The 72,089-nt window shown below is 42.8% G+C and overlaps 1 protein-coding gene and 1 long non-coding RNA gene across 3 annotated transcripts in view; both read left to right on the forward strand.

Annotated features, from left to right (window-relative positions):
- Positions 1–3,838, forward strand: part of PPP1R3C (protein phosphatase 1 regulatory subunit 3C) — a 4,681-nt gene extending 843 nt beyond the window's left edge. Inside the window, exon 2 of the mRNA XM_060642040.3 lies at positions 1,376–3,838. Within this exon, the coding sequence (XP_060498023.3) occupies positions 1,376–2,315 (940 nt within the window). The 3' untranslated portion in view covers positions 2,316–3,838. The remainder of the gene's footprint in view (positions 1–1,375) is intronic.
- A 20,882-nt stretch (positions 3,839–24,720) lies between these two features.
- On the forward strand, positions 24,721–54,184 carry LOC144613240 (uncharacterized). 2 transcript variants are annotated; one of them, XR_013550636.1, is made up of 5 exons: positions 24,721–24,806; positions 28,369–28,427; positions 47,328–47,384; positions 53,165–53,239; positions 53,958–54,181. It is a non-coding gene; the product is annotated as an uncharacterized LOC144613240 (long non-coding RNA). The 2 variants fall into 2 exon arrangements; XR_013550637.1 differs by lacking the exon at positions 47,328–47,384 and having other exon boundaries at positions 53,958–54,184.
- Positions 54,185–72,089: the final 17,905 nt, after the last annotated feature.

A 72,089-nucleotide genomic window follows, 5' to 3' on the forward strand; every position in this document is an offset into this window, starting at 1 on the left:
TTTGTTCTAAGTTTGTAGGCCTTCCAGAAAAATCCCAGGACTAATAAATTCTGTGAATGTTCTTTTATTATCCATTTTGTGTTAAAGACCATTTGCCTATGTGCTTAGAGCTACTGTGAAGAGTTATTGAAGCCAGATTGAGAAATGTCATGTACAGTACACACAAGCCTCCTACCTGTAAGGATGGGGGGTGGGGAATCCATAAGCTTGGCAATATGTACGGAGGGCGAAAGGCCAGGAAAAAACTTGATGGGCACTTCTTAATTTAATATTGCTGAGCATAGTTATGTTTAAATTTTTAAATAGCTTCACTATCTTGCTAGTTATAAATATCCACTGCAAAACACTAGAAAACACCAAAAAAGTACAAAGGCGAAAATAGATCACCAATGATCCTACTGCCCAGAGATAAGTAACTTTTTGGTGTATTTCCTATTAAGTTTTTTATAAGTTCATATATATAATATATATTAAAAAGTCCAATTTTCAGTTTTTTCCACCTAAATGTGGATTTGTCATGAATATCTCTATATGAAATATAGATTATGGGATATGCACTTCTTTAAGTGCATGAATTGCTGACTTGCATTTCAGTTTGTTACTTGTGAATAATGAGGGAGAACGTGACAAAGTGCACAGATAATCCTCTGACTTCATTCTTTCCAGCCTTGTCACTTTCAAAACTGTTCCATGAGAATTTTATGGCAATTTTTTTTCTTTTCAAGGGGATTACCTTTCCAGAGAAGTGTAATCAATTTAACAGCAAAATCAGCAGAGCAGCCAGAGGGAGCAGAGTCTGGAACCATGGTTCTGGAACCTGTATGGTCATTAGAATCACCTGGGAAGCTTTAAGAATATCTACCCTCCCCGTGGATGGGTTCTGCCTCAAGTGGCTGTAAGTCCCAGGAATTGACATTAAAGAAAAAGAAAGAAAACCAACTCTCTAGGCCATTGTGACTAGACAGGTTTGAGAACCACTGGCTCAGAACAGAGAAAATGGTTCTGAGAGCTGTATTAGAGATTATCATATCCAGCCCTTTATTTCTCAGATGGGGATACTGAGACGCTCAAGTGTTTTAGGCAGTTAACCCATGGCCTTGTAGTCAGTCAAGGGCACAGCCAAACATGGGATGCAAATCTGATCGTCTAATACTGTTTTCTTTTACTACATATGATAGCACATCCCTGATATTTACTGTGCTGGTATAGTTTAGTCAATATAGAAACAGTATGTGTGTGTGTGTGTGTATGTATATATATATATATATATATATACACATATATATATATGTGTGTGTGTGTGTATATATATACTTGAGACCAGGGAAGAGCATTCCAGATCCAGGTGATAACCCCTCTTCTTTTTGTATTCCAGAATGATCCAGGTTTTAGATCCACGGCCTTTGACAAGTTCAGTCATGCCAGTGGATGTGGCCATGAGGCTCTGCTTGGCTCATTCGCCACCCCTGAAGAGTTTCCTGGGCCCTTATGATGACCTCCAGAGAAGAAATTTTGTGAACAAATTAAAGCCTCTGAAACCGTGTCTCAATATAAAACAGGAAGCCAAATCACAGAATGAGTGGAAGCGTTCACATGAGCAAGCCAAGAAGCGGGTTGTGTTTGCTGACTCCAAGGGGCTCTCTCTCACCGCCATCCACGTCTTCTCGGACCTCCCAGAGGAACCAGAGTGGGATCTTCAGTTTGATCTCTTGGACCTTAATGATATCTCCTCTGGCTTAAAACTCCATGAGGAGAAGAACTTGATTTTAGATTTCCCCCAGCCTTCAACGGATTACTTAAGTTTTCGGAACCACTTTCAGAAGAATTTTGTCTGTCTGGAGAACTGCTCTTTGCAAGAGCGAACAGTGGCTGGGACTGTGAAAGTGAAAAACATGAGCTTTGAGAAGAAGGTTCAGATTCGTATCACTTTTGATACCTGGAAGAGCTACACTGATGTGGACTGTGTCTACATGAAAAATGTGTATGGTGGCTCAGATAGTGACACCTTCTCGTTTGCCATTGACTTACCCTCCATCATTCCAACTGAGGAGAAAATTGAGTTCTGCATTTCTTACCATGCTAATGGGCAGGTCTTCTGGGACAACAACGAGGGTCAGAATTATAGAATTGTCCATGTGCAATGGAAACCTGACGGAGTGCAGACAAAGATGGCACCTCAGGACTGTGCATTCCACCAGGTGCCCCCCAAGACTGAGTCGGAGTCATCCATTTTTGGCAGTCCGAGGCTGGCCAGTGGGCTCTTCCCAGAATGGCAGAGCTGGGGGAGAATGGAGAACTTGGCCTCTTACCGATGATTAAGTAACCTTGGTGACTGGCTCTGACCTGGCATATTTCCCATGTAATTCTAGGTCTATATTGCTCAATATTAGGAAGTCTTGGCTACTTTCCTTCAGTAGGTTTAGTTTTGAGCTTCCGAGACCTGGCTACAAAAAGATAGCCACTTGAGAATTTAGTGTTGGGGTCTCTACGATGATACTGCCCAATTTTGCTTTGGAGGATCAAGTAACAGCCCGGAACCCTATTTTTATAAAAGCAATACTGTTCCAATGCCCTTTCTCCTTCCCTCTCAATTCACTAGCTTTCATGTTGGGCAAGGAAAGGTTGAGAAAGGACAGCTGATGGTGATGGGAAGCTGTGTTAATGGTATGAGGAATGTCTAAAAAGTGCACACAAAGGGCTCTGCAGCTCATCAGAGGAGGAGCGGGAGGTCTGGTATTTTGCTGTGGTGAGAAAAATGTAAGGTTACTTTGTATTTTTAAGTTGGTTTTACAGTTCTCTCCTAAGGAAATAATGTGTAGAGGTGGAGGAGAGATTCCATCTTATGTATTCTTGCGGAGAAAAACCAAACAAACTTTAGGGGTGTTGGGTGGTATTGGAGAAAGGTGAATGAATTATAACTCGGGAGAATCAAGATTTTAAATGAAGTCTTTCTTTTCAAACATGATTTGTAAGAAAGCATGATTTGGGGAAAGTTTAAGCGAATCTGGCTTTGCAGTCCTCATGTTATGAGTGATCTTGTTTGTGACCAAGGCATCACGCTCAGATTCTCAGTACAAAATGCTGCCTGACCAAAACCCCACACCATCATCAATGGTTAACACCTTGTGGGGATTCTGTCGTGTCAAGGACAGCTCTTTGCAAGTGCCTTGATGAAGCCAGAATATTGTGCTGTTCCCAAACATTTGAAGGGTCATCTGATAACTCTTGAGTGTTTGACTTTGTGAGAAAGTCCACTCTGTATACTGGCCTCCCTTTCGCAATACTCTCATATCTTTGGGAGTGTCATCAGTATACACAACTTGCATCCTTCATATTGAAGGTGACTCATTTTTCTGCCACACTTTTTCGATGTGATGTTGGAAATGAGGACTGACATTGATTCTCAATTCAAGAATCCAGTACCTTACACATGCAAGTAGCAATGTATTTCTTGCCTATATTTGTCTTGTTGTTTTAAGTCTTTCTACCAATTTCTTTGAAGTAAAAAAAAAAATTTTTTTTAATGGATGTGGATTGTTTGGATGTGTTGTAATATACTTGTTTGGGGTGTGCATAAATCCACTCTGTAAGATCCTAACAACAGTAGTCCTTGAATGTTTGCTTCTGTCATCGGGCACGTCCATTGAGAGGTATTCAGAGAATGCAGTTAATTTTAACACATGATCTGCCATGCTGGAAAAGTACTATTGGAATAATTCTGCCGTGACAGTATTTGAGGTTTGGCTAGCACCCACAATTTTTCTACTCTAAATATTTCACTCTCCTAGAGCTATCCTTTGTGAACTTCTCACTTGAAGAATAAAAGTGTTTGATACAAGATCTGAGTATGTTTTCTCTCTCAAAGTCACAGCTAGTCAAATAAGAAATCTTCAACTGAGATTCTCCTGTTTTGTGTTAGAACAACTGAGCAAAGATAGTTTGGACCGGGAATTGGATTCACCTGAAGGTATTCACATGGTTCCAGACTCAATAGTAAGGTCACTTCCTACCACTTGACCACTAGGGCTAGGGTCCAGGGGCAGTGACTTCAGCTGCTGTGACTGTCCCCCTGACTGTCCCCATTTGTGCTTACTGCTCTTCACACACACTCTGCTGGGGCAGGGTTCTCTTGGTGGCCGCTGCTCAGCTTTAAAATGGGGAAGGAGATCACGTGGGAAGAGCTGGAGTGGCTTCTACCTCATCAGCTCCAGCGCCTTCCTGAAGGGGCAAAGCTTGGAGCTGCACAGAGGGCACAGTGGGCATCAGCCCTGGACTAAAAGGAGAGGCTAGGCTCCTTGCAGTGAGAGGCAGGAGGTCTATGAAACTTAGTTGTAGTTCTAGTTCTCGTGTAAATTCCAGAAAGGATTCTGCATGGGCTATCTTAAACTTAAGGTGAAACAAATGACCAACCTATGGAAAAGGCCCAATTATGAAGAACGAATTTTATAACCTCTTTTTCATCAGAAGTTGTAAACTACAGGCCTGCAGGCTGTTATCTGGCCGCAGGTGTAATTTGTTTGACACACAGTGTCTATAACCAGGATCTTAGCCTAGATAGGAAGATATTTCACCTCTTCCCTTTGGAAGAATTTTAGGGGTTTTTCTAGTACCTAAAAAAGTGCTTCATAGCACGCTCAAAATTATACCCTGTACAACATGATCAAGAGGACTATGGCCTTGAAAATGTAAAAATTAAAGTCAAGATTACTCCCCTCAAAACTCCTCTGGTACAAAACACCTAAAAATGATACAGAAACTTTTTAAATTATACTTTAATATAATAATAATAATATTTTAAAAGCATTGCTGAGCTAAGAAGAAAGGAAGGGTGGCCTTAAAGGCCTACTCTGTCCCCTAAATAAAAAGCAAAAGCAGGACCCCAGACAGTAAATGCGTACCAAAGCTGGACCTGTCCTGAAGTCACTTTTTAATCCCCTGGTGACCAACATTAGTCTTTAACATCAATAACTGCTAAGGGGACAGAAATGAAGGTAAGTGCCCATTAAGCTGGAAGGTGGTCCCAGTGAATATCTAGCATAACTGGGATAAGAAAGGATACGACTTCACCAAGAAAATAATACAACCCTTCTTAACAAAGAAATTCAACTAGGAGAGATGCCTATATCTCTGGGTTGAGGGAAAAAACTCTTCTTAAAATTCATAACCACAATTTGGCCCTCACATGGATTTGCAATCTGAATTCACATTCCTTGCCTTCTGAAAACCTCAAACCAAAAATTTATTAAAAATGGTCCCTGGTTGCAGTAACCACAGGTGCTCACTAGAAGCAAACACAAGTACTCTTTGTAAAAGTATGCCCTTAACCTAAGTCCCAAAGAATTTTCATCAAACATGAGTTCATAAACAAAGCAATAAAAAGACAGGTCTCTGACAAGATGCATGAAGAAAAAGTAAGAAAGCTAAAAAAAGGGAATTAAAAAATATAATTACAGGTATATCATAAATAAATAACAGTGCATTATGAACAACTTTATGCTAACAACTCTGAAAACTTAAAGTGGAGAATTTCTAGAAAAATGTGTTGTATCAAAATTATTTCAAGAAGAAATAGAAAACCTGACTAGTCCTATAAACATTTAAGATTAGTAATTTAAAACTGGTGGCTTAAGGGGTGCCCAGGTGGCTTAGTCAGTTAAGCATCCGACTTTAGCTCAGGTCATGATCTCGCAGTTTGTGAGTTCGAGCCCTACATCAGGCTCTGTGCTAAAAGCTCAGACCCTGGGGCCTCCTTTGGATTCTGTATCTCCTCTCTCTCTGCCCCTCCCCTGCTCATGCTCTGTTTCTTTCTCCCTTTCTCTCAAAAATAAACAAACATTAAAAAAATAAATTAAATAAATAAAATTGGTGGCTTACAATCTACTCACAAAAAAAATACCTGGTCCAGATATTCTTGCAGGTAAGTTGTATCAAACATTTAAGGATCAAATATTTCTAATTTTATATAAAATATTCTAGAGCATATCAAAAACAGATAACATTCCTCAGCTTATTCCTGAGTTAGCATAACCTTGATACTGAAACTTGATGGGGACACTATAGGAAAGGACAAGTGTAAACCAATCTTAGTTATTGACAGATACAAAAACTGACAAATTATTAAAATAAATAAAATGTATAAAATAATATATTATGATCAAGGTGGGTTTATTCTTTGAATGAAAGATTGGTTTAATATTAGAACATCTAGGGGCACCTGGGTGGCTCAGTTGGTTGAGTGTCCAACTCTTTGATTTTGGCTCAGATCATGACGATCTCATGGTTCCTGGGATCAAGCCCTGCATTGGGCTCCGTGCTGACAGCATGGAGCCTGCTTGGGATTCTCTCCCCCTCTCTCTCTCTCTGCCCCTCCCCCTCTTGTGCATGTGCATGCACTCTATCAAAATAAATAAATAAAAAGAACATCAATTACTGTAATTTGACACATAAATAGGTTAAGGGAATAAAAATACATAGCTCAATAGATGTAAAAAAGGTTTATAAAATTTTATACCCTTCATGAAAAAAAAAAAACCCTGAAACTAGGAATAAAGGGAAATTTTGAAAAAGATATATACTAAAAATAAAAACAAAACCTGCAACATCATACTATGGTAAATGTTGAAACTCCTTTTAAGATAAGGTCCTCTGTCGGATGTGGAGAAACAGGAACCCTCTTGAACTGTTGGTGGGAATGCAAATTGGTGCAGCCACTCTGGAAAACAGTGTGGAGGTTCCTCAAAAAATTAAAAATAGACCTACCCTATGACCCAGCAGTAGCACTGCTAGTAATTTATCCAAGGGATACAGGAGTACTGATGCATAGGGACACTTGTACCCCAGTGTTTATAGCAGCACTCTCAACAATAGCCAAATTATGGAAAGAGCCTAAATGTCCATCAGCTGATGAATGGATAAAGAAATTGTGGTTTATATACACAATGGAGTACTACGTGACAATGAGAAAGAATGAAATATGGCCCTTTGTAGCAACATGGATGGAACTGGAGAGTGTGATGCTAAGTGAAATAAGCCATACAGAGAAAGACAGATACCATATGGTTTCACTCTTATGTGGATCCTGAGAAACTTAACGGAAACCCATGGGAGAGGGGAAGGAAAAAAAAAAAAAAGAGGTTAGAGTGGGAGAGAGCCAAAGCATAAGAGACTCTTAAAAACTGAGAACAAACAGGGTTGATGGGGGGTGGGAGGGAGGGGAGGGTGGGTGATGGGTATTGAGGAGGCCACCTTTTGGGATGAGCACTGGGTGTTGTATGGAAACCAATTTGACAATAAATTTCAAAAAAAAAAAAAAAGAGGGAAAAAAGATTAAAAAAAAAAAAAAGATAAGGTCCTCTGTCATCACCTTTCTGTGCTGAAAATCTGAGCCAGTGAAGTAAAGCAAAAAAGAAATAAAAACAGGATTGGTAGGAAAGAAAGAAAATTATCATCATTTACAGATAGTATATTTGCCTGCACAGAAAATCCAAAAGAATCTACTATTACATTATTAGAATAAATATGAGAATTAGCAAGGTTGTTGGATATAAATTGTAACAGCTTACAAAATGGCCCCAATGATGTCAACCTTTTGAGATTCATACCCTTGAGTAATCTCCTCCAATGCTGTGTACCAGAGTTGCTGTGTAACCAACAGAATACAGTAGAAATTATAGCGTGTCACTTCCAAAACTAGGTTATAAAATACGCTGTGGCTTTCATCTTGCTTGCTGTCTTTTGCACTCTCTCTCTCTTTCTCAGATTCACTTGCACTAGGGGAAGCCAGTTGCCTTGTCATGAGCAGCCCTATTGGGGTTGCCCATGTGGTGAGGAACTGAAGACTCTTAACAAGAGCCATGTCAGTGAGCTTCAAAATGGGTCCTCCAGTCTCAGTCAAGATGACTGCACTCCTGGCTGACATCTTGATTACAACCTAATGAAAGAAGTTAAGCCAAAACTGTGCAGCTAAGTTGCTTCTGAATTTTTGACTTAAAGAGATAATGAGATAATAAATGTTTGTGGGTTAAAAAAAACTATTTATTTATTTTGCGGGGGGGGGGGGGGGGCAGAAAGAGGGAGAGAGAGAATCCCAAGCAGGCTCTACGCTGTCAGGGCAGAGTCCCATGAAGTCTCACGAACTAGGAGATCATGACTTGAGCTGAAATCAAGAGTTTGATGCTCTGCGCACTGAGCCACCCAGGAGGCCCTAAATGTTTGTGATTTCAAGTCACTAAGTTTGGAGTAATTTGTTACTCAGCAAGAGATGACTAATACAAGGATCAACACCCAAAAGTGAACTGAATATCTATCTATATACATGCAATAAGCAGAAAAGGTAGTTTTTGAAAAAAAGGGGATATTTTACAATAGCAGTAATGATATAAAAACTCTTTGGAATAAATATACCAAAAGTTCAGCAAGACGTTTATGGAGAAAATTATAAATATATATTGACAGGCAATAAAGAAATTTACAAATAAAAAACTATTCTATATTCATGGTTAGGAACACTTAATATCATGAAGATGTTTACCATTCTATGCGATGCCAATCAAAACAAGATATCAATAGTTTTTTTTTTTTTTTTTAAGGAATTTGACAAATTGCTTCTAAAATGTGTGTGGAAGTAGAAAGAATCCCAGGAAGAGTCCAGAAATTCCTGAAGATGGCGGGGGGAGACTTGGTCTAGCAAATATCAAGATGTCTTATAAAATTATAGTGACAGATACAATGGGGTGTAAGCTCAGGGATGGACAAATTTCCAATGGAACAAGACAATGCCCAGAAATCAGCCCACATATAGATGTAGGCTCAGCTTGTGACAGAGCTGGGAATGGTACTAAGTGGGAAGAGAATGGACTTCATGATAACTTATGCTGGAATGAATGGTTTCAACACGTAGAAGCATGAAACCAGGACCCTCCTACGTGCCTTGCTCTAAAAGCACTCCCAGGGGCTTAAATCATTAGGGTGAAGGGGCAAACTTTTAAAACTTTTTGAAGAAGATATAGAAGGCTTTTGGGACTTTGGAATGGGAAAGGATTTCTAAGATAAAGGAACACAAACCACAAGGAAAAAAACTGATAAATCTAACCACATGAAAATTTAGAATTTTTTTTTAAATCAAAAGACAAGATAAAAAAAGTGAAAAGATTAGCTACAAACTGGGAGAAGCTATAATTGACAAAGGACTAGTATCCAGAATATATAAAGAACTTTGACACTTAATAAGAAAAAAATCCTATAGAAAACAGGCAGAAAGACTTGAATAGATATTTCACAGAAGAAGAAACATGAAAGGAAATAAATGTACAAAAAGATTCTCCACTTCATTAATAAACAGGGAAATGAAAATGAAAACTACAAAGAGGATACTATTTCATATCCCTCTGAATGGCAAAAGTTAAAACATCTGTAAACAAGCATTGGTGAGCTTGTAGACAGTGGGTCTCATACCCTCCTGGTGAATGTATAAACCTGGTATGACCACTTGGGAGACAATCTAGCATTGCAAAGTTGAAGGTGCACAGCAATTCCACTTCTGTGTGAATATCCTACAGAGAAACTCCTGAGTGTGTATATCAGGACATAATATAAGTATGTTTGTAACAGTATTATTTGTAAAAGCAAAAACTGAAACCAACACAAATGCCCACTGACAATAGATTGGATAAATAAATCCTGTTATTTCAATGGAATACAAAGTGCAAAAGTAAAAATGAATGGCAGCTAATCCTACCAACACAAACGAATCTCAGACATAAAGCTGAGCAAAAAGTAGGTTACAGGAAATAGGTAGAGTAGGATTCATTTACATAAGGTTCAAAACCCCACGCATTTCTGAATATGCATAGTGGTTACTTCTAGGTGGGGGGGGGGGGGGTGGAGATGGAGAGAATTGGGGATGAGTTAGAAATATTGCTAACACTTTCTTCCTTAAGCAAAATTCTTGTATATACATTATATATATCTCACAAGTAAATAATACATTAGAATAAAAAATTTAAGGTTTTATTGGTACCTATAAGCACAGAGAAATTTTCCCATTCCCATTCTATATAGAACTTTTATTTTCAATATTTTTGAGGGGGAGGGGTAGGGATGATCTCTTTTCTATGTAACCCTTAAGAATAATAAATTGTTTTGGAACATCTGGGTTTTGAAACCATTGTACTACCAAATCTTAGGATGTGGTTTGAATATGTGACAATGGCCCATTTTTACGTGTTTTTCCTAACCTTCTTTCTAGGTGCCAGACTGAATCAAGCTGAGTAGATGTTTCCTTTGTGTTCTCATTGCTGCTGCATAAGTAAAAATAGAAGCTATATCCTTAGGCATTTCTATTCAGGACCAGCTATTCACTAGCTTCTTGGTGCTTACACCTGAGGTTCTAGATGACAGAAAGGGCAACCCTATTTAACATGGCAACTACCCTCCACTAACATTCTAAATGGAGTGAAAGCCCCTTGCTGGTCCTACCACCTACAATTTTACATCACCCTGCCTTTCTGAATCCCAGCACAGCCTTCCAGCCCTTATTTACCTACACTAAGAGTGCGTCAAACTTGTGCACAGAAAGGCACCCTCCCATCTGGGGATCAGTTCCAACTGCATTATATCATTATCTACTTTCTGCGTGCTTGGAAAGAATGATCAGGCCACACCTGTGCCCGAAACTTGCCATTATAGCAACAAAGGGTATAGATGCTACGCATCACAAAAGGATACAGCTATAAAGATAGCCAGTGGGGGCTCTTGGCTATTTGCTGGTACAGGTTCGCACAGCCCATTTGCCCTACTCACGTTCTGTTAATGGATCTAGGTATGAACAGCTCAGGTGTGGGTCCCCTGAGTCAGAGGAGCTGGTGAGTCACATGCTTATACCTAGTCTTCCAGCATATATATTTATATTTAATGCTTATTCATTTATTTTGAGAGAAAGAGAAAGAGAGGCCGAGAGAGAGGGAGACAGAATTCCAAGCAGGCTCCGCACTATCAACATGAAGCCTGACCCAGGGCTCGATCTCATGAACCACGAGATTGTGACCTGAACAGAAATCAAGAGTCAGACACTTAACTGACTGAACCACCCCCTCCAGCAAATATTTTATCCCAGCCATTTATAATGCTGACCAGAGTCAAAGTAACTAAAAATGGCTATAACCAGAGACACACACAGATTCAAATGTCCAATTATGTACACCGTAGGACGATGCAACTTTCAAAATCAATCTTTGGATATACCCTAGCTAATAGTCTATAAATTATTTGTTCCTATGTTCATTTTTCTGCATTTATGATACACTCTCTTCATTGTGGAAGCTGACACTCCAGCTCTGACTGTTTAGGTCATGTGGAATCAAACCTAACATCTAGCCAGAATCTTGATTTAGTTTCTATCAAAGTTCTTAGCTGGAAACTTTAAAAAATGGAAACAAATCCCCAAAGCAGCCACCCTGGAAGTAAACAACATAAAATATATGTGCACATTTAAACTATTTTCACGACAACTGTCATTGTCATAAAACTGTTTTTGGATTTTAGAGCTTTATGTCGGAAGTGTTTACTTGAAATGCCTGCTGCAGGTGGATGTGGATGTTGTCACTGGATGCCTATGATTTAAGATATGATAGAAGATAGATTCTCTTATTTCTCAAAGGTTGAGACTGCCTTGAAATGTTCTTTTTGTTTTTCCAACTTTCAAAGTCTGGTCTCTCATCACAAATAGGTTTTGTTTTTACATATACACACACACACACACACACACACACACACATATACATACATACATACATACATACATACATACATATATATACATACACACACATACTTTATGTTAACATGTTTAATATCAAATTTATATTTAATATACATTTAAAATTAACAGCATACTAAAGTAATAAAATAAATCAATAATGTATTTAATATAAAATTTGATATACTTTATTATATATAAATTTTATTAAATTTTAGCCAAGGGAACTCAGACAGAGATGAACTGGGTATTGGGAAAGGTGGAGAGGGCACAGGAGAAAACAACGCCCTTGTTTGAGCTTGGAACATGGGAAAATGATGTCTCACCACCTGGAGCCCACACATGTATCTCCTTCTAGACTATGCTTTGGTACCCCTGGACCCCTGCTTCCCCAGCTAAGCCCACCTCCAGGGCCTGTCCCTGTCTCTGCTTTGAGTGTGTGCAACTGAAGGTGGACTACACCAGTGGTAGTTGCACTCTTGGTCCTGAGAGGTGGTGGAAGAATTCACATGGACAAGGCTTGGACGTGTGGGCTGGAGTGTCCGCTGCATAAGAGTGAGAGGGTGCAGGGGGCACCTGGGTGGCTCAGTCGGTTACATGTCCGACTCTTCTTTCTTTGTTCCTTCCTTCGTTCCTCCCTTCCATCCTCCCTCCCTCCCTTCCTTTCTTTAAATTTACATCCAAGTTAGTTAGCATGTAGTGTGATAATGATTTCAGGAATAGAATCCAGTGATTCATCCCCCACATATAACACCCAGCGCTCATCCCAACAAGTGTTCTCCTTAATGCCCCTTGCCCATTTAGCCCATCCCCCTACCCCAAACTCCTCCAGCAACCCTCAGCTTGTTCTCTGTATTTAAGAGTGTCTTAGGTTTTCTCCCCATCTGTTTTTTATATTATTTTTGCTTCCCTTTCCTTATGTTCATCTGTTTTGTATCTCAAATTCCACATATGAGTGAAGTCATATGATAGTTGTCTTTCTCTAATTTTGTTTAGCATAATACACTCTAGTTCCATCCATGTTGTTGCAAATGCCAAGATTTCATTCTTTTTGATTGCTGAGTAATATTCCAGTGTGTGTGTGTGTGTGTGTGTGTGTGTGTGTGTGTGTGTGTGAGAGAGAGAGAGAGAGAGAGAGAGAGATCTTCTTTATTCATTCATTAGCTGATGAATGTTTGGGCTCTTTCCATACTTTGGCTATTGTTGATAGTGCTGCTATAAACATTGGCGTACATGTGCCCTTCAAATAAGCATTTTTGTATCTTTTGGATAAATACCTAGCAGAGAAATTGCTGGGTTGTAGGGCAGTTCTATTTTTCATTTTTTGAGGAACCTCCATACTGTTTTCCAGGGTGGCTTCACCAGTTTGCATTCCTACCAGCAGTGCAAAAGGGTTCCTCTTTCTCCGCATCTTCACCAACATCTGTTGTTGCCTGAGTTGTTAATTTTAGCCATTCTGACCATTGTGAGATGGTATCTCAGTGTGGTTTTGATTTGTATTTCCCTGATGATAAGTGATGTTGAGCATTTTTTCACATGTCTTTTAGCTATCTGGATGTCTTCTCTGGAAAAGTGTCTATTCATGTCTTTTGCCCATTTCTTTACTGGGTTGTTTTTTGGCTGTTGAGTTTGGTAAGTTCTTTATAGATTTTGGATACCAACCCTTCATCTGATATGTCATTTGCAAATATCTTCTCCCATTCAGTCAGTTGCCTTTTAGTTTTGCTGATTATTTCCTTTGCTGTGTGGAAGCTTTTTATCTTGATGAGGTCCCAATAGTTCATTTTTGCTTTTGTTTCCCGTGCCTCTGGAGACATGCTGAGTAAGAAGTTGCTATGGCTGACATCAAAGAGGATTTTGCCTGCTTTCTCCTTGAGGATTTTGATGGCTTCCTGTCTTACATTTAGGTCTTTCATCCATTTTGAGTTTCTTTTTGTGTATGGTGTAAGAAAGTGGTCCAGGTTCATTTTTCTGTGTGTCGCTGTCCAGTTTTCCCAGCACCACTTGCTGAAGAGACTGTCTTTATTCCATTGGATATTCTTTCCTGCTTTGTCAAAGATCAGTTGGCCATACGTTTGTGGGTCCACTTCTGGGTTCTCTATTCTGTTCCATTGATCTGAGTGTCTGTTTTCATGCCAGGACCATACTGTCTTGATGATTACAGCTTTGTAATACAGCTTGAAGTCCGGGATTGTGATGCCTCCAGCTTTGGTTTTCTTTTTCAAGATTGCTTTGGCTATTTGGGGTCTTTTCTGGTTCCGTACAAATTTTAGGATTGTTTGTTCTAGCTCTGTGAAGAATGCTGGTGTTATTTTGATAGGGATTGCATTGAATATGTAGATTGCTTTGGGTAGTATTGACATTTTAACAATATTTGTTCTTTCTATCCAGGAGCATGGAGTATTTTCCCATTTTTTTGGTGTGTGTCTTCTTCAATTTCTTTCACAAGCTTTCTATAGTTTTCAGTGTATAGTCTTACATGGTGGGTATTATTATAACTACTTTACATATAAGAAAGCTGAGGCACAGTGAGGTTAAGTAACCTACCCAAGGGTACACAGTAAGAGGCAGAGCTGGGATTTGAATCCAAGAAGTCTGATTCCAGTGCATGAAAACCTCCTCTCATAGGTGTTCTTTTTCTTCATCATGTCTCATAATTATAGTTTTATCTGAAACATGATGTTGGGTGAGACCTTTCCTGTTGTCTTGGAATGGCTGCCAAGGCCCAAAGGTGACATGGCAGGTGCTAAGCACTCCATGTTTCTAAGAGAGCTCACAATCAGTTTCTCATATTTAAAGTGGCAGAACTGGCCCTAATACCTCACCCCTGCCCCCAGTCCAGGTGTGTGTGGAGACGGCTGAGCTGGAGAAGGGGGCTGGGTTTGGTCCTCAGAATCAGGTTGGGCGAGGAGCAGAGCTCCTGGTGAGTGAAAGGGGTACATCCTCCTTCCTCTAAGACAGAACTGGAGGTGTGCTTTGGGGATGACTAGTGTCATATTTCCTGGCTGGACATCTGCTTGGGCAGCAGTGCTACTGTCTGCACTCTATTTTTGTCCCTGGGCGGGGTGGGGGAGTACTTTGAAGGAAGAAGGCAGGGCTAAAGAAAGGATGACAATGGGGCAGCGTCTCTCCCATGGCTTAGCATGGCAGGAAGCCTGAACTTCCCATGGGTCCAAAGGACACTGAGGAAGGTAGTGGCCCCACCCAAGATGGCCAGCCTCTGGATGAGGGACAACAACCCTCCAGCAACAAGGGTCTGTGAGGTGGGCTATAGGTGGCAAGGGCTACGGGGTAGGGAGAAAGAGCTCAGGGGCCCCTCAGCAGCAAAGTCCTCTGGGAGGGCCGCAGGCTTTGGGTCAGATATGAGAGTTTAAACTGGCCTGGGCTAAATTTCAATAACTGAAAATGACAGGAAATAATAGAATCTGTCTGAGATATTTTAAGGGGAGCAGATAGGGAGGGAGATCATTTGACAGCACAGGTGAGAAGAGCATCTGGAAAAAATTAAAACTATGTCATATTTACTCTGTTGATTTGGAACTTCTTAGTGAACTGATATATGTATTTAATTGTGACCTCACTTATGGACCTTCTTCTCATATCTAGTCTGTAAGTTCTATGAAGGTAGGACCTGTCTGTCTTATTTAGTGCTCTGTCCATAATATCTAATACAGAGCTCAGCAAAATAAACGTTCACTGCAGTGAAGAGCAAAAGATGTCACTGCAGGCGTGGGGAAGTTTAACTGGGCATTAATCCTGGCATTCCAGATATCTGACTAGATCTCTCAGTAGATGCTCTGGAATCTTAGATGCTAAAGAACTCTTTCCTATTAGTAAAAGGATCTGCAGGCAGGGGTTGAAAACATATGTGTTACCGTCCTACAGGCTTGGGTTCAAAACTTAGTATCTACGCTCTCTACTTAAGACTGCAGTTACGTAACAGAACACAAGAGCTTCCCTTCCCTCATTTACAAAATGCCCCCATCATATCAGCAACTCAGAACTGTTGTGGAATTTAAATGAGATAATATATGTAAGACATTTAGCAGAGCAAATGTTTACTCGATGGCAGCTCTGATAATGATAGGGGTGTGAAAAAGAAAATGTTCCAAGAAAAAATGTGTCCTGAACCACAGGAGATTTATTTTGAGCAGCAGGACCTGAAGCTTATAGTTTCAAGGCTAAGAACTTTGAGAGTGTGGGTGTGGGGTGCCTATGACTCTGCGTATGGGGCTAGTGAGGAGAGGCTTACAGGATCTGTGAGGCGTGAGAGGTAGGAATCACATGAAGATTACATGTCAGAAAGGTCTATGCAGACCATGAAGGAGGAACAGTGTGAGGATTTATACACTTACAGCCTGAACACTGTAAGAGTTAATAATGGGCCACTGGTAGGCTCATGTCTTGTTTATTTATAGAAATGCCTTAGGGAGCTAGAGAAGGGGAGGGAAAGAGAAGAATGTGTTTCTGTACCGGAGTGTGTGTGTATGTGTGTGAGACAGACAGACAGACAGACAGACAGAAATGGGGCACAGGGTTGGGAGAGAGGGAGAGAAATTTCCAGGTTCCATTTTTCCCGGACTTCCATTTAACATATACATCCTGCCCTTCCCCTTCTCCCTTCTCCTTTTCTCCACTCCCTTATCTCCCAGCTGTCTTAGTGCCACCTCCTCTGGCAAGTGCTGTCTGGGCACCTTGTCTGACCTTGAACTATCACTCAATCCTTCTCCCTCAGCCAGGGAGAGCCGAGTCCTGGCAGAGGCCATGCTGAAAATAATTTAGTATGAAAGCTAGGCTTGTTCTCTTCAAAGAGTGAAGCAGTCTAAAGAGAAGGGATGAGAGAGTTCCCCCACCCCACTTCCACTCCCTCCAAGTCCTCTCTTGGAAACTACCCTTCGCCTTCCGGGGATGACCCCTGTCCTTAATGAAATGAGAGAAACAGAACATCAAGACTTGTTTCCTTTTCAAATGAAAAGACTGACCATACTGAAGTGCATTTTAAATGCTGTCTGGCAAGTGTGGGTGGTGGGAGGAGGGGAAAAGGCCGACTTGCCCTTTCTTTTCTATTTATCTGGGAACCTAGCCCACCCACATTTTCTCCATAAGACCAGAAGGGCAATGTATCATTGTGGGAGAGATACTGCAGTTTCTCCAAATAGAAACCTAGCTCTTAGAGTCTTCTTCATTTACAAGGTCAGCTGTGTTCTTTGAACATGTTAGTATTTAAAGGGATGGAAACTGGGCAGGAGCCACCAAAGAAGTTTTAGGTAAGATCTCTACTCCAGGGCCTATGCCAAGGACAGTTGGAAAGGAAAAGGAAGGCTTAAAACATCGGGAGCTGTAAGGAGTCGGATGGAAGGAGCAGCTCTGGAGGAGCAGAGTACTTGGGAATGGATTCTTGAGTTGAGACACAGATGAGTGGATCTGGACAGGCAGGAAAAGAGATATTGTTCTAGAAGGGCACAAGAGCAAGGACAAAGGCAGGAAGTGGCAATGACTATACTGTGGTGGGAAAGCAAAGAGATAAATGTGCTTGGCTATAAGGCTGGAGGCTGCAGTAAAGTAAGGTGCAAGTGAATGATGGGGATTGAAGAAAGTGGACTTTTTTTTTTTGCTCTAGTTAATAGGGAGACAGATCGCCGTTTGTCTTTACCTAGAAGCAGTGCAATGAGAGCAGAGGGTTAGAAAGTCTGACCGGGATGGTTCAGGGAGAGGTAAGCAGTGGAAATTCCATGGGGTGGTCACTTCAGGTGAGGAGGGACAAAAACCTGGGCTGGGCTGGGCAGTGGGCCTGACTGGATGCGAGAAGAACAACGCAGGCCCAGTCCCTCTGTGAGAGCTGCTCTTGTGGCCTGAGTGCAGAATGAGAAAACGCTCTTGGCTGGGCCAGCATGGCCATAGTTGCCCAGTTAAGGAAAAATGGCTTGTTGTTAACATGGATGACTCATATGATAGTGCTGGGTGCACAGATGCTCTTGAGGCCTCTGACTAAACTCAAGGAAAAGTACAACATCCGTAGCTGTTGGTTTCTAGTTGTTTGGTTTGTAGTTGGCAGTGATGGCCAAGAACTGAAGGTCAGTGGGCATGCTTTTTATTTGGCTTAGTGAGTGACAGAGTGAGTGGTTCTTTGTAGAAAATCTAATTCTCAGAATTTCAATTGCTAACTAACTCTTTCATTAGAAAGAAGTCATGTACTTATCAACCTTTTTTTTTTTAAGAGCCTGTAATTGAACAATGAAGATACCTAAACAAAATGGTTAACGAACAACTTGTACTAAAGTTTATCTGTTAAAAAGAGGCAACTTCCTTAAGGACTTCGTAACTCAGAGCCTACTGAGTATTCCTTTACACACAATTTTAATTAAATCACCTTCTTGTCTCCTGGTCCACAGAACAGTCAAACGTCAGGAAGTGTTTGAGTGTGTCAAAAGAGTTATGTGTGTTTGTGTATGTGTATGTATATGTGTGATGGGGGTGGCAGTCACAATGGCAGCAATGAAATGAAATGGTTAATAATAAGATAGGAAGAGACAACATAAAACAGTTTTAAAAACCCAAGAAGCAGAGCAGCCTGGGACTACTGAGTGTCCAAAACCCTGCATAATTCATAAGGGCATTTCTGCATGGTATAATCACCGAGTTTCACAATGATAACCTTGAATTATTAAGAGAAGATTAAGTTATATTCCACATATTCTGTTGAAGGAGATTGGTAAGGACCTAACACTTTGCAGAAAGATTTCCATTTTTATGAGGGGTAATAAATTCAAATGCCTTCAAGAGGCAGTGGGTAATGCAAGTGAGTGAAATAGACCAGGTGCACACAATTGAAAGTGTGGTCCATCCAATGACATGGAAATTCAATAAAAGAAAAAAATACTGTTGGTGCCAATGGAAACATACGTGTCAGCTGAGTAAGCCAGGAGGCTGTCACTGTGAGATTCCTGGTGTAAGTGGTTAAATTTCAGCTTTAGTGCTGAAAGCTTTTGAAAAAGTCCTGAATGAGGAAGAATTTGTTTCCCAGATGCAGGTAAATGAACTGCTGGTCTATGTATATGTCAAATACTTTGTACTTTCCCCTAAATTCAGGTGGCATATCTATTGATGGTGACGAAATTAAGTTTGCTTATGGATTAAAGCTGGTAGTTACAGTTACAGGTTGTAACTGCCTTTGGGGATTCTTCCTTTACATAATTAATGAAACATTTACAAGTTTTGAAAGACATAAAATGGGCTGAATTATATATAAGAACCCTTAAACTATAGAACATTCAAAAACAATGAGATCAAAAGACTGAGACCAAAGTGAAACTTGATGATGAAGACAGAAGCTATTGGAGAAAAAAGAAAAACAGACTGAAAACAAGAAAAAGCTGCAAATACTGTCGGATGATTCAATGAATGACATGGGAGGTTCAAACTGCAGGCCCACACACAGGCTTGGAGCAGTACCCGGCACCAGGTGGGAACTCAACACATTTCTGTTGAATCAATGCCTCTAATATCTGTGCAAAGAGGTCTTCTAGCTTCAAAAGAAGACAGATCCTTATATCTTTTGCCTTTTTAATGACCATTAGTACATTGCAGGGATGGACTTTTGATAGAATTTGCTTATATTCACCCAAAACTATTCTGTCACTAATTACATGTGAGAATCAAGAATTTGCTCATTTGGACTTACTATACTGCATCTGAAAACAAAATGAACTGCTTTTATAATAAAGCAATATGTGAACAAATATATTAATATATGAATAAAGAAAATATGTCCATATTTTCTTAACTACTAAAAGCTGCTAAAAAAGTATGTTATGCCATATGTAATTATTTTTTTCCTCTTAAGTGGAAATTATTTTCTATTTCTGTTTTTAAAAATTGCCTTTCAGTGAGAGTAATGGCATTGTCCTGCTTTCCATATACCCCTTCCCCCCCCAACCCCAAGGAATATTCAATTGTAATACATTAAAAACCCAGAAATACCAGCAGACAATGCAAGGAAGGACGTCCAAAGGTGAAAATCTACAGAAGTGTATTTTAACCTGTTTACATGCTAGAATCACCCCAGGAGCTTTACAGATATAGATGCCCGGGCCTTTCCAAAAGAGATTCTCAATCAACTGGGTTGAAGCCCAGGCACCAGCATTTTTAAAGCTCTCCAAATGATTCTCATGGCCAGCCAGGACTGGGAACTACTGGTCTACAGGAATCAGGGAGGGGCTATAAAGGTTGTTAAGATGCCCCAAAGGTGGGTGACTAAAGTGTGAAAGATGGAGAGCATTAAGAGAACCATTGTTTGCTTTCCCAGGAAGGCAGGGCCTCGAAGAGAGGCAGGTTTCTACTCTCCCAGTCTCTATTGCCTTTATTCTACTTCCCAGGGGAGAACAAAAGTTCAAGCATGCTGGATACAATCACTAGAAGTAGCTGGAAAATACAAGTGGAGAATGGAGGCAGCGTGAGACAGAATTTATTTACAACCTGAAAGAAAGGACAGAGAGACCCCGAAGTACTAGGCTGAGCTATGACATGCTTCATTTGGCTTAGTAAGGACCTAGTCAGTGACTTCAGCTGCATCTAACCTGGTATCATAACTGTGTATTATAATCAATCTTATTGTACCTTTTATTCTAAGTCACCTTCAAATCTTTCTGTAATGAGTAATATTTGAATAAATTCAATAAAAAACCTGCATATGGTTTGTATTTGAGGATTTCTTCATGTTAGAGTAGATACGGCATCCAAACTGGGGACTAGGCTGTGGGGAGAGGCCAAACTGACAGAGCCACTGGATAGCAGTGAAAGGGGAAGACAAAGAACTTGGGAAGAGAAAGCTTGGATCTCTTATGTTGATGAAGTGGCATTCACTAACCATAAATAAATGGTGGAGACCCACTGACTGGTAAAACTGAACAGGAATTCGCCAACCATCTGACTAAACCATCTCAATTTATAGAGGAGAAAACTAAAAAGAAGGAGATTAAGAGACCAGGCAAGACAAACGTAGCCGAGTTCCTTACCCCAAGTCTACGTGTGGCAAAGCTGAAAAGCTACCCAGGTGCTTTACCTGTGGCCATTCATACTTTAGTGAGAATTACTTTCAACCAAAGACTCAGCTGCTCATCTCTCAAGTCTGTTTAGTTAAGTGAAAGAATGGGGTCTTGTGGGACAAGGTGGAGGGAGGAGGATAGGTCAGTAGGAAGAAATAATAGGTATACAAAGGTCTTTGTGTAGGCAAACTTTTGTGAATTGCCCAGAAGAGCTTTGGACATTCAGAAAACTTCAGGAGGGCAGTGGCCACCTATAGTATGTGTACAAGAGGCACTTATCTCAGAACTTGGCCCTTAATAATCAATATTTGTCCACAACTTGTCTAGCAAAGAAAAGTCAACCTTTTCTGTTTTCCTTAATGCAGGAGGCTAGAAAGCAGAAGACTGAGCAGAGGCATAAACAAATCATTTCTCTTTAGGAGACTCAGTAGGGAGACTGTTAATCAACTTTGAAGAAAATCTCCAATTTCCTAAAATTTCTGTCTTCTTATGAACAAACTAGCAAACAAAACTCAAATGTCTCAAAGGGCAACTATAAACATGATCATTCCTTTGTCCAAAGAAAGCCTTCCTCTTGAAATAAATTACTTCAATCCACAAGATTGTGCTGGTCTACTGGGTATCTCTGCTTCAAATTATATTTGCTTTGGGCAATCCAGAATTATAGGAGAATTGAATGTCTCTTAAGCAGATTCTTTGCTGTGTTTGGAAAGTAAAAGAAACCTCTGCTAGTAGAGCTCGCAACTATATTTAAGATTTGTTTTCACTGTCACTGGTCCCAAATGTTGGGCTACTTACTGGTTTTCAAGTGAGTATATTTTCACAAAATCAAAATGTGTATGATGGGGTCTGATAAGGCCTTCCTACGGGAAAGAACAACATTCTGAAGTCTGACTTGCTTTTAGAAATTCTTGGCCCTAAATCAAAGGTGGAGACATATTTATATTTGGGGGTAAAAAAGACCAACTGAGACTTGGTAAACAAGCAAATGAACATGGAACTGGATCCTAAGGAGAAGAATTGCAGCTTTGATAAATGGCAACCTATTTTGAAAAGAGATGCCTTTATTTAAACACCATTGTAGGCCAAGTGGCCTGGGATGAAGCTTTGCAAGTTCCCCAAGCAGACCATATGAAGTAGGACTCTGAATTGCAATGGATCTTTTCATTTACCACTAAATTAATCCCTTATCAAAACGATGCTGGCTTCTGAAAGAAGGTTTTCATACTGAAAAGAGAATGTGCTTGTAAGAACTGTTGAACCTATTATATAGTTCTGAAGAATTTGCCCCTTTAGGTCAATGTTACTGGTGTTTGAATTGATTTCACAGTGCCTTAAATGTAAGGATTCAAGTTAGTTTTATTCCTTTTTGATCTGGATTTTTGGAGAAGCCACACATGTTCTACATTTCCAACTAAAATACATGATTTATCTTCTGTGCTTTGGAGGTAACAGTACAACTTTGTGCAAGTAAGTCATTAGGATTATAAACAGCTATTTGTGCTCATTGTGGCTCCAAAGTAGGAATGAGTCGAGATGGATAAACCCAAGGTATGCAGGTTTGGCAGCCTTTTTGTTTGTCATTTATTAATCAAGGGGAGGGTGATTTCCTCCTGTGGATTGCAACCCATTTTCCAACTTCTGTGTGGGGGAGGGGATGGGTGGCAACGACTGAGAGCAGATGACCGTCCTTTCTAACTGCTGCTGAGTGCTGACTGTGTCTTAGGCACTGGAGGCCCTCAAGATTCACAAGCACGTAGAACCACATACGTTGCGTAGAGATCTCAGAAATAAATCCACACATACATGGCCAACTGATCTTTCACAAGGGAACCAAGAATGCACAACGGAGAAAGGGCAGTCCCTTCAATAAATGGTGTTGGGAAAACTGGATATCCACATGCAAAAGAATGAATTTGCACCCTCATCTTATACTGTACATAAAGATGAACTCTAAATGCATTAAAAAATGTAAAAAAATAAAAAAATAAAAAAAACTTAAATGTAAGACCTGAAACCATAAAACTCCTGGAATAAAACAGGAAAAAAAGCTCCTTGACATTGTTTTTAGCAATGATTTTTTTTGATATGACCCCCCAAACATAAGCAACATAAAGCAAAAATAAACAGGTGGGATTACATCGAACTAAAAAGCTTATTTACAGCATAGGAAACAGGCAGCAAAATGAAAAGGCAATCTATGGAATGGGATAAAATATTTGCCAACCATTTATCTGATAAGGAGTTAATCTACAAAACATATAAGGAATCCATACAACTCAATAGGAAAAAAAAAACCCAAATAACCTAATTTTAAAATGGGTAGAGAACTTGAACAGACATTTTTCCAAAGAAAACCTACAAACTGCCAACAGCTCTATAAAAAGATGTTCAACATCATTAGTCATCAGGGAAATGTAAATCAAAACAACAATGTGATATCACCTCATACCTGTCAGGATGGCTGTTATCAAAAAGATAAGAGACAAGGGTTGGCAAGGGAGTGGAGAAAAGGGAATCTTTGCACATTGTTGTAAATTGACATAGCCACTATGGAAAACACTATCAAGATTCCTCAAAAAATTAAAAATAGAATTATCATGTGACCCAGCTGATTGGGCTTTGGGGTGGTGGTGGGGGTTCGGAGCTGATGGCCAAGAAAGAATTCTTGAAGATATCTTTGGTGCAAAAAAAGGTGATTTTATTAAAGTACAGGGACAGTACCTGTGGGCAGAAAGAGCTGCACTGGGGTTGTGAAGGGTTGACTGATTATATACTGTGGAGTTAGGGAAAATAAAATCAAGAAGAGGTTTCTTAGGGCGCCTGTGTGGTTCACTTGGTTAAGCATCCGACTTCGGCTCAGGCCATATTCTCACAATTTGTGAGTTCAAGCCCTGAGTTGCGTTCTATACTGACAGCTCAGAGACTGGAGCCCGCTTCGGATTCTTTGTCTCTTTTTCTCTCTGCCCTTCACCGGCTCATGCTCTGTCTCTCTCTCTCCTTCAAAAATAAATATACACTAAAAAAATTAATAAAAAAAAAAGAGAGGAAGTTTCTTAAAGGAATTTCCATATGCTAAGGACTCACAGATTACTGGAGGCCTGGCTATTGTCAAGCTAAAGTTGTTTTACCTTCTAGCAAAGCATTATCCTTAACATAGTAGGGAGTTCCTAGATATTAGGCTATTGATAGGATCGTTGATAGGATTGCCTTTTTCTTGTAATTTACTAAGGTGGAGACTCTATTAGTTTAAACATTTGTTTTCTTTGTTCTTGGGCAGCCAGGAGTGCCTGAGGAATATCACACATATCCCACCTGGAGGGGGGGTGGGCAGTTTGCAGGGTGTCAGCTTGTCATCACAGCAATCCTACTTCTGGGTATATAGCTAAAGGAAATGAAATCACTATCTTTTTAAAAAAAAAAAATCTTTTTTTTAACGTTTATTTATTTTTGAGACAGAGAGAGACAGAGCATGAACAGGGGAGGGTCAGAGAGAGGGAGACACAGAATCTGAAACAGGCTCCAGGCTCTGAGCTGTCAGCACAGAGCCTGACGCGGGGCTTGAACTCACAGACCACGAGATCATGACCTGAGCCGAAGTCGGCCGCTTAACTGACTGAGCCACCCAGGCGCCCCATGAAATCACTATCTTGAAAAGACTTCTGCACTCCCATTTTACGGCAGCATTATTCACAATAGCCAAGATATGGAAACAACCTAAGTGTCTATCAATGCATGAGTACGGAAATGTGCCATATATACACAATGGAATATAATTCAGCCATGAAAAGGAAGAAAATCCTCCATTTGTGACAGTGTGGATGAACCTAGAAGACGTCTTGTTTATATGTGGAATCTTAAAAAGCTGATCTCATAGAACCAGAGAGTGGAATGGTGGTTGCTAGGAGGGTAAGAGGGAAGGGCAGAGGAAACAGGGAGATGTTGGTCAAAGATACAAACTTTCAGTTAACAGATGAATATGTTCTGGGGACCTAATGTACCAAAAGGTGACTATAGTTAATAATACTGATTTTACTGTATACTTGAAATTTGCTAAGAGAATAGGTCTTAAGTATTACCACCCCACACAGAAATATGGTAATTCTGTGAGGTGTAAATTAACTTGATTGTGGTAATTACTTCACAATGTCTACGTATGTCAAATTATCATGTTGCACATTTAAAAGAGAAAAGAACTAGGTACAGTCCTTACCCTTAAGAAGCTCACAGAATCTCACATTGATTGGACACTCCCTCAGGATAATGGTTTAATTATAAGCTGGCATTAAGTGTCATGAGGGAAAAGCAATTGGAGTGTTTGAATGGAAAGCCTGACTTGGTCTGGGGTGGTCTCAGAATGCTGGCGACACTCATCAGGTGAAACCAGGTGACTAGGTAAAAGTGGGGAGGGGCGATGGTGGGCTGTTCCAGGCATAGGGATCCGCATGGATACAAGAATACTTGCTGCATGGAAACTGCAACTTGGTTACAGGAACACCCTTATCAATGGAAGGCATCCAATTTATAACTCCTACCAAACTCTTAACTATCATTCATTCAAAGACCATTTTAAGAGTGGCCTCCTTTATGAAGATTTCTTCAAACCCTATAGTCAGTTTGAATTAGTCCATGCTTGAGCTTCTATTATACATGTGATATAACACTGTGACGACTCTGTGCTTTGAATCTGAGAGGCAGTATATGGCTGTGGAGCCAGGCTTTCTGAATTCAAATCCTCACTCAACTATTCACTTTCTGTCACCTTGGAAAAGTTGTTTAACATTTCTGTATTTCAGTTTTGCCATCTGAAAAATGGAGATAGTAATAGTACCTTGCTCATAGTTTGATAGAAGGATTAGGAAAGTTTATACATGCAAAGTGCCTAGTTCAGCACCTGTCACATAGGGAAACCTCATCAAGGAAACTTATTCTTGTTAGTTAGTTCTTAGCATGTCTATTTCCTTATTAGTTTTGCCCAAGTGCTCAGAGCTGTCTAGAATCTAATCAGGAACTTCGCCCATGTCTCCTAACACCTAACGTATCTCTTACATTCCACTGTTCATCCTGGAATTTCAGGCTGCCTTTGATCACAGTGCCTCTTGAACTTTATGTGTATTTGAGTAACTAGGGAATGTTGTTAAAATGCAGATTCTGATTCAGTTGGTCTGAGGTGGGGCATGACTGTCTACATTTCTAGTAAGTTCCCAGGTGATGCCCATACAGCTAGTCTATGGACCACACTTTGAGTAGTGAGACTCTATACCGACCTCGGTGAGCTCTCTGAGGCTACTTTAGTCTCTGGGTGACAGACAGAGTCTATGGAAGGAGAAGGGACTCAGTCTATAACACCTGTACCTGGCCACTGAACATCATGACCTGCTTCCCTTAGTCTGGCCTACTGCCCCACCTATAGTAGTTACTCAGTGTGAGGGAGTATCATCAGGCCACCATCAGCAGTTCTTGAGGACGTAGTCAGGGTTTGAGAGAGAGAGGGAGAGACAAGGAGAGAGGAATAAAGAGTTGTTATTTCAAGCCAGCAATCTGGAAATTCAGGTAAGAGTCAATATAAAAGTCTTGAGTTTGAAATCTGTAGGACAGGCCAGCAGGCTGGAGGCTCAGAATTTCTTGAGGTAGAATTCCTTCTTCCCCAGAAAAGCTTAGTTTTTGCTTTTAAGGATTTCAATTGATTAATAAGGCTGCTTACATTATACAGGATAATCTGCTTTACTTTATAAGTTAATGGATTTAAATGTTAATCACACCTGCAAAAATACCATCACAACAACATCAAATATTTGACCAAACAATGGGGCATTACAGCCCAGCCAAGTGATACATAAAATGAAACATCACAAGGGCCAAAATGCATGGCCTGTTCCATGGCTACAGATGTTCCCCACCATATAAGCATGTGAATGAGTCTCTGAAACCCACCTCCCTTCTGAGACAAGAACTCCATGGGCCTGACTCCCATCTTGGGGTTTAAAGGGTGGCATTACAGTGGAGAGTTGCCTCTGGGGCTGTGGTTTGTGGTCTGTTATACCCAAATTGAGCCCAAGTGACCAACTTTTTGGCATTGGAGGCTAAATTTCTTGGGGAAAAACAAGGAAGTTACTTCAATTCAAATAGCACTTGCCTTGGAGTGCCAAGCTCTAGGTTGAGAATTCAGATCCTGTTTATGTGGGGTCATACCACCAGGTTGTAAGCAGTGGGTGGTTCCTTCCAGGGGGTCTTGGACAGCTGCTAAGACCCTTGCTGTGGCCATGATCCATTATGGCCTCAGAGCAGCAGTGAATAAATGCTCTGCAGTCCTCAGGGAAATGCCCAGTAAGCAAACACCATGCTGTGTGTGGGACAGTGAAAGCAGACATGTTCAAAACTTCAAATTTATCTTTGTACCACTTTCTCAATGCACTTTTCAGCTGGTGATTTCATTTTATTATAAAAATAATCAGGCAGATAGGTAGGTATAGATTGTTAACCTCTATTTTGTTCCTGACATTGTAAAATGGTACCATCTCCTGGCCCAGTCATCCTTGGCTAGATGGCCAAAAGGAAAATGCCCAGCTGTAGAATCTGGTGGACTTGAGTTGTCACCTTGTACTAGCTGAGTAACCTTGGGTAAGTAACCTCAGCTCTGTGAACCTCAGTTTCTGTATCTGTAATAATTACCTTGAATATTTGAAGTAAGGATTATATGTATTAATGTAGCTCAGTGTTTGTCAACTAGCAGGTGCTTCAAAAATGGTGACTTTTTGGTATTACTGTAGTAGACATGTCTTGGGGTGCTACCCATTCATAGCACTCTGTTCTGGTGCTGCTTCTATCCACAGCCCTTGATGAGGTGCCTGGGTAAGGTGCCTGTGTTTGTACTGTGTGGTTTACCACTTAGTCACAGCTAACTGGGTGAGAAGGTTGCTTGACCCAGAATGGGCTCAGATGCCTATAGGAATTTGGAATTGGAACATTGAGGAACTGAGCCATTGAGTTGTGGGGAACGGAGTTGAAAGGCCATGTAGTCTTGGGGACTGAGGCAACCAGGATGACTACCATGCATGCTGAGGTAGTGGCAGAGGAAGCCCTTTAATGGAGAGAAGTGAGGAAGTGAGCACAGGAACAAGGGAGAAGAGATAGGTCACTCAGCCTTTAAAAGACAGACTTACAGTTCTTAATATCTTCCTGGTTCTCATGAAGGCAGGTAGATTCTTTCCTGCCCTTGGAGTCCATGGAATCTGTATCCTTATAAGTCATCCTCTCTTCTCCTGGGCTGGCTTGAGAGTGTATCTATTCCTTGTCATGAGAAGATGGATGGTGAGAACCGAACAGATAAGAAATGGAGGTTCTGAGAGGTACAAGGTATTGGCGAGTCTAGACACCCAGTCTAGGACTCATTCTACGTCTCTCTGCTGCCTTGTAATCCTCCTTATATAACAAGCACACGTATTATAGCTGCTAACTGGGGGTCTGAGGTGGGCCGGGGAAGGAAGGTCTGTCACAGAAGATGTGGTGCTAACCTTGCCCTGATACTTTCCCTTGCTGACTTCTGCTGCTTCTCCACATTCCATGCAGCTACTTTCCCAGGCTCAGCTCAGAGTAATGGAAGTGCCTCTGGTGTCTTCCTCCTTGAGGTGAGTACCAGCTCTCAGTGGCCTCCCTGTCTATATTTCTCTAAAGGGGAGAAGTTATTGGGTTAGTGGGGCTAGATCTCAGGGTATCTAGTTCAACTTGACTCCTACTCAATGAAATCATCTGTCTTGGAACTCAAGTTTCTCTGACCTTTTAGTGCTATCTGTGGACCAAAGCAGATAACCTGTGACCTGAATATAAAGAATAATCCAGAGAAGTCCTAGGGGTATCTCTGTCCAGTGTTCCCGTGATGGCTGGTTTGAACTTAGAACTCACTATGAGCATCACAGGGTCTGGAGTGTTGAGGGAGTCTGATAGTACCTCCGAAGTGCTTGACTGTCACATGGGCCAGAATGTGGAGCACCCCATGTGGGGTTGGCTGGAACTGTGCTTCCCAAGTTTGAGTACATTGAGGGCTACCTACATCAAAATCACAGGGGTTCTTGTTATACAAATCACTGACTCTCTTTCTGATTCAGAATGTCTAGGATGAGACTTGGGGAGCTACAGTTTTAACAAGTATCAGCCATGATGCAAACTACCCTCAGGTAGAGGGCCTTGTTGACGTCAGTCTAAGAGTCTTTGAAATGGTCCTTCAGCAAACACCATGCATGACAACTTCTGTAGTCTAATCTCCTACCCTCATAAATAGATATTGTGGTTGAACTATGTTTCCCCCCAAATTTGTATGTTGAAGTTCTAACCCAGAGTGCCTCAGAATATGACCTTACTTGGAAATAGGGTTGTTGTAGATGTAGTTAAGATGAGGTCATAGTGGAGTGGGGCAGGCCCTTAATCCAGTACGACTGGGTGTCCTTACTAAGAGGTGAAATTTGGACACAGACACATACAGAGGGAAGATGATGTCAAGACATACGGGGAGAAAGTCATGTGAATTATGCTATCATGAGTCAAAGAATGTCTGGGGCTACCAGAAGCTGGAAGAGGCAGGGAAAGATTCTTCTACTTGTTTAAGAGGGCAGCATGGCCATGCCAATACCTTGGTTTCAGACTTTTAGCCCCTAGACCTGTTTAAAAATAGATTTCCATGGTTCTAAGCCCCTAGTTTGTGGTATACCATAATAATGGTAGCCCTTGGAAATTAATACAGAGCTTTTAACTTTTTAGTTTTTAATGTAAGCTGCTCTCCATTCCTCTGAGTTGCTCTTGTCTGCTATCTTGGGTGTGAAATGAAGATTCAATAAGGCCAGAGTGTAGCCTATATGCTAGGGTGGGGTAGGTGTTTAGAGGGCAGAAAATCTTCATTCCTATGAGGAATGTGACAGTGCCCCTATGAAGTCAGAGAGATGCCTTAATGTAGAGAAGGCAAGTTACTTCTCTTTTATTCCCCTGATGAATCTGACCAGCCATTTTAGCAGCCAAGCATCTATTCATGATTGCCAATTCTGTGAACCCGGAGTTTGTGATTGTAGATAGGAGAGGGGTGCTGACATTAGGATCCTACTGGCTGTGTGGTTTTAGATAAGCTGTCCAATCCAGGAGTCCTCACGTCATAGAGCACCAGAATCATCTGCAGTTGAAATTCACTGCTGGCCTCACTCCCAGAGTTTCTGATTCAGTAGGTAAGGGATGGAGCCTGAGAATGCTCATTTCTTTTTCTTTCTTTCCTTTCTTTCTTTCTTTCTTTCTTTCTTTCTTTCTTTCTTTCTTTCTTTCTTTTTTATAGTATTTTTAATGTTTATTTATTTATCTTTGAGAGAGAGGGAGAGAGAGACAGAGTGTGAACAGGGGAGGGGCAGAGAGAGAGGGATACACAAAATCTGAAGCAAGCTCCAGGCTCTGAGCTGTCAGCACAGAGCCTGACACAGGGCTTGAACTCATGAACCACAAGATCATGATCTGAGCCAAAGTCGGACACTTAACGAGCCACCCAGGTGCCCCGAGAATGCTCATTTCTAACAAGTTCCCAGATGCTGTCAATGCTGTTGGCCCAGGGACCACACTGAGAACTGCTAACCTAGTGTCTCTAAGCCTCTGTTTTCCCATCAGTAAAATGGGGTTCGTGATGTTCCTAAATTATAGAGTTCTTAGGAGGATTAAGTGAGGTAATGGCTGTAAAGTGCTGCACATTGCTATGTGCAGAGCTTAGTTCATTTTAGTGATCACTTGTTAGTAACACAAATTGAAGCCCTCTTCTGTGCTTAGCTTGCTAAGTCACTCTGAGATGTTTCAGAAACAGGAAACACTCAAAGGTAAATCTCTATAGGATGCAGAGAAACATCATGTCCTGTTGGAATTTCCAGAGAAGGAAATTATCCTCCTGAAACTAAGGGACACTTACTGCTGTGCTGAGGTTGCATCTTCTACCTGTGCCAGCAGTGGAGCCCTAGATAAGACCTTTGGTAGAGGTGGGATTAGGAGAAGACAAGGGCTGAGTCTCACCCTCAGGCTCATCAAGCACAGAGCCCTGAAAAACATGCTCAGAAGTTTGGGAGCATCACACTGCCCAGTCCTGCAGCTGGCAGCCTCCGCTATTCTATGCAGGACACTGCCCATCCATTTGGAAAACATTCCATGGTCTGTGCCCTTTCCCACACTCCCAGCTAAGCAGCGATTGTCTTGGTGTTCAAGCATCAAGTGTTGGGGCCTTTCAGAAACCACTGTATATGTTTGCCTGCGTCTCCTCCAGGCTGGGCTGAGCACAGAGAAATGGACTGTTAATGGGTTGGCCTTCCTAACTCAGTATGACATCCTGGCACTGAGTCTTCTCATTAGCTTGGTTCTTGGGATTCTAGCTTCAGAAGCAAGAGTTTATGTCGATATAAATAATACTTTGTCTCTGGGATTCTGGCCCCATCAGAGGACTGGGGGCTCTCATTGGAAGCTGCTGGCTTGTCGCTAAGGTGCTTGGAGCTTATCCAAGTTCACATTTCCTAAGATGGTAGAGAATAGTTAATGATTACAAAGCTCTGAAAATGTATATGTGGGTTTCATTCTAATACCACTTAAAAACACTTAATTACTAAGAGCAGGATATTTTCTGGTTTTGTTTGACTTTGGTGATAGTCGATCTTTGAAGGTAAAATTCAAGTCCTGTTTTCATGTGTGTATTGGCAAAACTTCTCCTTTCAACATGGTGAACTTTTCTTGAATACCTACTATGTGCAAAGTAGTAATGTGAGGAGCATCCTTTCCAACTAAATTCTTCCAGTTTAGTTGGAGAGGATGTTCCTGGGGAAGAGGTTGTGATGTAAAAGTACAGAGAAAGGTGGCTGACATTGGAGTAGTATTTCTTTGAAGCTAAACTGTCTCTGAATTACTGTCCTCCTCATCCCCCAATCCTAGTTTGGCTGCCCATACAGATTCCATGTTAGTTGATGGGAAATCTCATTTGTTTTCTTGTGTGTGTGTGTTTTAATGTTTATTTATTTTTGACAGAGAGAGAGAGAGAGACAGAGAGACAGACAGAGCATGAGAGGGGGAGGGGCAGAGAGAGAGAGGGAGACACAGAATCTGAAGCAGGCTCCAGGCTCTGAGCTGTCAGCACAGAGCCTGACTCAGGTCTCGAATCCATGAACTGTGAGATCATGACCTGAGTGGAAGTCAGATGCTCAACCGACTGAGCCACCCAGGTGCCCCAGTGTGTGTATGTTTTAATATGTGGTCTTTTCCCATCCAGTACTTCCCCCTGAACAGGTTTCAGTTGAATATTTATTTATTGTCTCTTCCACTAGAATGTTTAACTCTGGTGGGTAGGTAACTTCTCAGACTAGTCTGTCTTGGCAGCCAAATCAAAAAGTCCAAAAGGAAATCATGGGGGTAATTATATAGGATATTATTTACTGCATCCAAGCAAGCTGAGGCTTAGGTATACACTCTGAAGCCAAACAATGTGTTTAGTGTACATTAAAGCAGGGCCTATTTTATAGTTCTACACTGTGTGAAGGCAACTCATAACTTACCACCTTCTTCCCTATTTTACGAGGTAATGCCAGCTAGAAATAGCTTTTTTAAAAACCAGGCTTAATGAAACTAAACACTGCATTTACCATGCAATGCAACAACTGCGCTCCTAGGAACTTACCCAAATGAGCTGAAAACTTATGTCCACACAAAAAGTTGCACACAAATATTTATAGCTCTTTTCATTATAGCCCCAAATTGGAAGCAACCATGATAGCCTTCAATAAATGAATAAACGAACTATAGTATGGATGTACCACCATCCATACAATGGAAATTTATCCAGGATTAAAAAGAAATGCACTATCAAGGCACAAAAAGACACAAAGGAAACTTAAATACATATTACTAAGTACCAAAGAAGCCAGTGTGAAAAGGTTACACAGTGTATAATTCCAACTATTTGACATTCTGGAAAAGGCAAAACAATAGAGTCAGTAAAAAGATCAGTGGCTGTCAGGAGTAACTGGGGAAGGAAGGAGTGGTGAAAAGGTAGAGCACACAGGGGATTTTTAGGGTGGCATAACTATTCTGTATAATACTGTAATAGTGGGTACATAGCATGCTATTTGTCATAACCCACAGAACTATATAACACACACTATTGTAAACTATGGATGCTAATAATTAGTAATCACGCATCAATATTGTATGACCAATTGTAACAGATGTGCCACATAACGCAAGATGTTAACAACAGGGAGAATTGTGTATGTGGTGGGGGAGGAGATGGAATGTATGGGAACTCTGTACTTTCTATTCAATTTTTCTATAAACCTAAAACTGCCCTATGAAATAAAGTCTGTTGATTTGAAAATCTAGCCAATCAAATCAATCAAATAATTTATTCACTTATTCATTTTCTATTTTGACATTTACTGAGCACCTGGTACGTTGGTCATCACATGGTCACATATGTGAGGTCATCTAGTGGCTCTTGTTCAGAGATGATGTTATTTAAAGAAACTCAGTTCTCTATTATTTGCAAATGACATGTCAGATAAAGGGTTAGTATCCAAAAGTCTATAAAGAACTTATCAAACTCAACACCTAAAAAACAAATAATCCAGTGAAGAAATGGGCAAAAGACATGAATAGACACTTCTCCAAAGAAGACATCCAGATGGCCAACTGACACATGAAAAAATGCTCAACGTCACTCACTCATCATCAGGGAAATACAAATCAAAACCACAATGAAATACCACCTTACACCTGTCAGAATGGCTAACATTAACAACAACAGATGTTGGTGAGGATGCAGAGAAAAAGGATCTCTTCTGCATTGTTGGTGGGAATGCAAGCTGGTGCAGCCACTCTGGAAAACAGTATTGAGGTTCCTCAAAAAATTAAAAATAGAACTACCCTATGACCCAGCAATTGCACTACCGGGTATTTATCCAAGGGAGACAGGTGTGCTGTTTCAAAGGGACACACGCACCCCCAATGTTTATAGCAGCACTATCAATGATAGCCAAAGTATGGAAAGAGCCCAAATGTCCATTGATGGATGAATGGATAAAGAAGACATGGTATTTATATACAATGGAGTATTACTCGGCAATCAAAAAGAAAGAAATCTTGCCATTTGCAACTACATGGATGGAACTGGAGGGTACTTTGCTAAGTGAAATTAGTCAGAGAAAGACAAATATCGTATAGCTTCACTCATATGAGGACTTTAAGAGACAAAACAGATGAACATAAGGGAAGGGTAACAAAAATAATATAAAAACAGGGAGGGGACAAAACATAAGAGACTCTAAAATATGGAGAACAAACAGAGGGTTACTGGAGGGGTTGTGGGAGGGGGGATGGGCTAACTGGGTAAGGGGCACTAAGGAATCTACTTCTGAAATCATTGTTGCGCTATATGCTAACTAATTTGGATGTAAATTTTAAAAAATAAAATAAAATAAAATAAAATAAAATAAAATAAAATAAAATAAAGGGGCACCTGGGTGGTTCAGTCAGTTAAGCATCCGACTTCAGTTCAGGTCGTGATCTCACAGTCCATGAGTTCAAGCCCCACGTCGGGCTCTGTGCTGACAGCTCAGAGCCTGGAGCCTGCTTCGGATTCTGTGTCTCCCTCTCTCTCTGCCCCTCCCCTGCTCATGCTCTGTCTCTGTCTCAAAAATAAATAAAAACACTAAAAAAATTTAAAAAAATAAAGAAACTCAGTTCTCTAAAAGGTTGAAATGAACAATGGCAAGCATCAGCAGAGCACCAAAGAGTGTTATGAAAGAGGTCCCTACTTTTGAGGATGAAATCAAAGGCCGTGAGTCCTTTTTATAATCCACACCCCAAAGGATAATAATATCTGGAGCTCAAGAACTTCTGCATGTGAAAGTGTAAATGGAAAAACTTCTGCTAATGTTAGATATTATTATTATTACAGTAATAGTGATATTCAGGAAAAAATTATGGAGTAGAACTCAGGCTTAAAAAATAATACATTCATTCATTTTTCTAAATAAAAATAAAACACCTTGAGCACCCCCTCTTCACTCAGGTAGAAGAAAAATTCAACATCAGTCATCATTGGGGCTCCTCCATTCCACTGGATTGTATAAAACTCCTGGTTCTGGGAAAATATGGGAGACACTGGGCTATAACTCCTGGCAGCTTCATTGTTGCATGGCTCCTTTTGCTGCCTTGTGCTGGTGTCTGGTGCTCTGATCTTCTGCTATCTGCCCAAGACTGCTTCTTGAAGGCTTTGATCTGTTCTGGCCTTGCTCTCCCTTGCAAACCTTAAGCTTTCCATTACCACAGTCTTGACCATAGGGACCCTCTCTACAGCTCAAGGCCACTGTGCTTAGCGTCCAGCTTCTGAAGGCATCTAGCAGTCATCCCCCATCCACGGTCAGACCTCTGTGGGACACTCCCTAGGAGCAGGGTCCATGTCCCTACCTCTCAGATACTCCTCACCCCTCTGCCCACAGTTCTCTCTCTCCAGGAAGTCTTCATGCCTTTGAATCCTGAATCATTTTTTTCTATATCTCAACAGAGCTAAGCTTTCAAAAACAAAGGCCACTAAACTCTCCCTTGGTGCAAGAGAACCTCAGATCTCCTGGAGTACAGGGGTTCAGGAATACTGGTGAGGGCAGAGTGGGGAGCAAAAGGGAAAAAAAGCTTTTCTTTCTTTCTTTTCTGAAGAGCCTCCATCGTACATTTCCCAGTAAGGCTATCCTGCCACACTATAATTGCTAGCGGTAAGGAAATTTATTTTAAAAACAAAACCACTTTTCACGAGCCAAATATCAGGTCATATCAGATGTCAGGCTCTGGGCCCTGAGCCTTCAGAAGATCCCTCACCACATCAGACGTCCATCAACAGCGAAGTCTCACTGAACTGGGGATAATTCCAACATCAACACAAAAGGTTAAAAGCTTATCCGGTCTAAATTCTCCATGACTCTGCATCAGGGAATGTAACCCTTTGTAGAATTTTCACTTAGTTTGTCACAGAGCTCTTATTCTGTAGTATTTGGACATATAATTCATTGTTTGGGTAAACACTAGATGAATTGGTTAGTGTACATCTAGAGGTCAGAATGTATAAAAAAATACTTACCTTTAAACACAACAATCACCTTAGTGCCATTTGATGCTCTTGCTAAGAGAGGCCTGAGGGGATCTCCTCTCCTGTGGGACAGCTGATCTCCTACCTCGCATTCACTCAGGGGTATGTGTTTATGGATTATGATGACTGGTGTAGTCAACAGCACTGCTTGGACTGCTCTCTTTTTCCCTTTCTCTCCTTCTCTCTCTCTCTCTATCTTCATCTTCACTCTCTCAAGTGCATTTAGTTGGCTTAGGATGTGAAGGGACTCCACTGTGCTATAAATACCTGCTTGCTCTGTGCCAGGCCTTGGATGGTTAAACAATCCTCACTCTGTCAGTTGGCTTTCCTGTCTCTCTAAACTTTCCATTGATACTCTTTGTAGGCTGTCATCTTGGATTGTTCTTTGGTGGCTCTTGCTGTTTTTTGATTCTTAAACTTGACTATATACCTTTTACTCAATCTAGATTGGGTCTGGTCATCAGTTATGCCTTTGGGTAACCTGACTTTGGCCCAGGCCCTATTTGGAACCAGGCTATTTCCAGGCTGGTACCGGTAGCTGGAAGGACCCTGCTCTGCAGTAATGTAACAGGAGTTCTATCTGTTCCAGTCTCCTGGGCTCATTCTCACTGGTCTTTTTAGAGGCCGAAACTTCCATATATATCCAACAGGTTCCTACCTCAGCTGTTCGCTGCTAAGCAGTTTCTACGGTTCTTTCTCAGTGATCTTCCTGGAGTCACAAGTAGTAAACCTCACGGTTTGATGCTTATTGCCTCTTCTAAGCTGGGAGCAGTGGGAAAAAAATTTTGGACCTAGACAGAGTTAGAGGGGCGCCTGGGTGGCTCAGTTGGTTAAGTGGCCGACTTTGGCTGAGGTCATGATCTCGCAGTTCGTGAGTTTAAGCCCCGCGTTGGGCTCTGTGCTGACAGCTCAGAGCCTGGAGCCTGCTTCAGAATCTGTGTCTCCCTCTCTTTCTGCCCCTCCCCCGCTCGCACTCTGTATCTCTCTCTCAAAAATAAACATTAAAAAAAAAAAAAAGACAGAGTTGGAATATTGTCCCTGCCTGTAACCCAGCACAAATTCTTTAGCCTCTTTGAGCATCTCGTGAGCCCCACTGTAAAATGGAGATGTACTACATACCTGCTGCTATGGATTACATGACTTCGCTCAAGGTTATTAGTGTGAGGAACAGAGTTAGGTCAAAGTGCACTGCACACACAGACAGCTAACCACTGTCAGCTCTTACTACTACCTCATTCACTGGGGGCAGGGATGGGCGAGGTGTCCTGTGGGATGGCTTCTCCTACTGAGAATGGTCGGAGCAAGGTCTTCTCTTCCTCTGTATAGCTAATCCTGTTTTGCTTTAGACTGAGGTAAAGCACACATCGGGACTCAGGGTCCCACACGGACACTCACTTGGTGTGAGACTTGGGTGAGTCTTTGGTCTCTCTCAGCCACAGTTTTCTCACTTATAAAATGAAGGTAATAGTAGCTACCCCTTAGGATTACTGGGAGAGGAAGAAAGAAAGGACACAAGGTGGTCAGCGCAGTGCCTGGCTCAAATCTCTCATCTGATACTGGTACACAGCTCTCCCCCCTCTCAGATCAGTCACTCCTGGCCCTGTGCTGGCATGAGGAGGGGCCTCATCAGCTACTGATGGAAAAACAAATAATTCTTCTTTCCCTGGTTCTCAGGAGACCGGGGTTTGAAGGCTAAAACCTTATTTAACATAAGGCCCCATAGCAATTTAAAAGATAAACAATTCCAGAATAGGTTCCTACAGTATTAAATAGGGCAGCTTTCAAATCGGTCATGATGGAAAAAACAAAAATCTCAACGGTGTTATATAAAGGCAGGCTCGTAGGACTTGATTCACATAGGGAAAAAACTCTGGAAAACTGTATCAGGGATTTCAAACTGAAGTCAAATACATTTGTAGTAAAAATATTACACGATTTGTTTAAAAAAAAACTTTTTTTTTAAGCAAAAGAGTGTTTTAAATAAAAACACTGTGATGAGGGGTGTTGGGTCAGTTGAGCGTCTGACTCTTGATTTTGGCTCAGGTCATGATCTCACAGTTCATTGGTTTGAGCCCCGCATTGGGCTCTGGGCTAACAGCACAGATCCTGCTTGGGATTCTCTCTCTCCCCCTCTCTGCCCCCCTCCCCACGTGTGCACATGCACACGTGCTTGAGCACTCTCTCTCTCAAAATAAATAAATAAACATTTAAAAAAACCCACTGTGGGGACACGTGGGTGGCTCAGTCAGTTAAGCGGCCGACTTCAGCTCAGGTCATGATCTTGCGGTCCGTGAGTTCAAGCCCCGCATCAGGCTCTGTGCTCACAGCTCAGAGCCTGGAGCCTGTTTCAGATTCTGTGTCTCCCTCTCTCTGACCCTCTCCCGTTCATGCTCTCTTTCTGTCTCAAAAATAAATAAACGTTAAAAAAAATTTTTTAAAAAAGCCCACTGTGATCATAGCATCCCTGAAAATGTCATTCTGGTACTCAGTTTCCCTTTTCCAATGTTTGATGCCTGAATTAGATTCATGGGGCCTCACAGTTTTTGATAAGACATTAGGATTTTTTCCTAAATACAGGAAGAAGCTACTGGTATTTTATGTGGGAGTAGGCCATGATCTGATTTACGTTATTTATTTGTTTAAAATTTTTTTTTAATGTTTACTTATTTTTGGGAGAGAGAGAGACACAGTACGAGTGGCAAAGGGACAGAGAGAAAGGGAGACACAGAATCTGAATTAGGCTTCAGTCTCTGAGCTGTCAGCACAGAGTGCAACACAGGGATTGAACCCACAAACTGTGAGATCGTGACCTGAGCTGAAGCCTGGTGCTTAACAGACTGAGCCACCCAGGCACTCCTGATTTATGTTTTTTAAAGCGCTAACTACTTCTCACTTTTCCCGTTACGCTGTGGCCATTCTCCTTCCTGCCTTTTGTGCTTTAGTTCATGTCAATTTCTCTTTCTACGGTACCCGCCCCCTTCTCCATCCCATAGCAATCACTCCTTCTTCTGAGCTCATGGCATTTGCTGGGATCTTAATCACATTCTGCCCCATGACATGGCACGCTATTATTATCTTCTTCATGTTAGTTAATTAATTCAACAAGCATGCATTGAACAGCTGCTACACGTCAGGCACTGTGCTAAGTCCTAGAGACACAGAGATGATCAGAGCAGGTTCTCTACTCCCAAGTAGCCTGGAGTCAGGGGTGGGGGGGACAGGTATATAAACAAATCACTGGGGGCCTTGTGGTAGCCCAGTGATAAGCATGGCAGGGTTTTTATTACATCCAAGATAAGGGGTCCCAAGCCAATGGGGGAGGGTAGACGGCCTGGGATGGGGCGTGGGGTTGTGGGAGACTTCCTGGGTGGACAGAGGTTAGAACCGACTCTCCAAGGCTGACTGGGAGTGAGGGGTGAAGGGGTGGGGTGAGAGGGGTCAGGGTCAGTAAAGGCATGGGAGCAGAAACAGGATGGTGAGGCACCACAAGCAGTTCATTGTTGATGGCATTTAGTGGGAGGCTGAGAAGAGCAGGAGAGAAGGCCAGAAAAACAGGAGCAAAATACAACACAAATCCAACAATATAACCTCCAGGATGCCCATCTTCTACTGGAAGGAATTCCTGGAGCTAAACTGGGAAAAGAGTACCAGAGTGGGACACAGGAAGGCAGAAGTGGTCTTCATTTCTTTCTTCACTGAAATACCACACTGGGGATGCCATAGTGAGCAAAACTGACCAAATCTCTTGCTGTCAAGAAACCTGTGGAAGAATGGCCGGCGGCCAGCCCAATAATCCTGTGTGATAAATACTAGGTGCTGTGGGAGCACTTAGGAAAGAGCCATGACCCAGCCTCAGGGAAGGCTTCCTAGAGGCAGTGTCCTCTGGTCAGTTGGGCTTCATGGGGTTGAAAGGGTAGGGAGTGAGACAGGCGTGCGCGGAGAGGGATTGCCGTGGCCTACCTTTCCCCTGAGCCCCCAGCCTCTAGGCCCAAGAAACCGAGCTGCAGGCCCAGGCTGGAGCAAGGGGGTGGAAGGTGGCATGGAGAAGCCTGCACAGAAATCCTGGCCGCTCTGTGGGCTTCGGCCATCTCCTGGAACACGGGCCTGTTTTGCAAACACAGCAAGTTAGGCCAACTATGTGAGGTTTGGCCCTGGCTCCGCCAACCCAGCTCATTAAGCAAACAGCAAGAGATTTTTTTCCTTTTTCTTTCTAAACTAAATCTTCTCTGGGTGCATAATTTATACAGTTCCAGCGAACTGCAGTCTGGCTTTCTTCCCAAGAAAGAAAAACATCTCCTCAGATTTTCCACACACCCTCCCCATCCTGCTGGCCGAATGCCAAGACTTCCCAGCAAGGCCAGGGCGGGGCTGCTCCGGGGAAGGGCAGGGATGTGTCGCTGTTGCAGGGGCCGCAGGGCCGCCCTTTCAGGGGTAGCGGTAGTGGTGCAGGCAGGTGTTTTGTACAGGAGCGGGCGGTGGGCAACAGGTGTGCGGCCCGGGGTGGGCAGGAAGCTGTGCAGACAGCTGTGCTGCTGGGAACCACTCTAGGACCAGCAGACCCAGGAATAGCTCATCTGTGTTTACAAAGCACCTTCTCACCTCCTTTGAGTCACCCAACAAGTACACGAGGAGAGTAGGACACACATAATTACTATCCCCACGTAATTGATGAATTGCTAACAGAAAGGACCGGGCAATTTAAAATTAGCCTGACTCAAGTTAGAATCCCACCTCTGCCATGGAGCGACCTCAGGCAGGTTGCAAAAATTCTTGCAGCCTCATCTATTAGGGATAATGTTAGCACTTCCCCCCAAGGGCTTGTGCTGCGGGTTAAATGAGATCCCATACGTGAGGAGCCCTCTCCATGCCTGGCCCCTAGCAGATGCTCCCTTGTTCCCATATTAATGGCCGAAGAGGTTTCCCAACTCCTGCGGGCACTGCTGGGCCTGGGCCCAAGTGTTCTGACTCCCAGCACAGCCCCTTCTGTTGCCGCAGTCAGCCGTGTGCCCACCGGGCCAGTCCGTCCCCACGCAGAGGCTGCACACTCTGTGAAGCTGCCTGTTCATCCCTGGCTCTGAGATCTTGGCAGATAGCTGAGCGGTCCTTAAGTCCAAATGCCTGCCATGCTCTGTGGGAGCAAGCCACTCTAGAAACTGCATAGCTGGTGAAACTCAAGCTTTGGAACATGAACCCTAGCCCACAATCCGCCTGTTTCCTCTTATAGTCAAGGGCGAGCATCCAAATCCCCTGTCATTTATCATTGTCACTACTGCTCAGAAAGGTCAGTGTGCATTCTCGGTTGCCTCCAGCCTCTGGGCTCGGAGCAGTGATTCCGACTTGGAGGCGCTGAGCCTCACATGCAGGAGGCACTTGTGAATGTTTGCAGAGGAGTCGTCAGGTCATGCCCGTATGCAGACATGCCATCGCAGCCTGTGTGAAAGCAGCATTTCCTCATCCGGGCCTGCTCAGTGGCTCCTGTGTTATACACCCGGAGTGTCTCCTCAGCGAATACTCTACAACTTTTGTTAACTATTCCCTCTTCTCAGCACCCTCTTCCCCCATGGCTGGTTCTTCTCATTCAGATCTTTGCCTAAGTGTGGCTTCCTCAGGGGCCTTGTCTGACTATCCCAAAGAAAGGGACTCTCCCCTACCCCACCCAAGGCACTGTCTTTCTCATCACAGTTCATTATTTTTTTCATGGTACTCTTCACTGTCTGAAGTTATTTATTCATTGTCTTTGTGACTAGAATAGAAGGTCCATGAGAGCAGGACATAGTCTGGCTTGGTCTTGTGGTATCCCCAGTGATTGGCAGATAGCAAGAGCCCAGTAGTTATTGAATGGGTAAACGAAGGAAGCTTGAGATCATGGGCTCTAATGTCTTCATTTTGCAGAAGAGAAAACCAAGGCCCAGAAGGGTTAAGATGCTCAATGTCAATTTGCTTGTGTAAGACACCTCTGCTTTTTCTCCAGTAGCTTCTTCCTCAATTCTCAAGGGTCTCTGGAACTAACATATAGTAATGGTCTGCCTTTCTATTTGGGACTCTTTCTTGTCTCTCAAGAGTGACAGAACCAAAAATATCTGATGTGTGCCCTTATGAGCCAAAGGATAGTTTGCTCACTTGGGCTGAAAACAGAAAACACAGAGATGTACATACAAATACCCTGAAAAGAAATTAAAATGGGCTAACACGTGGGTAAGGAATGTTCATATAAAACGATGCCATCCTGTTGGGTGTCAGCTAGCCAGGGGAACACCATAACTGGGTCATATTTATTGATGTCAGAGGAGAAATTCCCCCTCCAGATTCTGAAGGAAGAATCAGGGAGGCACAGGAGGAGTCCGTGTGGAGTAGTGGGATGGATATCCTCCTCATTGAGTAATTTGAAGATTAAGTCTGAAGAGGCATGTAGAGTCCAGCATAATACCTGCTCAGTCAGGGGGTAGTTCTGACACCATCCCCAAAGATGGATTATTCTAGCTGAGGACTCACTTACTTCCATGTTTCCCGGTCTCCCACTGATTTTCTCATATTTATCCCATGGGAGATGACGGAAGATGACTCACACCAAGGAGCAAAATGAACCAGTGTTCTATCTCTGGTAAAAGGTTATGCAGAGCGGTAAGGAGCTAATAATAATTATTATAACAGCCACTACCTCACTTATTTTACATGTTCCATGTCCCAGGCCATGTGCTAAGGGCTTATGTGTATTACCTCATTCAATTGTATAAGGTTGGAACTATTTTTGTCCTGCTTAACACATAAGGAAGCAACCACTCAATCCTATGAGAAAGAGACTATTTTTATTCCTATTTTACAAATGAAGAAATGAAGTTCGGGGAGGTCAAGTGGCTTGCCCAAGGTTGCTCGCCTGATAAATAAACACAGCCAGAATTCCAGCTGTGGTACATGGTCTGAATGCTAACATGGTATAAAGTAAAGCTCCAAAAGTGATATCGTGATCCAGGAGGCTGGAACTGACGGCTAGAGTAAATTAGAGTTGGTAGGGTTTTGGTGAATGGCAGTTACCCACATTGTCTCTAGCTCTTTGCTTTTGATAACTGCATATACCAAATACATACTAATAATTAACAGGGTGCATTGTTATAAATTAAAGGGAGTGGGTTTTAAGAGAAGATACTTGGGACAGTACAAATTACTGTCACACCTATGATCCAGTGAAGTAAAGTTCCAAGCACTGGGCATTCTGTGCTTTTGGCACACTGCCTTGCATCTAAGAGACGTGCACTGCATTTTTTATCTTTCATCAAATGAAAAAGAATATATGAAAGATCCCAGCTCAGACTATGCCCAATGCCTGGCACAAAGTAGGTACTTAATTACAAAATACTCCCTTCTGTACCTTTACTTCCTGATACCTACCACGTGCTTGGCATGCAGTAGATGCTAAACACTATTAGCTGTTTGCTATTTTTTTACTAGTAAGCACTTATTACTTAATATAAAGCTAATATTTATTGGGGTTCCATGCTAAGCATTTCCATGCAATATCACTTCTGCCCATTATACTTATCTAGTGAAGTACACTTAGCATCTCCATTTAACAACAGGATTCCTTTAACTGAAGAGAAAACAGACTTCCAGAGGTTAAATACTTTTCCTAAGGACACTAAGCTATCAAGCAGTTAAGGCATTTGAATAAATGGGTTCTCAGAATTTCTTCCCCAGGTTCCCATCTAACCAAAGAGGATGGTGTCTGTCATTCTCTAAGTGATTTGTGGGCCATAGCATGAAGCATGACATTTCTTAGAAATCTTATTTCTTTGGGGAGCTTGGGTGGTTCAGTCAGTTGAGCGTCTGATTTTGGCTCAGGTCATGATCTCACGGTTTGTGAGTTCAAACCCTACACAGGGCTCTCTGCTGTCAGCATAGAGCCTGCTTCAGATCCTCTGTCCCACTCTCTCTCTCTGCCCTTCCCTTGCTTGCATGCGCTCCCTCTCTCTCAAAAATAAACATTAAAAAACATCTTTAAAAAACAAAAGTAATATTTCTTTAAAAAAATTCATACCATCTTTGCTTTCTAATAATTCAATCTAAGAGAATGTTTTAAACCACTGACAAGTTTCATTACCTAACTCACCCTTTCCCCCAATCTCCACATTATCTGATGCTTCAGAAAGATGCATCATAATTTGTTTTGTGACTTCTCATTCTCCTGGCAGACCACAGACTGAGCAGGAAGCTAGAGGAATCTGGTAAGCTCCCTGGGAGAAGTGAGCTGTGAACTAGAATTAAACTGACTGAAAGAGGAAAAACTGGGACCAGGATTTTACAGCTCTTCTTTTACCTGTCCCCAACTCCCTACCCCTAAATCCATTCTTGTTCATCCCCTAATAGGGCAGAGTGGAAATCAGACAGAGTTCCGAATGTAGTAGATCCTCAATGGCAAATAAATGAATGGATGACTAGGTGGTTGGGTGAGGTCTGGGTAGTGATGGGCATCAACATCTCTTTGTAAAGGCCAATGGCTTGAGAGAGACTAAGGAGGACTTTTATATTATAAAGGGGCTCCCTAGGGGAGGAGGCTACAGCTAAGGACACTACAGCCTTAACACTCCAATGAGTCCTTTCTAGACCTCCTTACGCTATTATTGATGCTGCTGTGATCCCTACATGTCAGTCAGTTTAAGAGCACCTTCTGTCACTAGCAATCAGTACTCATAATCAACTGGGAAATAACTTGGAGGCCCTAGATATATTCTAGTCATTCTTTCCATTTTGCAGATAAGGAAACCGAGATGCAGAGAGGGAAAATCAATGACTCAAGGTCACATGGTTTGATGGAACTGTTTATTGCATATCCAACATATCCATTTCCTGCTCCTTGTTCCTTCATAGCAAAACTCCAGTTTTGTTTGGTATTGGGCAGCCATGGTGTCAGGGAAGACATTATATAACCCCTTCCGTCCTCAGAGAATGAATCTTAATTCGTTTGAACCAATCACAACAATTCTACCCTCTCTGCCAGTGACTGGTTTGGAAATGAACATTGAAACAACTCTAACCAAAGAAACATGAAGGGAAACCTGTTGCTAGGAGCTTTTAGGAAAGTTTTCCTTCATCTTAAAGAGCTATGAGAGTGAAGGCTACAATCTTAGTCTCCATGGCTTTGGAGTTTGTTGGATAAGGACAGGATGCTTGGAGTAATTGCAGCCAAGAGTCATGTTGAGGACAAATACCAATACACTGTAGATGGCAAAATGGAATGATGTAAAAAGCCCAAGCCAAAGATGGCATTGCTGAGTCAATGGATTATCCAGCCCTGAAACTCCTCTACCTCTGGACTCCTTGTCAACTGAGGTAACAAGATGTCCTTATTGTTTAAAATAGTTGACTTGGGTTTTCTGTTATCTGTCTCCCAAAGGATCCACATGGCCAGGTAAGATCAGATTCCTAATGCTGTGATTAGGTGGCTTCTTGGAATGGCTGGAGTGATCTTTGTGGTTACCAGGAGGTAATGGGGGAGTAAAAGTGTTCAAGATTGTCAACTGAGTAGCAGGTGGATTGAGCTCCTGCAGAAAACTGGGGGCTCCCAGGAAGCTCTCATAGGCAGGCCTGAGAGTTGGACTTGAACCTTTTAATCAGTAGGATTCGGGTTGGCTTCATGAGACAGAAAACACAAAATAATGGTTTCCACTCCCAAGGTGTTATTCTCTCACATAATACTTGTGGCTGTTCCATGAAGTCATCAGAGACTCAAAATCCTTCCACATCTCTGATCCACCATTCCTTATGTCAAAGATGGATGCTAGAGATCCACTATTTCATCTAAACCCAAGACAGCCAAATAGAAAGAGCAGGAAGAAGTGCTGTTCTCATCCCTTTTAAGGACGAAACAGGATTTTATTGTTCTTTGCATTGTTCTTCCTCATCTCTTCTCCCTTCTTTTCTCTCTCTTTCCAAATATCAACACAGAGGCTCAAGTAGATTTTAGGCCTACAATATTACAAATTTAGTCTTCTGATATATAAATGCTTTAAAAATGTTTGTTTCTGATGATAATGGAACATATGACCCCCCCTTGCATCTTAGCTTTTAGGGCAGGGGTCACAACCCCCAATGCCCTACAGGGCCAGTGAGGAAATAATGGAAATGGATAAAACAGTTTGGTGTAAAGAAAATGAATGGTAACAATTGTCATAAACTGGAGAACAAAATTCCCTTGAAAGGAGGCATTGTTACTCAGTTCCAGCAAATTGTTGTCAGGTAGGAATATAAGTTCCATGTTGCCAACTCTTCTATTATTCAATAAAAGCTGAAAAAAATCTGTATTTTAATGTTAAATATGATTTTGTTTATTTTTATTAAAAAATTTTTTTGGTAATGTTTTATTTATTTTTGAGACAGAGCATGGGCAGGGGAGGGGCAGAGAGCGAGGGAGACACAGAATCTGAAGCAGGCTCCAGGCTCTGGGCTGTCAGCACAGAGCCCAATGTGGGGTTCAAACCCATGAATTGTAAGATCATGACCTGAGCCGAAGTTGGATGCTTAACCAACTGAGCTACCCAGGTGTCCCTGGTTAAATATGATTTTAAAATATTAGGTCAATATTGTGTCTTTCTTGGGTTTGAGAGCACCCTGAGGTCAAATTTTATAGATGATTAATTCAGCAGAATATGGAATATAATGGGAACTCAATATTTGTTGTTGAATGGATAAGTTAAAATTTTTCCAGTTACTTCCTCCTGGAAGACTGAATGGAACAGCTGGCCAACTGGTTGAAGACAAAGGCATGTATGCTTTTGTAGTGTATATGTTAATTTTTCCAGTGTTTTATTTCTCTCTACCAAAACAGTCTAAGCAACTCTAAGGCAGGGACTATACCCATCACATCATCCTCTTCCTTTTCTTAAATATTTACTTTATTTTTTTTTAAGTTTGTTTATTTTTGAGAGACAGAGTGTGAGCACAGGAGGGGCAGAGAGACAGGGAGACATAGAATCCGAAGCAAGCTCCAAGCTGTTGGTACAGAGCCAGATGCGGGGCTGTAACTCATGAGCCATGAGATCATGACCTAAGCTGAAGTCGGACTGAGCCACCCAGGTGCCCCCAGCCTCTTCCTTTTTAAGGAGAGTTCCCCAAAGTTCCACATAACACTTTAATTTATATCTCATTGGATAGAACATAGTTAACTTGCTGGGAATGTGGGAGATTAAGTCTTTCAGCTAAGTGAAATTGCTTGCTTAAAAACTGTAATTCTTTTACTAATGAGAAAAGGGGAAAGGATATTGGTAAGTTACTAGAAGTCCCCTCCACTCAACCCTGAAGAGAAAACTAAGGGGTACTGTGGTTAATAGTCACCAAATGCCATGCTATACTATAAAAAATATTATTTATTATAGGATTATAGGATGTGTTATTTGTATTACAGGATGTCAGAGCTAGAAGTGGTGATAAAGGCTTCTTGTCCAACTCACTCATTTTACAGGTAGGAAGTTTGAGGACCTGAGTAGGGAAGGAATTTACCCAGGGTCACATGATAAAAGAAGCAGTCCTAATACTGCCTTGTACCCTAAGTCTCTACCAACTCTTATTAATGTCTAAATCCCAATATTCAGCCCTCATTGCTTCTTCCTCACCATGGTGATACACCCAGGCTCTTTCACCTTAACACCACCTTCGAACTGGGTACAACTTCATCCTCTTTCCTAGTCAAGTTTCCACTACTGTTTTTCTCAGTACCTCCAGCCCAGGATGGCTCCTAGTTTTCATCACAGGGAGGGATAATATTGGTTGGTAGAGGCTTCCAGAGGTGGTCTTCCATGGCTAATTTTGAAGGCTCAGTTGAGAAAAATTACTGGGATTGATTAATGAGGTCACTGTGGTTGTTGCTCGATAAATGGGGGCTCTGGGGGCAAAAGTTTGTTATGAGACCTGGTTTCTTTTACTTTAGGGGTAAGGACAAAAGCCTTCTATCTGGGCATATTAATAAGGTGTCTGGCATTCACATGTGATAGCCCTGTTCCTACAAGCTGGGCAAACCTCCTACCACACTGCAGTCATCTGGGAGGATAGTGGGCAGTGGTGTGACTTCTCACATATCAGAAGCTCAAGGCCATGCATCACCCCATGCCTACTGCAACAGGCCACCAGGGCAGGCCCATCTGATCCTGTCTTGCATCAGAAAGATAACTCTTATCACCACTCCACAAAGTGAGCTTGTAAAAATAGACAGGATCAGGTTGTGACCAGTGCCCTGGAGTTACCAAGGCAGCGAGGTTCTAGTTACAGTTCTGTCACAGGCCAGACACTAAGTATATCTTCCCCACAGTGACAAGGAGTGTCAGGGAGCACGCCAGCCACATGATCCTTCCCAATCACAAGGGAGAAACCCTGCTCTCAGAGTCTATTCCTGAATCACTTTGCTCCCAGAGTCTATTCCTGAACCAGGCCTTGGCTCAGACTACAAATAGATTGCCTGTGTCCTGGCCAACTGTTCTACTTGTGGTCTGCAGATAGGACACCATGTGTCAAGCATGGGGGGCAGCCGTAGAGCAAGTTGCAGGACTCCTGGGCATGTCTTGGAAGACACATCAGAGAGGGCACACGTCTTCTACCTGCCTCATGGATGGTGGGAAAGGGAGGAAGTCTGGAGCTGGAGGGGAAGGGGGCTGGGAGTGCTCCCTCTACCCCTGCAAATCCACCAAAGGATTCACTGATTCTGATTCACTCCTAAGCAAATCCATGGCTGATATCTTGTATTTGGTCAGATGTGCCCATTCTTTTCCTGACACTTCATTTCTTTGAATAGTATACATCTATTAGCCAAATTAGTAATTTTACTTACACAAATAGTACATTAATACAAGTATGTTGTATGAAAAAAACCCTCAAACAATACAGAAATTGGTAGGAAAAAAATGAAAATTTCCCTTTTCATTTATCTCTCACCAACTCAACCTCTGTCCCCAGAAGTAACTGTGATCAACAGTTTGATATTTATCTTCCATACTTTTTCTTTCTTTTAAAAAAAGTGTTTATTTCTTTGAGACCGAGAGAGAGAGAGAGAAGAAAAAAAAAACACATGAGTGGGGAGGGGCAGAAAGACAGGGAGAGAGAGAATCCCAAGCAGGCTCCATGCCACCAGCACAGAGCCCGAGGTGGGGCTCAAACCCACAAATGGTGAGATCATGGCCTGAGCCAAAACCAAGAGTCAGAGCTCAGTCGACTGAGCCACTCAGGAGCCCCAATCCCATACTTCTTCCATGCACACAGCACATCACACCAAAACACCTGCAACACACACACACACACACACACACACACACACACACACACACACAGAGTATAGTATAAGAGGTTACAAGTAATCATTCTAATATTATCTGGGTTCAAATAGCTTTGTGGCCTTGGGACAAATTAATTTGCTTCTTTGTGCCTTGCTTTCTTCCTCTGTAAAATAAGGATAATATTGGACTCTACTTCATAGGGTTTTTGTAAAGATCAAATGTAAGTACTTTCAAAACAGTGACTAACACAGTGTAAGGGCTTGAGTCTTATTACATACGTACATAAGGAGGTCATATTAGTTATCCACTATCGTATAACAACTCACAATTTAGTGAGTATGCCAATTCGTGGCATACAACAGCAAACATGTATTATCTGCGGGTCAGGAATTCAGGAGCAGTTTAGCTGAGTGGTTCTAATTTAGGGTCTCTGATCTGGGTGGATGCTGGCAGGGGCTGCAACCATGTGAAGACTTGACTGGATGTGTAGAACTTTATTCCAAGATGGCTCACTCATATGGCTGTTGGCAGGAGGCTTGATCTCTTGCCCCATGGGTACTGCCACAGGCTGCTTAAGTGTCCTTGCGACATCGGCAACTAACTTTCCCCCCAGGAGTGGCAATCTAAGAGAGAAGGAGGAGGAAGCCCATAGCATTTTTATGACATTTTTTTTGAAATTGCATACCACTACTTCTGCTTCATTCTTTTCTAGAAGTGAATCACTACAAAAAGCCCACACTCCGGGGGGGTGGGGGTGGGGGAGGGGATTGAAAGCAGTTGTAACAGAATTTATAGACATATTTGACAACTACCACAAAGCTTATCCTAGAGGTACATGGTATCACGCTCTGTTGTCTTGCAATTTGCTTTTAATCGTTTAATAAACACCTTAGAGATCTTTCCATATCAGCACATACAGAATTACATCAATCTCTCTAACTGCCAAATCATATTTCATTGTAAAGATATACCGTACTTTCTTTAACCATTCTCAGTTTAGTGGGCATTTAGGTGTATTTTTCTTTCTTTGCAGGAAGCAAGAGCCTAAGGCAAGGGGCACTTCTTACAGATCCATAGTCTAAGGAAAAGTTTATAAGTATCTAAGAAGTTGGCAGTGGTAGAGGGAGCAGAGACCTATAGATTCCAAGTGACCAGACAGGTTATAATCTCAGGACACATATCAACAGTTGCTCACGAAAGAACACTAACATACAACATTGTCACCACTGATTCCAGAGCAGCTGTTGCTGCCTCTGGCCCTGGTTCTATGTTCCCTCCTAAGTGAGGCATGACTGGAATCCCGAGGTATGTCTTCAGCTTGATGTGTAGCTCAGATGGCCAAGAGTTCACAGCATTAGACACTAAACTGTGACAGAGTCTCCTCATACTAGTTGGAATCTTATTCTTCATGACAATTTGAGTCAGCTATCTGCCATCCCTCCTTTTTCCCCACATACCATGATTTTGTTTAGCTCTTCTGGTTACCCTGGTTTTGTTTAGGATGGTAATGGCCTAGTTGCAGAGGTTGAATCTGATTAGTCAAAGTCATTCACTATAATTTCACTCACCAGATACTTCTATTTCTAGCCTCTCTCACAGTGAGGGCTGGCTCATGTAGCCATTTTGGCCAATGGAATCTAAGTAAAAATCAGTTGGGAAACTTCTTGGAAAGCCTTTGCATTCCAAATGAAATCATCAGATATGACTAGCAACACCCTACCCTTTCTTTACGCCTTAAACACAGATATAATATCTGGAGCTGTGGCTGGCATCTCGAGACATGTTATAGACAAAATTGAAAAGCCATCATGCTTAAGATTTGGGATAGAAAGCCAGAAACAGAGAATTTGATGATATTGTTGAGCTGCTAAAACAACCATGGACCGACAACCCCCAGACTTTTTGTTACAGAGAAAAATAATTCTACCTTTTAAAAAGGTACTCCTCACTGGTTTACTGTTACTTGCAGCTGAAAACATTCCTGAGCTACTTCCTGCTTCTCTCTAATCTCTCTAAGTTCAGGGCCTCTGTGTCATGTACTTTCATTGAATGACCAGTGCTTTTGAGAGACACCTGTTTCCTGATACCCAGACAGTCCCCACATTTCTGGCTTAGCAGAGATGGGGGTCCCCTGAATAGGCAGATGGGTTCATGATACCTAGGCCACTGCAGAAATGTCTCTGCTGTATAATGTCCTTCAACTCAGTTTCATCACTAGGAAAAATAACACATCTGACCACGCTATAAAAGCTGAGAAATAAAATTTCTTTTAATCTTTTTCTAACTAAATACTCTTGGGTAGGGTCAGAGTGCACCAATCTTGAATTCTGCTCATTAGCAAACAGTTTTCTAGCAGGGGAGAGACCAGGGAAAGTCTCCTACTAGTGACAGCCAAATCAGGGAATGTTGGCTGGCACATTATCCAGACAGAAGAGTAATATCTACTGGAAAGTGAAGTGGTTCTTTAGTAAAGTGGGGAGGAAAATATTTGAAGAGTCTCGTAACTACTGATGTAAGAAAAACACTGAATTTCAAAAAAAGGCATCTTGAGTTTGTTGAATGTAATTTGACTCTTGTAGACAATTTTAGAACCAACTTCAGGCCATGTACAGGGGTAAAACGAGGGCTGAATTAGCTTATCTTCATCAGGCTTTTGATACGTATAACTGGGACCGGTAGCATCTTAATTTTCTGGTGTGTTCCAGGAGAAAGGAAGATTTTTGGAGTTCACAGAGCTTATCAGAATCCAGCTTCCAGTTCCTACTATACGACTCTGGGGCGGTTACTTTCTTTGAGCCTTGGGTTCCTCAAAAATCTTTGGTTTCATAAATACTCCCAGTCTCAAAGCGTTTTTTATGAAGATCTAAATAAAACCATATAGGCAACTAGCTGGCACGTATTATTACTACTGCTACTTCCTCTACTATCACTACCAGAATCACCGCTAATTATCATCACCATCACCACCACCATCACTATTATTTACAATAGAAAAGACATCAGGCTTTGTATCACTGCTAGTTCTGTTCTAGAGAGATTTTAAATGAAGAAAACAAACGTTTCAATGAATAAGGAGTGAGGTAGGTCAGAATCAAATGCCTCCACTTGGTTCAAACAAATCACCTTCCTTTGGGTTTTACAAGGACCATGTGGCAGGTGAATTGTCCTCACTGTTTTTGGTCAGAGACGGGAGAAATGCTGTCTGCACACCCCCAGCCAGGCCTCCAAGTAGCACTTTGACACTCTTGCAGGAGGCAGCATCTACTTCTGCTGCCTTTTTGTTTGCAGGGCTGTGAGTTTCCATTTCTGTCCTCCAGGAAGAATTTATGATTTCTTCTCTACTCCCCCCCTCTCTTCTCGGTCTCTGAAGGCAAAAGATAGCTCCCCTCCCCCTCTGCAGAGGTATTTCTTAAAGTCTGCTCTCCCCCAGCCAGAGGCAGCTTTCTCTACTGATGAATACAATGATGATAAAAATAGTGTTTCTATTTTCTTAGGAATGCTATGCCTTTCTTTCAAAAACCAAACCAAAACAAAAACTTTCTCCCTTAGAAAATTATAATGCTCTTGCACTATGGAAAAGACAGATAAGCAAAACGAAGAACATAAAACTGCCCATAATCAGAGTGTACCAGGACTCACAAGCAACGAGCATCATGCTTTCAGTCTTTTTTCGTGTGCATATTTATACACTTTTATTCAAATTGGAATGTAATCACACTCCATACCATAGTCTTCAGTATATTTTTGTTAATCAGCGAGAAGTCACTAACAACTGTCCATATCTTTCGAGACATGTTTTCAACATTGTTTCCATGGAATTTGATTCTGCGGGTGCCATCATTTATTATGTATTATTACTGGTGTATTATTTAAACAGTTCCCTGTTGCCGGGCATTTAGGTTGTTAATAACTTTTCACTGTTCTTCACAATGCTATAGTTATTAACAGCCTTCACACTCATTCATAGTTTTCTCCCTAGGGTCTATGCCTGGCAGATGTGATCACACGTATTTTGGAAGCTGGGAGAACCGAAGAGCAAAGAGGTTACAAAAAGGTAAATGAATGGAGTGAGTTGCCCTAGAGAGCCTTGTGTTTGACAAAACAATTAAATGCTGAAGGACAGTTAACAAAACAAAATGACTATGGTAGCTGCTCTGAAGCTCTTCGTTTCGGAATTAGATCTTGGAGACATTGGTCTATTGAGTGCCTGGCAATAAAACCATGTCATCAGCATATAGAAGGGAGCTTACCTTTCTCTTTTCTGTCCTCAGAGCAGGCACTTGGAGAGTCAGGAGTTCAGCTCATCCAAGATTCCAGAATGGTTAAATCACTTGGCAAAGGCCACTGAGCGGGTTAGTGGCTAAGTCAGGACTGGAAGCCAGGTCTCCCCAGTCCTGGATGACTGCTTTTTGTGAAAATGTCCTTCGCCGAGGCAGCTGGGCTATCACCATTGACAATGTCACTCAATCTTTTACAGTTTTATAGACTAGAGCAATGACCTGGGGATCTTGTTGAAAAGGCAGATTTTGAGCCCAGTTGGTCTGGGATAGGGCCCATTTTCTGCATTTGTAGCAAATTTCCAGGTGATGTCTAGGGTCCAGACCACTCTGAGTAGCAAGCAGCTAGAGAATGACTCAAATGAAGACAAAGCAAATGACCTAGATAAAGACAGGCTTATTGACAAATAGTACAGCCTTTCAATGTCAATGACTGGAAAGGGAGCTCCTGATAGTTATGAGTCTTAAAGTAAAGGTATATCCTTTTCCCATCAGCAACACTCTGACAGGAGACCAACCCAACAAGTCAAAGGAAGGACTGGGGCTGTGGTGGCCAAGTGATGATCAGACACACCCAACAACAGCACAGTAAGTCCCTTTGTTGTGAGGAAGCAGCAGCAGCAGCAAGAGAGCCAGAATAAAAGCCACTTTATTTAATATTCCAAAGGCGTTCCCAGTGTCTCCCAGAGTCCTCATTAATTACCTGGAGAATTACCAAGGAATTCTCAGACGGGATGAGAGCCTCCTTCCACTGCCTCTCACCACACCTCATGACACCTAGATGACAGAAGAGCTGCACTTGATGAGAAGAGGAAACGGAGCCTGGGCACAGAAACAGAAGAGCTTTGGCCTGTGAGATTTCTAAATCACAGGCATGGCTTGCCCTCTTGCAAGTAGAGGCAAAAGACGTCAGCCTTATTGGCAGTCCCGGGCACGCAGCTTTGGGATCGGAATAATAACGGTTTTCAAGGCATGGGGAGTAGCCGAGGGTGGCCGTTTGGTGCATGGAGGGGTGAGAGGCCAGGTCCAGGCTGGGCCAAGCCAGGGAAGGAGGGCTGTGAATGCTGGCTGTTTATTTTTTCTTCCATGCAAACTGCTCACTTGTTAGCATCGGTACTGCGACATAACAGTTTCCAGTAAATACACTGAGCTGCACGGAGGTGGTAGAACAAGGGGAGGCTCAGATGTACAAGCAGATGGTTCTTATTACTTCCAGTCGTTCTTGTCGTAGTCCCACTGGGCTGGGAAGCCCTGAATCGGGCTGACCTTCACGTCGAGCATCCTCTGAATCTGCTTGGGCACACTCTCCCCTTAAAAGGTGTGCAGGAGGGACGCTACAGGCAACGCTTCTCGCAGATCTGAACCGGAGCGGGACGCTTCTCGCAGATCTGAACATGGCGGCGCCCACAGCCGCCTCGCGCGCCTGCGCACTCCCGTTCGCGTCCGGAAAGCTCGGGCTGAAATTCATGGGGCCCAGTTCCACATTCTCATCAATGGAGAGGCTGCTCGAGGGGGTCTCCTTTTATTTCAAGGCCTTCTGGCTGGCGGAGAGATCTTGACGTGGGCCGCGTTAGGCAAGGGATAGTGGCGCTGGTGGACATAACCGGGGAGAGCATAGTCTTCACGCTTCACATTTCCAGGTGCTCGCACATGCACGGAGGTGGGAACAGCTCGCTTGCAGATTAGAATAATTACTCTGGTCGCCAACATTCTTGCCACTGCCCACTCCCCACCTCTCAACCCCCCAGCCTCCAGTGAAGCCCACCTCCCTTACCCCCTGCTCAGCCCGAAGAGCGTGGTTACTTTAGACCTGGAACCAGGAAGTGCTGGCCTTAAAGCTAGAGTAACAGAATCACAGGGAAGCATCTTACAGGTACAGAATCCTAGCGTTTAAGTCATGTTCCCTGGAGTTCTCAAGATTCTGTGTGAACATGCTTCAAGGACTGCTGTTTTCTGTGATGTATAATGGGATGTGAGGCTTGGTCCTTCATCCCCCCATTTTAGCATCACGTTGTATCTATTTTATACACTGGGATTCTGAATACTATTTCTGTAAAGGGTTGTATACTTAAAAGCTGTTCTTTTTTAGGGGTGCCTGGGTGGTTCAGTCAGTTGAGCATCCAACTCTTGATTTCCGCGGAGGTCATGATCCCAGGGTGGTGGGATCCAGACCTGCATTCAGCTTGGCATTGAGCGTGGAGCCTGCTTAAGATTCCTGCCTCCCCCTCCCCGCCCCCGCCCCGTCCCTCTCTGGTGCTCATGCTCTCTCTCTAAAATAAAATGCATGAATGAATGAATGAATAAATAAATAAACAAATAAAAATAAATTGCTCCTTTTCAACTTCTTCACTTGACAGGAAAGGAAGGTGAGTGTCTGAGATTTAAAGCCAGCTCATGACATAACACTATGGTGTTCACCACCACCCCCACTCCCTCACATGTGGTTGTACCATGGTTCTGTAAGTCCAACAGGACCCAGAATATCTGGCTGCATTCTTTTCTCTCAGAGAGTTCCCAAAACCCAGACTAGTGCCCAGATTTATAATATTTCATGCACACCAAAGTCTGGAAATAGAACTGACCTAAGTTATGGTGGACAGCATTGTCTATGTGGTATGATACCTGCCCACCTAACTGGAATTCCCACTACGGGGTGCACCAGCAGTTTTCAAATGAACTCGGGTGTCAGCACACCTGTGAAATACCATGAATTATTGACTTACTTAATTCCATCATACAAATGAGAAGGCCACTTTGCCAGCAGAAAAGCCAGCTGGTAATACACATAGAAATATACTGTGATCACACGCACTGCGTTAGTCATTAAGACCAGTCTCACATATTTTGGTTCTCTTCTGGGCACATGGTGAGCTTGCACTTCTCCACTTTCTTTCGTGGGCATGGCCATATAACATGTTTTGGCCAAATAAATGTGAATGGAAGCTTTTAAAGTCAGTGCATGATGCTCCTCATCCCCTTCCCTGTAGTATAGTCCTTGTGGATGTCTACGTTGAGATGAGCGTTTGTTCACCAGAGTCCCAGGGTGACTATGATGAGTAGAGGTCCTTTGGCAACCTACATCAAATGTGGTATGAGCAAAAAACACATCTTTGTCTGTTTAAGCCATTAATAGTTGGGAGTTTTGTTACCATGGCAAAACCTAGCCAATTCTAACTGATATATTTACCAAAAATAAACCAATAAGCTGTTAAATGGAGCACTGCTGATTTCCTCCTAACTTGTCTGTTAATTCAATAGTTCATCTCCAACTTTGGAAGTCCACAACCTACTAGCCATGTGACTGGAGTATTCATATTAGAAAGATTTAGAATTGAATGGGAAAGAATTACACTAAATGGACAATAACTAGATGAGCTGATGAAAGCTTATGAATTATTTTACATTCATTAAAATAGACCACAAAGATAGCACAAATAATGAAAATCATGATATATACTTAATGATGTCAAATACCAGAATCAATGATATTTAATGCACCTTAAATTAGTATCAATGGCATCTGAACCATTAATTTCCATTTATCATCCCTTATTTGAGAAGACTTCTTCAGGATTACTCTTCTTAACAGGCTAAGAGACTTTTTTCTGAGTCTGGATCTCTGTTTCAGGCTCCATGTCTTTCTGATTTAATGACAAAAAGTAGCTGACATTCATCTCCCCTTGTCCTGCCATAGTACTAAATAACTGAAATAATTCGGATTTTTGAGACTGAAATCATTTTGTACAACCCATACTTAATTTTGCTCTCAAACCCTCTTGTAGGTATATATTCCTAAGCTCTGCTCATGCCAACATCACATCAGCTTTCACGTGGCTTTTGTGTAACTTCGTGTCAATTTTGGTTCCAATTTCATATAACTATATGGCTCTAAATAACTGACTCAGCCTTTAAGTCCTAATTCCTAACTGCTGCAAGAGAGAGGATCTGATTGGCTCACCTTGAGCCAGGTGTGTTTATTCTTGATGAAATCAGTTGTGGGCAGAAGAGGATCATATGGTATATAGGGCTGCCTTTTCCCAGCTATGAGGAAGATAGAATCTCAGAGGAGAGAATGATGGACATTAAGGGCCTCTTTAGCACAGAGGAACCTGTATACTTAGCAGGAAATGCTTATGGTTACAAAAAAAAAATTATAGAAGCAAATTGCATATTCTATAATTCCATGTGATGGATTGGAAGAGGTTATTGTTTCATTTATTATTTGTTTATTTTGTTGGCCACTAGCATTTGCTAGTGGGAAGCAACAATGGGTGACAAAAATATAAGAAAAATTTGCTGGAGAACTTTAAGTAAAATTTTTATCCACTTATTTTTTTTTGGTATAAATTAGGAAACGCTTTTTAAAAAAAAAAAAAAAAGTTATTCTTTTGGCCTAACACTTTGAGTTGGCTTGTAGGATATTGTAGAAGCATTGCTTTAGACAATAAAAGCAAGAACATTATTTTCATAACCTCTAGTGGTCATATGGGTAGGAATAAAGCAGAGGTTCCTTTTCTGTCCGTAGAGTATTAGGGCACCTTAAAAACAATGTAACATCCTCACACACCCACCAGAAAATTGTTGATACCAAGTTTGGGTGAAGATGTGGAATAACTGAAACTCTTACGCAGTTCATGTACGAGGTATAAATTGGTACAGTCACTTTAAGTAATTGTTTCACAGTGTCTACTAAAGCAGAACATAGTGATACCCAAATGACCCAGCAATTCTGCTCCTGAGTAGACACTCAAAAGAAATGCTTACATATGTTCACTAATAGATTTGTGCTGGTATATACACTATTTATAATATCCTTAAACTGGAAACTGCCCAAATGTCCATCAACAGTAGAACGGATCACAACTTGTAGTGTAGTCCTTGCATGGCAGTTTTAAGTATGTTCTAAACATCTCTATAATCTTTGAAGTGTAAGGTGGGGACTAGCTGATGGCTGGGGCAGCCATAGACATAGATAGAGTGTGTCTTCCCTGGCATCAGCCTGCTTTCCCACCCCTTACTGCTCTCCTGCCACCGTTCCTCGTCCTGGGCTCTCAGGCTCCGCCCTCTTCCTACCATATTGTGACTCACCAGTCACTTGCGTTATTGCTGAAGGGCGTTGCTGGGAGATGTCTTTGCTTATTTCTAGAAAATTATAACCACGTCATTAGGTTGAAGTAAAAATATGGTCACATTTCAATCTCTTTTTTTTTCTCTAGTTGGTTCCTCTAGCTCCTCTTCTCTTAGTAGCAGAAAGGCTGATATCCTGCTTTTGAAGCTCATCTCCTTCAGAATTAGCCAAACATCACAAGTGGCTATCAATACTGTTTCTATATCTAGGCAGAGAGCACTAGAATGTTCTATCATTCCAACTGTGTCACTATTTTGGTTATGGCATTCCATTCCTCCCTGTCTACAGACATGTGTTCGATGATGCAGGGAGCTCTGAGCAATCACAGCAGGGCTATGACCCAGGGTCATGGTTTCCAGTTCTCTCATGTGCCCAGTGGATGCTTCCAAAGCATGATACTGGTCCGTGGCTGGGGTCTGAGGGACCCTGTGTTCTGTGTCATCACCCTGTGCCACACCAATTGCCTTAACTTTGTGTTAAACTCAGGGCACCAGCCCAGGGCTCTTACCTCGGGGCAAGTTCCTTCTGGGCCATTGATGCCCTTTCCTGTGAACTGAGCCATAATCAGGGCTAATTGCTTCTACCCTCCCACTCTGGGAAGAAAGTGTGGTTGTGGTCACTTCCCTTCCAGAAGGGCTCCTTTGCAAATTGCTTCTCGTCCTCTCCTGGCTCCACTGCTCCGGGGCTCTACATACAGAGGGGTGAGGAGGGGGCAGCCTTGGCCAGACCACAGGAAAAATTCCCCATTTCCCCCCTTCCCCGGATAAGGAATCACTCAAGTGATTTTTCCCATCAATACAAAAGTCTGCTCCAAGGTGACTAACCATCTCCACCTCTGGACACAGAAAAGGCTGGCATTGCATAATTTCCCTCAGCAGCCACCCCTTTACAAATAATGCATTAGCTCCAGCAGTGACTGGCCAGCAGTGACTCAACAGGTCACACCCCAGGGCATTCATATCCTAGTCAGACAATCTGCTTTTTCTTAAACATGCTCAGAGCTTTCCTGTCCTCCGGCCTGTGCCCTACTCCTTCCTCCTTTCTCTTCCAGAAATGCCTTCTCCTCAATCTTTGTCCATGAATGCTGCCCATCCTTCAGACCCACTCAGAAACCCCCTCTTCTAACTCAGCTTTTCCTGGGTACCTAAACTGAAGGCCACAAAATGACCAACGCTCCTTCTTCCTGCCCGTTGTGTCTGCCTCATTCGCTGTATTTCCACGGCCTCCCCTGGCTTGTGAGCCAGGTGGTGTTTGAGGGTGGAGCTACTTGGTCTGAGTCCTGGCTCGCCATGTTTTGGCTGTGTGGTCTTAGGAAACGTATTTAGCCTTTCTGAATCTCATCTGTAAAATGGGGATGATGATAGTTCTTGCCTCGTGGAGTTATTATGAAGCTTTAGTTGGATAACCCATGCCTGCCACGTAGAAAGTTATTCATTCAATAAATAATTATCGTGGGGCTCCCGTGTGCTGGGCCCTGAGGACATCCTGGTGAACAGACCCCATCCCTGCATCGTGGTGCTTACATTTTAATGGGGAAGAGACACAAGAAGCAAACAAATTAATAATAATAGCGATAGCTGTCCTATGTGAAGCAGTTGCTCTATGCCAGCCATTGCTCTAGGTATTTTCATTAATTATTCTCGTCTGCCCTCACTGAAATACTCTGTACTACGTACAATTGTTGTCGACCAACAGGCAGGGAACTGCAGCTCAGAGAGTTACTAATTTGCCTAAAATCACACAGAAGGTGGTGAAGCCAGGACTGGATCCCAGAGAATAAGGCTTCAAAGCCTGTCCTCAGTGTTAGGAAGAAAATAAAGCCAGGAGGGAGGAAAGGGGGTGAGGGTGTACATAGGGGGCAAGGGAGCTGGGGAAGGTCAGGAGAGGCAGGGGAGAGGGCAAATACAGAAACTCTGAGGCAGGAATGAACTAGAAGAGTGGGCAAGAAGTCCAGACTAGCCAGATCCAGTGACTGAGGGTGGAGTGTGCAAGGTGAGGTTGAAGAGCTGTTGATATTGACTATTTTATCTACTATTAGTTTCCGGACTTTATAATTACAGTTCTTGTGTCTCCTGGTAGACTGTGAGGCAGGGACAGTGTGTCTTGCTCATATTTGTATATGCCCACAGGGCCCAGCTCTATGCCTTATTAAACAATAGACATTTAATATTTTGTTGTTGTTGTTGAATTAGATTTCCAGTCTAACTGGGAAAACACAGGCTCTGCTAAAAATGAGAGCTGGCTTTGCACCCTGACCCAGCCACTTCGTAGCATCCCTGGGCAGCTCACTCTCTCTCTCTCTCTGAATCTGTTTTCTCATTTGTCACATGCAGAAAGGTCACATTTCCTTTATGGAATTTTTTTCAGGATTAAGAGAGAGAATGCAAATAAAGCAGCTGGTGCATGGTAGATATTCAATAATTCTTACTTCTTAACCCTTCCCCTTCTGCTAATGCTCTGATCTCTTGTCCTTAGAAGCATCTCCCGATTATTCCCCAAGAATTTTTTTTTTTTTTTTTTAGTCCTTGAATGCCTTGGAAAGCTGACCTGTCCTATATCCCAGATGATGTCCATGGGCAAAAATTGCCCCTTCCTCTTGTCTGAGCTCCGTGAAAACTTGAGGCATAACCCTGGATCAACATGTCCTGGCCAATCTTTGCTCCAGATGCTCTTTGTGGGGATCACCTTGACAACGAGCTAAGATTTCAGAACCGTGCATTGCCACAAAGCTCACCCAGGTGGGGTCTCTCAGCGCACGGATGTCAGCCAATTGGGGATCACAAGGGCATCTGTGGGACCAATGACTTAGCGGAGAGCCAGGCTGCAGCTGGGACCCTGGCCACATGTGCAGGGTCCTTCTCCTTGCCAATTAGGCCTTTTAAGAGACCTTGTGGTCCCTCCTGTATACAAATGATTCTTAGCTTGTGGTCAGTTCCTGAATGACACCCTCAAATGGGAGGCTAGCTCCCCTTTTCATTGTCGCTTTCAGTGCCTCCAAAGAACTAAAGCCTTTTCCTTCTCTTGCCTGTGACCTAAGACCTAAATCTTGACTCCTTGTTCCTCCTTCCCCCTTAGACTTGTTTGGTGGTGAATCATCCGAAGCATATGACCCTTCCAGAGCTAAATTTGACTCCTCTACGAGGAATTTCAGGGCATATGTGACATGCAGGAAAGCAATTTACAGGTGTGCTCCAAAATCTTGGAGTCCAGGGTGGCCTGGCTATAGGCATTCCAGGGATTGCCGGTCTGTTCGGTGAGTTTTCTCAGCCCCAGTTCTTAGTGAAATTTACTCTTTTCTGGCTGGACCTCAAGTCCAGCTCTTCTGCAGCCACTAAGTGCTATTGGCTCCTTCCCTTGGATCCCATACTCACTCAGAAACCTGTAATGTTTCCTCCACCTGGGCCCCCGAGCCTGGGGAAAGTTTTATCAATGTCCAGCATCTCAACTTCAAATGGTTATCTTTTTTGTAGGCGGGTGGGCACTCGGTCTCAGGTGTTCCTTTTTCTTTTACTTCCCCTTAGCTCAAATAACTTATGTTTACAAAACAACTCTATGTACATTGTTAATCTCAGCAAAGACAGAGACAGTCCAAACTGTTGATTGAAACAGACTACACAGCAGACCATAGGGCAGTTGCTGTATAAATATTTGCGTATTTGTTTTTGAATATATTCAATTTATTTGAATTGAATTAGTTTTTGTGGTTTTTTTAATGTTCATTTGTTTATTTTGGGGAAGAGAGAGAGAGAGAGAGTTGGAGCAGGACAGACAGAGAGGGAGAGAGACAGAATCTCAAGAAGGCTCCTCACTGCCAGCCCAGAGCCCTACGTGGGGCTCGAACTCATAAACCATGAGATCATGACCTGAATTGAAATCAAGAGTCATACACTTAACTGACTGAGCCACCCAGGCACCCTTGAATGGAATTAGTTTTTGATGAACATGCCAGGTTATATGCTTTTCAGAACCCAACCCAATGCTTAGTGTGTATGTCTCAGCTAAGATGCTTTCAGCATTACGACTTACAAATACTTCTGTAGGAGGGTGGGGGATCCTTTTTCACAGTCCTTTCAGATACAGCAGGTGCTGAGGTAACAGTAATGATCATGGGAAGGCAGAAGCCGGGTTGCAATTTGATCAAGGTTGCAACCTTATCTACCATCCACCAGATTAACTGTAACAGAGCGAGTGGGCCTTCTGGCATTACAGCTGTGGGCATACGGCTTTGGCAATTGTCACAGTGACCAACACAGCTCAATATAGAAGCCACTGGCTTAGTAGGCTCTAGAGGAAGAGGCTGTGGTGGCCTGGGAGAAAGGTGTAATGAGGACTTGTTTAGTGGCTTCTCCCTCTGGTTTGCAGCACTCTGAAGAAGGTTGGGTCAGTTTGCATACAAAGCCCTTCTGGGGAGGGAAAGGACGGAGCAGAGTGTGGAAGTGAGGGGGATTTGATGGGGGTGGACTGGGGTGGTCAGACTTTGACCTGACTGACAGAATATCTCCTCAAAGTCTCCAGCGAGGGACTTGGCATGGCGGAAAGCAGAGTCTGGCTTTGTGGCTTGGGATCCACAGAGAGCCTAATGATGGCTGTGGAAGTCACTGGAGTAAAGCTCTGAGGGCACAGCTCTGCTGGTAGGTGTGATTATAAGAGCTGTAACTTGCAGCCTGGGTTAGGACCTGGAGCAGGGCATAACCACATGGCAGACGAGTATTCTAAGAGGTGCAGGGCAACCCTTCACCAAGAAGTGATTTTCTTTTCTTTTTTTTTAATTTTTTATTAAAATTTTTTTTAATGTTTATTTTTGAGAGACAGACGGAGCGCAAGTGGGGGAGGAGCAGAGAGAGAGGGAGACACAGAACCTGAAGCAGTCTCCAGGCTCTGAGCTGTCAGCACAGAGCCTGATGTGGGGCTCGAACTCAGGAAGTGTGAGATCATGACCTGATCCGAAGTCTGACGCCCAACTGACCAAGCCACCCAGGCGCCCCAGATTAGATTTTCCAGTTGGTGTTTTATTTGTACTTAAAAAGCCCCTGGTGTGCTTGTAGAGTAAGTGGGAAATATAATGTGATGCCTGGAATGGCCATCTCAGGACGAGTCTGCCAAACGGAAACTGTGACTGAGACTACCAGAATAGAATCACGTGAGGAAAAATCTCCCAAGCCTGTTTACCTTGCCGAACGTCTGATTTGTGAAGTATCAACTTCCTTGTCGTCCTAGTTTTGGGTCAGAATTTCTGTCACTTGCAGCTGTGTCCTACCTGTTACCATCATGAAATAAGACTGGGTATTCGTCTTAAACAAAGTTAATGAGATTTCCCTTATTCTGGGACTTCTCAATGCAACCAACAGCCTTTATTATGTGGATTGGTATTGTAAATATCCAAGGGCAGCATTTCCCAACCAAGCGTGACCATGCAAACGGGCATAGAGGATCCCATGAGGCTGATATTGTACCGAAACACAAGTATAGGCGATGGGGAGGCTTGTGAGACTTTAATGCAGGCAGATAGCCGTATGTGCTCGGTAAACCCCACCTTTCATTCTCCAGCCACACCAAAGATTATGTCTCCTATAATCTTAAAACTTAAGGAAACTCAGAAGTAGCTTTTCAGAAAAAGGTCATAAGCCTTAACTTACTTTACTAACTCATTTCTTGGTCTCCTTCGGGTTCTCGAATTCTGTGGGGCTTGTATAATTTGGTACATTTGTCTGTGAGCATTGAACAAAATTTTCCTTCCTTTTTTAGCCACTCGCCAACATCTGTAAATGAAGTTGAAGTTGTATACACACACACACACACACACACACACACACACACATCCACATCTGCACACTTGTGTCTTCAACACATCTTTTTCTGGAATGAATTATTTAAAAAAATTTTTTAATGTTTATTTATTTTAGAGACAGAACACGAGTGGGGGAGGGGCAGAGAGAGCTGGAGACAGAATCTGAAGCAGGCTCCAGGCTCTGAGCTGTCAGCACAGATCCTAACATGGGGCTCGAACCCAAGAACCACGAGATCATGACCTGAGCCAAAGTTGGACACTTAACCAGCTGAGCCACCCAGGTGCTCCGGGAGTGAATTCTTTAAACAGGCTAGCTGAATGAATCCTTGCTCAGTGGGTCTCTAACATTCAAGTTTTACTCAGGTTCTGACTACATTTTTTATCTCTCTAGGTTTTTTTGTTTGTTTGTTTGTTTTTGGTTCAACAACCTCAGGGAAATGTTAGAATGTTTTCTCTGCAGTTAGTGACAGGGTAGACATCATGGCATAAAAAAGAAAAATCTACTCCATCCCAGATGGGAAAACTTACTTCTGTGTCTTTTCCTGACCTATGTTAAATTCATCATGGTATTCAAACTGAAACCACTTTGGCCCCCAAAAGCAAAAGGAAAACAGGAAGAAGAAAAATATATGGCTGATCTCTACATGGAGTGATTGGACCTTATAAGATATTGAAAAACCGTGTAGCTTTTGGCAGGCCAATAATCCTCAGTTTCCTTCTCCATGCCATGGAGTGCAGTCAGCGACCTGCGAGGAAAGACATGATGTCAATGTGAACGAAGGCATGTGGCAAATGGCAGAGCTCCTGTGAAGATGAGGTGAACATCGCTGGTGTTTTCTACCCTCATGTTGTGCTGCAGGGTGTCTGTGGTAGGTGGTGAATTATGAACTGGGGCCGTGGAAAGAGATACTTGCCCTGTCACAGTCTCTCCTTGGTTAGAAGAAAGGCCCTGTCCCCACCCAAAAGCCCAAACCTCAAAGACCTCCCTGGGAATTCCTCTTTAATTCTAGGACGACCATGCTGCTCAGCTTGGGTCTCTCATTGATCCAGGATTGCCCAACTCAGAATAAGTCCCTTATTTCTCTGTTGACAGAGACCAAATCAATATGGGAGTTGCTTTAAAAATCCCAGCTAGGGTCAGGAAGGCCAGACGAGTGGACTTTCATTACAGGGAAAGGATTGCGTGTGTCTTCTGACCAGGTAACTATTGGTTATAGGACAAAGAGGAAGCCTGATCACCAACCAACAAAGCGAAATTAAAAATTAACATGCTCCTGTTTGCTCAACCATAATCTTTGAATCAGTCAATACCCAGAGGCTGTGCCAGTTGCCTGATTTGAGGGTGGACAGACTCTGCTCAGGGACCATCCAAGATACACAGTTAAGGCTGAGACCAGTTGGGCAGGACAGGGATTTATATACATCTGGGAGATGGGTACTCGCTAAGTGCTTAGAGATTTGTTGCAGAGAGATGGCATTTGTGGTGCTGGTGGGCTGGAGAGGACCCAGAGCTCCAGTCTCTCCAGACAGCATTTATTCCAGCTGTCCATTCCAAGGAAGTCCAAGGGCACCAAGCAACACCCTTCCTCTTTTCTCTTTCTTCTGTCCCTTTCTCTCTTCTCAGCCCAATATGGCAGCCAGCCAGATGGAGGTGTGTGGGCAGAAGCAGGGAGGGAGCTGGTCAGTACTGGTTGGAGGTTGAGGTGTAACCGTCCGAATCTGGGAATGACTTGCTCCCACTCTCCTTTCATTTGGGGGGTTGAAAATGCCTATGAAGAAGGGGGCAATGGTAGGAAATAGAGCTGTCATTTTGCATTTTAAATATATCTGTGAGCAGAGTTTCCAGCCCATAGTAAGTAAGCACTCAGGAAATATTTGGTGAATGAAGAGGGAAAAAAAATGAATAGACTAGGACCACAGAAGACTGGGAATCAGGAATAGGAATTTTAATTTACATTCAACCAGTTGTATGGATTTGTCTACACCTATGCCTACCGACCACTCTCCCTGCTCTCTTGCTCCTGCTTACTTGTCTTCTCTCTCTCCTTCTGTATCTGTACAGAATGGTAGTTCTCATCCAGGGTGATTTGACCCCCTGGGGGTATGTGGCAATGTCTGGAGATATTTTTGGTCATCTCAACTGAGGAGATATTACTGATCTTCTCGGTAGAGGACAGATAGACTGCTAATCATCTAAGACAAAGAATTATCTGGCCCTAGCATGAAAGAATGTTCGTTGCCAAGCTGTTAATAATGGGTATTGGTGGGAAGGAAGCTGGAACAGAAGTTTGGAAAAGTTTTCACTTACTAAGTTTAATCATTTACGTGTTGCTAGGATTTTTTTTAGCAACGTAAGTGATTATATTTGTAATCAGAGTCAATTAGACGTAGAAATATTTACTCTACACTTAATATATCTCAGGAATCATCTAGACCCTGGGGATATAGCAATGGGCAAGTAGTAGATGGTGCACTTAAGGAGCCCACAGTTCACCAGGGAAGATCACACGAGAACTTGCTCCGCAAGGTAGAAAGTGCTCAGCGCTTGCTGAAATATTACCTTGTTCTTTGGGCAAATTGAGAAGAAAGTGCTTGCTGTCACCAGGTGTAATTACGGTGCAACGTGATTTCAAAGCACAGCAAGACCTTCTCCGGCCTGAGGAGGAGGTGTTGAGGCTTTGCTCAGGCCTAGGCAATTCCCGTCTCTTCTGGCATCCAGGACAGCTTCTCTGCCGGGCTCTTTCAGCAGGCACAGCCTCTGCCCTGGCCTCCCCAGCTCCCTCCCAGGAGTCCTTAGCCCTGAGGGTGTGGGAAGCAGAGTCCAAGGGGAGGAAGATGTAAGAGGGAGCTGCCAGCACAGAGGGAGAAGCAAGGCTCACCGATCAAACCCAGTACTTGTGCTGGAAGGGCCTTAGGAACATCAGTGCTAACACCTCATTTCGTGGAAGAGGAAACAGAAGCCCAGAGAGGGTAAAGGCTTGCCTGAGGTCACACAGTGAGTTAATGTCAGGGCTGGGGCTAGAACCCAGTTTCTGATTCCTAGCCAAAGGGGATCTTTTGCTGCTCCAGGACACCCCATAGCTTCTTGCTGGGCCTGCCAGTTTGCTCTCTTCCCTCCCGTCACCATGGCAGCCTCCGAATGTGTTTGCCTGGCCCTGAGCATGGTCCATGTTCCCAGGCTAAAGTTTTTACCTCTAGAAGGTCCTGGAAGGGACTGGGGAGGTGCATGAGCAGCCTGTTCAGAAGCTCAGGCTGGCCAGGTGGCGCGCCTTTAACCACCTTCTAGCATCAAACCGGTGAGGTCTCGAAAGTGGTTGTGAGGGTGAAACCATGCAGCAGTGACCTCGTGTTTGGCAGACTGGGGGCAGCGCCAGCACGAATAGTCTTGGGGATGGATGTGTGTGGGTGTGTGTAATTATACACACATGTCTATGCAAACATAAGTAGGTGCAGATTGTGTGTGCGTGCAGCTATTATAAAGAGTTAGATCCATACTGAGTTGATGGAATAGCTAAAATACAGTGATAACGATGTAAGTTGCTGAAAAAGAAGTTTAATAATGATCCTGTTTTCAGACCTAGAAATCCCTGATGAATGTTTATACGTGTTTGTGTCAGTTCCAAGAAAGATACAGGAGCACATATCCCATACTGCTAACACTGATAACATAGAAGCATTGAGATTATTAAAGTATTATCTTTGCAATACCTTGCCTACTGTAAGTATAAAAATCTTGTTATTATAAAATCTTGAATAGGGGCGCCTGGGTGGCTCAGTCGGTTAAGCGCCCGACTTCGGCTCAGGTCATGATCTCACGGTCCGTGAGTTCGAGCCCCACGTCGGGCTCTGTGCTGACGGCTCAGAGCCTGGAGCCTGTTTCGGATTCTGTGTCTCCCTCTCTCTGACCCTCCCCTGTTCATGCTCTGTCTCTCCCTGTCTCAAAAATAAATAAAAATGTTTTAAAAAAAATTTAAAATCTTGAATAAAGCAAAAAAGAGAGTTGTGACCGTGTGTGTGCGGGAATACGTTAATGTGTATGTATATCCACAGGTGTCTAGGTGTCTACGTGAGTGTGAGTGCACATGTGTCCTTATGGGGGAGGAAGTCTCCAGTGACAGCAGTACTAATGGTACAAATTCCAGACAGTGATCACATCCACCAACCCTTGCACTTGGGAAAGAACCCTCGAGGATATGCACCTGACTTGAAACTTGTGGCATAAACATGACCTGCATTGCAGGTGTGGGCCGTTCCAGGGATCCCTGCTCAACTGAATGGCCCTGGACAAACTACAAATGGGAGAGGCTGAAGCCTTGCAGCCAAGATACTGGTAGTTTAAAGGCTTCTCTGGGAAAATCCACATCCCTTTGCCCAATACCTGTGGGGCGCCTCCAGTGTGCAGAGTGCTGTATGCAGTAGGAAATGGTTTTCTTGGGAGGATGGCTGCACAAAGGAGAGGGGGGCTTAGGAGGCTCAGTCTGCGTAGGTCAGCAGGACTTTCCTGGCACCAGGATTTATTAATTGAGTCGACTATGGCTCAGTGAAGCAGTTGAAGCTGGTTTTCTGCTGGTCTGGGCTTTCAAATTCCCATCTAGAGCTGCAAGAGTCCATTTCTACCAACGAGGGGTTAGAATGACCTTTTCCTAACGTTGGGTGGGTTGCTGTGCCTAAGTGTATGTGTGCGCACGTACATGTGTGCTTGTGCATGCACACATACACTTAAGAAGAGGCAGCCCTGCCCCCTTGAGGACACACACCAAGACTGACATCAGGGTGTGCTAGCCGTACCTGACCACAGACCTCTGAGCACACGTGGTCCCTTGGCAATAGAAGCCAGCCTTTCTAGTGAGCTGAGGTCCTTCCTGCCCCAAATGCCACTAGTACCCTCTCCCCACAAGCTGGGTGGCAGCAGCTTGGAGAGTTTTGAGAAAAAAGGAGTCTTCCTGTGTCATTGGATCTTCTCCTTTGGGCAGGTTTTTGGGGATGAGGCAGCTGGAGTCAGGCTGGTGGGAGTAGTAGGCAGAGGTATTCTGGCATCTTCCCGATCTTCTGGGTCCAGTGAGTGAGGACGTCTGTCCTCCAAGAATTGGGGGCATAGCTGGGGGGAGCTTTTCCCCTAGAAGCCAGAAAGTTTTATGGTCATGTTTGTTATGGTCAAGCCAGGTCATGTTTATGCCACAAGAGCCAGAAGAGGAGGAGGGAAAGAGGAGGAGGAGTGGAGAAAGGGAAGGAAGAGCAGGGAGGGGAAATGAACAGTTCCTCAGAGGGAATTTCCAAAAAGCCGGGAGGGACCTTGCCAAGCCATTTCCTAACCAACTCAGGGTGTCAGTGTGAGGCTTAATGCAGATGGGGAGCAGCTGTGTGTGTCCTCAACCCTGGACAAGGGGAAATTTTGGTCTCCCTGTCTCTGCATTTATTCTCTGTGCTTCATCCGGGAGCTCTGCCATTTCTGTCTTCATTTGTGCTTCTCCGATCCACCCACCTTCTTAGTTCTGGATGCCTCTCCCCTCTTTAGCTTCCAAAACATGGGCCTCTGTTTCTGGGGGCTGGGGGTCTCCTAGTGATTCTCCTTGTCTCAAGTTCCCCCTGCATACCTCAGCTGGACCTCCGCCACACCACTGCCCAACAGCCTGTGCCATATAATGAGATAGTAATGAGGCATAAATGGTCAATGAAGATAGGACATCTGGTGACTACAAGTTGAAGGACAAAGGAGAGGACAACTGAGGCCCCCATGGGGAGGTCCTGGAAAAGGAGAAGAGGCAGAGAGAAGAGAAAGACCACGTATATCCCTGCACTAAAGATATGCCAGATTCCTTTCTGTATCATTAGGTCTTAGACCATAGCAGGTTATGGGCTTTCTCCAGAGTCAAGGGCTCTCAGGGGGCAAACAAGTGGAAGTAGTTATTGCCTTATGGCCTCTGACTTGTTACTAGGGAAGATGGTCAGTTTCGTGTGGAATGTCTACGACGTGTCCTTCTGGTCAGACTTCATTTGGTCCTACCCATCTGAGGCCTTTTGAGGATACTGCGTAGCCCAAGATTATTGGCTAAGAGACGAGTGAGTCAGAGTAGCCAGAAACCCACTCAGATTAATTTAAGAAAGAAAAAAAAAGAGGAATTTATTGCCTTATGTAACTGGAAGGTCCAGAGGTGCAAATAACTTTAGGTACACTGGACTAAAGGGGTCATCAGAGTTGGTTCTTTTTCTCTACCTCTTTGTTCATCTCGTCTCTATAAGGCTTCATTCCTCTGATAGGCTCTCCCTATCAGGAAAGTTGCTGGTACTCCTGCCAAAAGTGAATCCAATCGTGAGGAAACAGTCAGACAAACCCAAATTCAGGAACATTCTACAAAAACAACTGGTCTACATATTGTTTAAAATGCCAATGTCATGAAAAACAAAGAAAGGCTAAGGAGTTCCTCAAACTAAACGAGACTAGAGAGTCTCATTTTCATTCATGAAAACTAAATGCAATGTGCCATCCTAGGTCCTGGATTAGGTCTTGGATGGGGAAAAAAGTTGTTATAAAGGAATTTACTGTATATTAGGTAATAGTAGTGATTCGATGTTAAATTTCCTGGATTTGATCATTGTATTATGGTTATATAAAAGAATATTCTTGTTCTTAAGAGATAAATGTAAAGTATTTAGGGATAAAGGATCATGAGGTTTGTGACTTTCTCTCAGATGGTTCAGCAACAATTACAACAACCACAATAGTACTATAATATCACAGAAGAAAGTACAATACAATAGAACAAAACAGAATAGAATAGAACAGAAAAGAATATGCAGAGAAGGGAAAAGGAAAGAGAATCATAAAGCAAATACAGCAAAGTGTTAATCTTGGTGAAGGACATACTAGGTTCATTGTACTATTCTTGCTATTTTTGTGTAAGTTTGGATTCTGAAAACAAGATATAAATTTAAAAAATTCTTTAAAAGGCATTGATGGCAGACTTCTCTCAAAGTCTGTGTATAGATCTCATGGAAGAATCTGGTTAGCCTGGATCACATGCTCATTTCATTGAGATGGGAGTAAGACACTGTGATAGATAGCCTCACTGGGGACCTTATGAAATGGGGAGGGATTCCGCAAAGGTTCAAAGGAAAGAACATGGGAGAGAGTGGTGGACACCAAAATAAACCAACACATCCATCCCAACCCTCTCTCAGTCTTCTCTCTTCTCACAGCTCCTGGTCCCGCAGATCTGCTGCTGGTCTCCCAATGTCCACATGCTGCCTCGCTTATCTTCCCAGACCATTCTTCCCTCCGGAATCGCACCAGAGACAGGTTCCTCTCAATAAATAGCTCCACACGTGGGACTTCTGGAGATTCCTCTCTCCTTTCATGATACCCCTTTGGATCCCATTCCTCTTGGTCCCACTATTTCCTAGTTTGTGGATGAAGGAATTTGTGTTTCTGTGAACATGTGACCAAAGTTCATCTGTGTGCTCTTACCCTCAGCTTATAGATTCACATTTTGATTGGGCCTTAATCTAGGCAAGAGATGCCAATGGCAGGAATTTCAAGCACAGAAGTAGTCCAAGGAAGTAAGTACTTTTGGGCAGATGGGCCTCTGGTTTCTTTTGCACCCCACCGTGTTGATGGCTTTTTCCTTCATCTTAGGCCAGGGTTTCTGACAGGGGGCAGACTGCTCTTCCTCTTAGTTGGAGGAAGACAGGGCAGCCAAAAGGAGCCAGGCCA

Source organism: Panthera onca, chromosome D2 (assembly GCF_046562875.1).
Source record: "Panthera onca isolate mPanOnc1 chromosome D2, mPanOnc1 haplotype 2, whole genome shotgun sequence".
Lineage (NCBI taxonomy): Eukaryota > Metazoa > Chordata > Mammalia > Carnivora > Felidae > Panthera > Panthera onca.